At 38.3% G+C, this 53,859-nt stretch overlaps 2 protein-coding genes across 2 annotated transcripts; one reads left to right on the top strand and one right to left on the bottom strand.

Moving 5' to 3' along the window:
• Positions 1-1,882: 1,882 nt before the first annotated feature.
• On the top strand, positions 1,883-28,552 carry LOC132694746 (killer cell lectin-like receptor subfamily F member 1). Its single transcript, XM_060658433.3, has 7 exons — positions 1,883-4,089; positions 18,543-18,634; positions 19,548-19,646; positions 21,051-21,140; positions 23,368-23,522; positions 24,184-24,296; positions 26,870-28,552. Exons 2-7 carry the CDS (start codon positions 18,544-18,546, stop codon positions 27,000-27,002), a joined length of 681 nt encoding a protein of 226 aa, XP_060514416.1. The 5' UTR covers positions 1,883-4,089; position 18,543; the 3' UTR covers positions 27,003-28,552.
• Positions 28,553-33,429: 4,877 nt separating this feature from the next.
• LOC132694745 (C-type lectin domain family 2 member A-like) lies at positions 33,430-45,327 on the bottom strand. The gene is made up of 5 exons (XM_060658432.3): positions 45,215-45,327; positions 44,394-44,537; positions 39,149-39,318; positions 36,299-36,402; positions 33,430-35,511 (listed from the first exon to the last, which is right to left on the bottom strand). The coding sequence occupies exons 1-5, from the start codon at positions 45,258-45,260 to the stop codon at positions 35,388-35,390; spliced, it is 588 nt and encodes a 195-aa protein (XP_060514415.1). The 5' UTR covers positions 45,261-45,327; the 3' UTR covers positions 33,430-35,387.
• Positions 45,328-53,859: the final 8,532 nt, after the last annotated feature.

Genomic DNA, 53,859 nt, shown 5'->3' on the forward strand with positions numbered 1-53,859 from the left:
GACCCTGAGATCATGACCTGGGCTAAAATCAAGAGTTGGATGCTCAACCAACTGAGCCACCCAGGCACCTCAAGAATAACATTTTTACATAAGTGAATACAGCTTTCACAAATGAAAAACATAATAGTAAATTTTTTAATGAAGTGGAGAACAACTGATTCAGTTAAAACAGAGGATAATGAAAAGATTAAAAATATGTAAGACATTTCAAAACTTGAATGATGAACGAGAACATTCCAGAAAATGTCTAATAAAAATTCTAGGGGAAAAAAATAAAAGAAAAAAATAAGAGAGGCAATATTTGAGGAGTCAAGGATCAATCATTTTCTATAATTCTCATTATTGTCTAATAAAAGTATAAATGATTACTGTCAGCCCAGAGGCCAACACGGGGCTTGAACCCACAAACTGTGAGATCATGACCTCAGCTGAAACCAAGGGTCAGACATTTAATAGACTCAATTATACAGGTGTCCCAGTTAAATTACTTTTAAGAAAAATTTGTCAATATCTAATAAAGTTGAAGAACGTATATATATATATATATATATATATACTTTCTACAAATATAGATATAGATATTGAAGAATATATATACTTGTACTTTTTAAGAAAAATTTGTCAATATCCAATAAAGTTGAAGAATGTACTTGCAATGTGTGTGTGTGTGTGTGTGTGTGTGTGTGTATATGTATATGAATGTATATGTACTTGTACTTTTCTAATGGGGAGAAAATCTCAGAATAAGTACCCATGCAGTAATGTATCTTGCAGCCTTATCTGTTTTTTCCTTTTACATTTTATGTTTATTTATTTTTGAGAAGGAGAGAATCAGAGTGCAAACAAGGGAGGGGCAGAGAGAGAAGGAGACACAGAATCTGAAGCAGGCTCCAGGTTCTGGGATGTCGGCACAGAGCCCAACCTGGGGCTGGAACTCACAAACCACGAGATCATGACCTGAGCCAAAGTCGGATGCTTAGCTGACTGAGCCACCCAGGCGCCCCGCAGCCTTATTTGTAAAAGGGAAAATACGGGACCCTATTAACTGAATCACTCCCAGGACATCTTTGACACACGCTGCTTCTATACATTAGGAAATGTAAATTCAGTCACCAGAAACTGTATACTACTCAAGAGTTAAAACATTTGACTAAGTTTTATTTGAGGAAAAAGTCCCGTAATTGAGTTCAAAATAAAAAATATAAATTAATAAGCAGAGACATAAATACTTTAAAATACCCTGTCAATTTATAGAGGTCTGCTGAAACAATGTGCTCAAAATAAAGCTAATATGTACCTTTCAGAAGAGTGTCCCATTCCGATCTGGATTCAGAATCAGTTTTGTAGTTACACTATGCACAATTCCAATGGACTTGACTCTTCGATCGGTTCACAAGCTATATATAAACAGTGGATGAGAAGTAAGGGATGAAAATATGCCTACAGAGGAACAGGAGTTTAAGCAGCAAGGGATGACAGCAGCAATAAAAAGCAGACGCATTGACACAAAAGTCTTGTCACTTTGAGTCCCTTAATTTGGAGTTGTACAACTCTGTGGACCCGTTTTTCTTGAAGCCTTCATTATATTACGGTATGGCTTTAAAGTCCATGTTCAGAGTAAATCATTAGCCCACATATCATTTTGTTCCATACGCCGTTTAAGACAGTAGGTTAAGAAGAATGGACTAGAATGTGTAGACACGAAACACACAATTGAAGAAAGATAAATAAAGGGAAGGTTCTTAGAGCTTACGCCAGCAGTGTGAACTCAAGGCATGCTGCTGGGTAGGTTAACTTCAAGAGCCAGATGCCCTTAAAGTTGTGTGATTCTCCTGAAGCAATACCTAGAAGGCAGGGGTGACATCAAGGAGATCAGCTGTCTGCTCTGCTTTCAAGAAATAAATGGCATGGAAGCAAGAAATGATGTCGTTTTAAAAAATGGTGTATCCTATGCACTATGATCCTCTCTGATTAAACTCTCTATAAACCTTCAGTAACACATATGCGTCCTATTATGCTCTGGAATGAAGGATTTGTGATGGTGACAGGGGATGGTGTTGAGTCCTGCCCAACGAGCAGTGAAAATAAAGAACTGCCGGCGGGTACAGGTAAGAGTCAAGTTCCGGCCAATGCTTTGTCGTGGAGCTAAGGACATCCCCATTAGAAGCCCTGTGTGAAGAGCAGGTCATACTTCATTTGGGAAACACCAATGAAGATCTAAACTTGAACACCGCAAAATTACATTATCAGCATTGCTGATAGGATATTTGAGCATTTTTCCGAAAGGCTCTTTGACAGCAAAAAATCCTTGACTATCTCTGCTAGTTCACTCTATGATACCCTCAGGTGGAGAGGCACCTGTCATGTTTCCTAGGAACTAAAGATAGTAACCAATGGGTAGTTACTCAATGACTGACTCAAAATCCTCGTCTCACAATGGATTGTTAGTATTTTTTTTTTTTTGTTATGTCACAGAAAGGAATAACAAAAACATAATTGCAGAGACAATTCCCTTACTAACTAACTATGGACATTTCCAGGCATGTATTCAAGTCCTCACGTGTTTGTTTGGATTCTGGGTCATGACCACAGCAGTTATGTTTCTCTTTGCACATTGTTCGGCTCTCCAACCAGGTGTCATTCTTTTCTGAAAACCACTAGCACGTTTCTTGGTAAGGTGATCTCTCTGATGAACAAGTAGAGACCTAGAGGTTTCCGGTGGCAAAATGTAAATAAGATAACATGACGACTGTCAGCATGGGAAGCCTCCGGAAGCCTTGTGAAGGATATTGTGTTTTTCTTACTGCCATTCAACATTATTCTTTCAGTGTTCTTCCCAGTTTCTACTCCCCATCTTGAAACTTCGATGCTACAGTCCCGCCACAGTCCCCTGTGACCGGACCCACCCTTGCAAACAATGTTGCTCTTACCAGATTACTCTCGATCGTTAGCCAGCCACTCCATCCAAACTCACTTTGCGCCTTAGTGCCCAGGAAATTAATTCTCTGGCAGGGGTAAAACGATGGTTTTAAGCAAACCGATTTAACTCTTAAATAAGTTAACATAAACCAATGTCTAGAGAAGTTAAGGATCCTTTCGGGTTAAAGATCTATAGCTTTAACCACGATTGCACTGTGTCGATTACAATTCCCAGCGGTTACAGCTCTTCAGAAAGGAGGCCTACAATCCCCTCTTCACTTCTCCTCGGTCCTCTCTTGAACCCATAGGGGTAAGTCTGGTTTGTTTGCTTGCTTTTGTTTTTCCCTTACCACGTCACCAAAACTGGCCCTGTCCAGGTCACCGGGGGCCTCCCTTAATCCAGAATCAGCGTCTCCTCCCCGGCCAGCGCCACCCCCCTCCCCCCCTTCTGGAGGGATGGCACCGGGGCAGGAGCCCTGGTTAGCAAAATAGCTGAGGGTGAGAGGGGGTAGGAGGGATGGCAGCGCCCCTGGAGCTCCGGGGAACTCGCCCGCCGGGCAGAGGAGGGAGATGTCGCCACTTCCCCCGACTCCTCCAGTCCCGGCTAGAGAGCGCCACCGCACGCACGCAGAGGCGCCGGGGGACGCGTGGAGGAAAGACCCGGCAGCGCGCCCTGCACTGCGGGGACCCGCGAGCGCCGGATGTCCCCACCCACCTATCCGCACGCAGGGACTGGGGGACGCGCGGGAGGACCAGCCGGCTAGCGCGCGCGCCGCACTGCGGGCACCCGCGAGCGCCGCATGTCCCCCACCCACCTCATGTCCCCACCCCCACCCCCTGCTCCCCTGCTTCCCACCGCCTCTGCAAGGAGAAAACTAAGCAAAGCCGGTGCACCACTTCCTCCGGCTGAGACCCGATAACGTTGTTTCTTCCGTTGAGGGTTCTGCAGAACCCTCCAGTTTCATCACGGAACAGAAAGAAAACACACCGGAGAGCACTGATTTCTTTACGGGGAGGCGCATCAAACCTACCGCTGGTCCCGGGAGTGAGCACAACGGTGTTGTGCCTGTGTGCCCAATATCATGAAAGCCTTCCGGCTGCACAGTCCCTATATTTGTCAGTTGCACAGAACGGCATCTCTGAGGCAAAATACTCCAGCCAGTGGCGAAGGTAATTTTAAAGCCAACAGTTTTGGGTTAAAAAAAAAATCTGCCAAAGCTGTATAGGGAGAAAACGGCGAGAGGAGCGATCAGGTGTAAGAAAACCCAGAAATCCTGCATCTGGATGGGTTGCGAAGGCGGCGCTACCCCAGGCCCAGCTGGGGCACCTTTATGTAATTCTTCAACACAGAGCAGATACCTTTAGGAAAAGTATCCTTACCCACTCCGTCCTCCACCAGGGGAGACTTTTCTCCTCTGTGTGAAGGGTACCAACCACATGGGCAGCAGTGGTCGTGGCTCAGCCCCCCAGAATTTACAGGGGGGTTACTCTGGCAGTTAAATTCTCTCCAGTCGTATTTGAGAAGGCAGCTTCAGACCGTGGGCCCCTTGGGGCTTCCCTGAGGGAAGGGCATCAACAACAACTCTAAGAAACCAAGAGGGAGGTGAGAGATTGTGGAATCTCAACCTCTTGGGACTGGGAAGGCCCCTCTGATTTTGCCTGGGGAGTAGCTTTGTCAAGAGCTCCAGCATCTCGACCACAGAGGGTAGTGGCTTGATATTAAGCGTAGGAACCAGGCTGCCTGGGGGAAGCCTCGACTTTCTGCTTATTTCCTCTGTGACTCTGGGCAAGCTACTCAACTTCTACGTAGTTGAGTTTTACCATCTAGAACAATCCTGGCCGAAGTAATAAATATTTAATGCCTATTTGTAAAAAAAAAGGTAAAAATCTCCCTGGCATCAGATTTGAGAAGGGGAACCTTGTGAATGCTGACGTTCTTCTGTAAAAAAAGAATAGAGCTTGGAATAGTGTGATTTGGGCACTAAATGAAAATATGACCTGGCATATGACCTGGCTAGTAAAGACAGATATTTGGGGTAATAAAAATAGCAAGATGCTGTATTTTACTTAACTTCTCTTTTAAGCTATCGCTTTCATTTTAGTCAGAGTACACTTATGGAAGTGAAAGGATCACTTTTGCAATAACATGCAATAATTAATAACGCAATATTGTATGATAAGAAGAATGCTGGAGAGAGAGTCGGGTAGGCTGTGTTCCAGTTTCTTCTTTATCACAGTTATCTGGGTGAGCAGTTAACATCATAAGGTGTGTTTTCTTTTCGTTTTCAAAACCGAACTGTTTAGGTCGATGGCTCCGTGTTATGATGTGAGTCATAATAATCTGGAGAGTTTTTGTTTAAAATATATATTCGCATGTACTGCCCCAAGTCTATTGGACTAGAATCATCTGGGTTGGGGACCAGTAATCGGCACTTTTTAAGAGCTATGATGACAAATTTGGAGCAACGCTTAATATCTACGGTTGATTTCAGCTTCAAAGTTATGCAAGTAGTCCATTTCATTGTTTCCTTGTACACTCAAATTCTATGATTCACAGTTGTGTATTTCATTAGTTACTAAGACACTGTTTACACCACTGTAATTATTTCTACATTGTGCCCATATATACTGTCTCCCAGGATCAACAACTCAAATCTTTATGTTAACACATTGGTACCAGAGGAGTTATGAGACGCAATCCTAAAAGAATGTTTTAGTTCTGTTAGTTTAGGATTTCTTGTCAATTGTGTTAAATTTTCATCAGCACACGAAGAACAAAGGAAATTTTTCCACACATAATGAGTTGCCGTGACCAAGCCCTGTAAGAGTTTGTGATTGAGGTCGGCTTTTCTCTGCTGATCGTGTAGAAATAACATCAGGTTACGTGTGAACAGGTGATGTGATTTTTCCTTTTCACAGAAATCACACTTGATTCTCTGACCAGGGCTTCCTTTCTCTAATACTCAGGAAATCAACTCTTTCATTCAGTGAGTATTGTTTCAAAGATGACCTGATCATTATCTTTCGTAAGATTATTTAGAGTATGAAACCAAATAAGAATATTTGTACTTGTTTGGTCAGAAAAAAAAAAGTAAATTAATAGATTAAATGCTCATTTCGGACTTGAGACTTAGAGACCCATTTTTTTTTTTCAAAGTATAAGACTATTGGAGTGTGCCAAAATGTTTCAAGAATCTGAATGAACATTTTAAGTAAAAAAAAGTGCATATATTTCGGTCCCATTCTATATATTTCCTCACTATAGCTCAGTAATGAAAAGCAGTCTTTCTTTCTATTTGTGAGATGTGAATTAGAATTCATCATAGAAAAATAGGAAGCAAATAATTTTAATAATTTTATGAGAGGAAAAGCATTTCATGATTTCAACTACCTTATTAATAAGGAATAAAACAATCTTAAGGTTTAAACAGATATAAAATTCTCTCATGTATGATTAAATTTTTTAAAAATGGAAGAAAATGAATGGAACATAATCTCAATGTTGAAACAGTAGTATAATGAGTTTTTTCTGGTCTCAAATTGTAGATAAACTATCAGAGAGGAGAAACTGGTACTTTAACTTCTCTGGATATTCTGATATCTAGTAGAAATTCAGTGATTCTCTTAATAAAGTAATGTTGGCTTACCATGTCTTTAATCCATCTGAGATCCTATCCTGTTACTTCTCCATAAACCACCAGTCACAAGTTTTGATTTTTGACTGAGAGCTAAAACGGTTCTCGAAAGACTTAGGTTATATATCCTTATGTTCTAGAAGTCACTTCTTTAGTCTCAAGAGCAGCAGATTATTCCCTCCTACATTTGTTTCCTCCGCCTCTGTCCACAAATATAGATGTGTGTCATTCCCACACTAGATTTGTTCACAGCGGTGATGTTTTCTGATTTTTAAATTGTAATGCAGATTCTGCTTCTTCTTCAGTTGGAACAAGGGGAAACCCTCCTATTTAAAAATAATCTTGGGGCGCCTGGGTGGCTCAGTCGGTTAAGCGGCCGACTTTGGCTCAGGTCGTGATCTCGCGGTCCGTGAGTTCGAGCCCCGAGTCGGGCTCTGTGCTGATGGCTCAGAGCCTGGAGCCTGTTTTGGATTCTGTGTCTCCCTCTCTCTGACCCTCCCCCTTTCATGCTCTGTCTCTCCCTGTCTCAAAAATAAATAAAATGTTAAAAAAAAATTTAAAACAAATATAAAAAATAAAAAAATAAAAATAATCTGTAATGTATTTTTGATACCAGCATGGTTGACCAACACTTGTTTTATATGATTAAGAGCTTGAAAATGTTTTCTTTTTGAAAATCACAACTTGTTAATGGTAATGTTAATGCTTATCAAGTTATTTCCTAAAATAGCTGTAAGATTTGGGAACATTTCAAGTATTCTTGTTCAGGGATGAATCTTAAATACTCTTTGACTTGATGACCTTCATTTTCCAATGTGTCATAGATGTCCTCATGCCAGTATATTTTTATGTTATCCTACAGGAAAGAAATATTTTGTCTAAGAGTGGACGGGAATCCGTCCTCCACTTACAGTTTTACTTGTGTGACTCTTGGAAGAATTTTCCACAGACTAAGTTATGTCTTTGTACATTTCAGATCTTGTTTCCGCCTCATTTCCTACGTGCTTCTGGTTCTGGCTGCCATGGGATCCAGTCATATCATGATATGATTTCTAGTCTTACATCTCTATGTCCTAATACAAGGTATTTAAGAGTATTCCTGGAATACAGGGCAGTTAAGAATATTCCTGGAAGCCATACTTGTATCATGAAGGCTAGCAAGAATATATTGATCCCTGAATAGACTTTGATATGACAGAAAACTACATAGATTCATGAGAGTTGACTAAGCTGAAAATGCCATCTCAACTTCTCCTTCAGAAAAGAAGAAGAAAATACTGGCCTCCAATGCCATCCAATACAAGTGGAAGGAAATGTGATGCAATGGAAGGCAGATCAGAACAGAAAGACGCAGTATGGATGAGTTATATCTTAGGCTTACAAACCTGTGACGACACACAGCCGTGAGGACACATTGCCAAAGTTCATCCAATGCCTTAGAAGGGAGTCAGGCAAGAGAGGAGTTTGAATCTTCAGCCTCACCAGCTTTGGAGTAGATCCACTGGGGGACAGATTCCTGTGCTTTTCGGAGAGTAAGCGCTGCATGAATGAATGACTCTTAATGTGGAAGTCTAAACTGGGAGCTGAGAAGACAGATCACTCCAAGTGAGTGGAAAGACCTGCTGGGGCCCTTTCCTTCATTTGTGCCCCACGTTTGCCACATCCAGTTCAGAGCAATGCCCAGAACTGAGTGCAGTATTCTGGGAGCAATCCACTTCATGCAAGGCAGGCAAAGCAGAAACATTGTCTTGGCCATTCCAGACCGTTCATCTCTGTGAAGCCAAACTAAAGTTGCTTAGCTGGGTTATTTCCTTTCATTCTCTTTGGCAACCTTGCTATGACACTGATGCACATTAAGCTTGGAGTCAATGAAAACCTTTAAATTTTTCACACTTGCTAAACCAGTTCTCTCTCAGGCTGTAACCAAACAATTTAAGGTGCACGTGATACTTAATTTTGTGTGTTAACCAGGCGACGGGCTACGCCGTAGATGTGTACTTCTGCTTGAGTCTGCAAAAATGTTTCTGGGAGAGGTTAGCATTCGAATTGGCAGGTTGAGTAAACAAGGTCACCTTCATCGATACAGGTGGACATCATCCAATCTGCTCAGGGCCTGAATTAGAGCAAAAAGAAGGGTGAATTTGCTCTGCTTGCTTCAGCTGGGACATCCATCTTGTCTCTGCCTTTAGACGCCGTGGCTATCTGGCCTTTGAACTAGACCGAATTACACCACTAGGTTTCCTGGTTTTCTAGTCTGCAGACAGCAGATTGCAAGATTTCTCAGCCTCCATAACTGCACGAGTAATAAACTGTAATAAACAAACAAACAAACAAATATCTCCTATTAATTCTGTTCCTCCCATTTGAAACAAGTGAAAAACCAAACTGTATCTACAAAAATGGCTTTTAGGAACACTGCACATCAGCGACAGTCATCACTGAGAAATGGGAAATAAATGAGGTATGCTCTGTGATTGCTCTAGCTTACTGACTTGAGGATGTTTCCAGGCTTCAGTGCAGTGAGACTCCAGATAAAGCCCATCCTGGTCGTCTCCCTGAGTTGAGAAGAAGCCTGAAGACCGGAGAAACAAAGGCTGCTGGAATTTTCAGGACAAGAGAAAAGCGTGCCGCTATTAAGTTTTTAATATCCACATTCATAAGTGGTATCCTGGACACATTTTTTCATGTGCTTATTAGCTACTTATATATCTTCATAGGTGAAATGTCTATTCCTGTATTTTGAGCACTTTTCATTTAAGTTCCTTATTTTCTTATTATTGAACTGTAAGTGTTCTTTACACAGTCTTTATCAAATATATAATTTACAGATATTTTCTCCCAACCTGTGGTTTGCATGAATTGGCATTTATGGAACATTCCACCCAGTACCTGCAGTATATATATATATATATATATATATATATATATATATATATATTTCAAGTGCAGACGGAATGCTTAATGGGATAGGCTACATTCTGGGCCATAAAACAAGACAAATCTTAACAAATGTAGAATTACTCTTTATAAAAAACATGCTGTTAGACCAAAATGGAAATAAATTAGAAATCAACATCTGAAAGATATCTAGCACATTCTTAAATATTTGTAAGCTAAACAATACATTTATAAATAATTTGTGGGTCAAATAATAAATCTGGAGAAAAATTAGAAACTATTTATAAATTAATACAAACACAAACATTTGCAAGATGCTAGTAAAGCAATACTTACTCCAAAATTTATAGGTCTAAATTCCAAATTAAAGAAGAAAAATCTTAAATGAAGGATTACAGATTTTGTCTTACAAAACTGGAAGAAAAGCAAATAAAATCCAGTGTAAGCAGAAGAAAGAAAGCCTTAAGATAAAATTGAAAAGTTGATGAAATAGAATACAGAAAAACCATATAAAAATCAATGAAAACAAGAGCTGGTTCTTTGTCAAGAACATTAAGATTGATAAACCTCTAGCCAGATGGATGAGGAAAAAAAAGGAAGAAGACAGAAGCTCGAGTATCAAAACTGAGAGAAGTGATGTTACTACAAATTCTACAGACTCTGAAGGAATAGTTAGGGAATACTATGGACAACTTTATCCTAATAAATTCAACTTTGATGCAATGAGCAAATTCCTTGAAGTATACAATCTATCAAAGCTTAGTCACTCATACATAGATACTTTGGATATATCCCTATACCTACATAATAAAAATGAATTAGCAGTTAAAAATATTCCCACAAAGGACCTCCAGGCCCTTATGACTTTACTGAGAACTTTACTGAAGACATTTAAAAAAGAAATAAAACAAGTTCTTCCTGAAAATTGAAGGGGAGGGAATATTTTCTGACTCATTCTATGAAGCTCACATTAATCCAATAGCAAGATAAATGACATTACAAGAGAAGTATAACAGAAATTATTATTTCTCATTAATATAGATGCAAAAGTTCTTAGCATTGAAAATGTAGATATAAAGAGATAATTCATCATGACCAAGTACAGTTTATATATGCATGTGAGGCTTAATCTGTTCACCTACTAATAGAGAAAAAAAGGAATATATATGATCCTTTCACACTCAACATTCATTCTTAATAAAGCTTTTCAGCAAATTAGTAGAAGGAGGTTTTCTCAACCTCATAAGGAGTATCTACAGAAACCTTACACCTAACAGTATACTTAACTGTGAAGGACTCAATGATTTCTCCCTAAAATTATTAGCATAAGCAAGATAGGGATGTCTGCTATCATAACTTCCTCCAAATTTTGTACTAAAAGTACAAGATCTAGTCACTGCAGGAAGCCAAGACAAGAGGATAAAAGGTATCCAGACTGGAAAGGCAGAATTGTAGGTGACTTGTAGAAAATACCAGAGAAAATAGAAAAAAGTTGCTACAATCAACAAATGAGTTTAGCAATATTGTAGCATATAACATCAATATGCAAAAATAATGAACTTAAGTCTATGATTCACACCATATACAAATATTAGCCTGGGGATAAAGTTAATTATCTCTAAATTAATCTACTAATCATTGATCTACTATAAAGCCTTAAGCTATAATAGTTCTAGAAGAAAGCAGGAAAAAACCCTTTTGAGCTTGAAAGAAGTAAAGATATTTTCAAGATACAACCCCAAATACAGAATATGCAAAAGAAAAAATAAATATAAATTGGACTTAAAATTAAGAACAGGTCTTTGGAAGATGCTCTTAAAGAAAGAAAAGACAGGCCACTGGGTAGGAAAAACATTTTTGCAAAGCCTTTCATAAAAGGCTAAAAAATATGTATTTTATATCTGTTATAGATAAAACATATTTATATATTGATATTTCTTATCTATATCCTTCCAAACTCGATGATAAGACAAGCAACTAACAAAAAAATTTGAGTGGACACTACACAAAAGAAGATACATGGGTGGTAGATAACATGTGAAAAGATGCTTACCATCATTGGTCATTAAGGAAATGAAAATCAAAGCAAAAATCTGATATGAGGACGCCTGCATTATAACATACAAAATCAAGAAATTTGATCACATTAACTGTTGGCAAGTACACGCAGCTGCTGGAACTCATACGATGTTGGTGGGGAAACAGAAAATGGTACAACCTCTTTGGAAAAGAACTTGGCCATTTCTTCTTTTGTTGCTGGTTTTCTTTCTTTCTTTCTTTCTTTCTTTCTTTCTTTCTTTCTTTCGGTGTTTTGTTGGTGGTGTTTTTTTCTTTTTAACAACGTTGCCATTTCTTGAAAAGGAAAACGTGCTAAGCGACAAAAGGCCACGTATTATATAACATGTCCATACACCGAGAATAAACAAATCTGTAGAGATAGTAAGTAGATTAGTGGTTTCCTAGGGTTTGGGGTAGGTAAGGACCGGGGTGGAGACGGGGAGCGAGTGACTAGTAATGGGTACAGAGCTTTATGTATGATTGTACAACCCTGTGAGTATGCTAGAAACTTTGAATTGTACATTTTAAGCTAATGAACTTTATGGTATGTAAATCCTGTCTCAATAAAGTTATTTTTTAAAAGGTAACATACACATATCATATGACTGAACTATCCCACTCTTTGGGTTTTGTTTAAGGAATAATGAAACCACACGTTCATACAGAGACTCGTATACAAATATTCATGGCAACTTCATTTGTAACAAGCCCAAACCGGAAATAAGCCAAATGTCCAACAACAAGTGAATTGGTTGAAGGAATTGTGGTATATTCATATAAAAGAATACTATTCGGTGATAGAATAGCAATGACATAAGGCATATAAAATACCACCAATGAGTGTTCAAATAATTGTAGTGAAGGAACTAAGTCTGTTTATAAACCGGTGCATACTTTATTATTCAACGTGCATAAAATTCCAAAAACAGTTCAAACCTCACTACGGTGACAGAAGACATAGCCTAGTGATTGAGGTGGGGCAGAGAGGGGCATTTCGGAGGGTCACAGAGGAGCAGAAGTAGTCTCGAAGATAATGGGTATGTTAGTTATTTTAGTTGTGGTGATGGTGTCAGGTGCATACATGTATGGAAATTTATCAATTTGTATTCCATAAACATATGGTTTTTATGTTATATCAATTACACCGCAATAGATCTCTTAAAAAATTTTAAATATAAGAGAAAATATAATTAATCAACTAACATATAAAAAGGTGTGTTTCTGTCATCAGGTGAGTCCCCAAAGAACTCCACAGGGAATTTTTCTAAAAGCTGGGTGTTTTTCTAGTATCTCAACTAGACACGCCCAGGATGACAAAGTGGGCCAAAGATCACATGATTCCTCCACTATGTTACATTTAACATACTAAAATCTCCTCCCCCAGAGCGTTATGACAGGCAACCCTTGGTCAAATAAGAAAGAAAAAGGGAGTGGCCCATGTTCCTGGAAGTTTCCACCTCCTCCCCCTGGAATCTGGCTGACATCAAACAGAGCAGGTCTGCCTGAGCCCTGTCATATACACACCCCCCCCCCCCCCCCCACCTCTCAGGAGAAGGTGCCTTTAGAATACGAGCTCCCCTTACACATTCTCTGGCCATTGAATAAATTACCTGCTTGCCGTCCAATACTGCTTTGTTATTTCACTATGTGGCGAATGGTATTGAAAAGGGAAGGAATCTACCAATTCCATAACATTTCATGCATTTTTGTGGGATACTATAATCTTTAATAAAATTATACATTGTAGTCTAAACAAATGGAGAGACGGTCAATGTTCTCAGATGGGCTATTTACTCATACAAGTAAGAATTTTTTTCAGGTGGGACTGACAATGTATTTTCTTCTTTCATAAATGGTTGGTGCATATTTTCTGCCCTTTTTGTGGGGTTCTTTTTGTTTGTTTTGTTTTGTTTTTCACTGATTAGAAAGAGCCTCTTATGTATCAAGACTCCTTATTTTATATATGCATTGCAGATGTTTTCCATACTATTTTTCTTTCATTTTTGGTATGGTATACACAAGTTTTACATTTGTTTATCTATCTGTTTGTAAATCTATCTGTCTTTTCTTTATGGTTCCTGTCTTTTCTAGACAGTTATAGAAAATCATTCTCTTTATAACCTATTTCTCCTTCTTGAATCTTTTGATCTAGCCTCCACATGACTAAATTGTTGTGTGGTTGTCCAAAGACCACTTTGCTCTGCTCGCTTAGTCTTGGAGACCCTGAAGTTCCTCATGCTCATTTTGACTATTTTACCTATCAAAGTGTTTCTTTAATAACAACTAATTGTTATTATATTACTATATTATTATTATTTTATTATTATTATATTATTCTTGGTTGAACCAAATGCACAGTAGGTGATTAAAAAGATGATTATTCACACATTGATAATAACAGGTAAAATTTCTCATAGAGTAAACAGATAATGGAGACTTTTAGATGGTTTGGAATAGATGCCTTTGGGAAAATGTGTGTGTTTGTATGTGTGTTTTGAGAGATGATATAACCATAGGTTTAAGAGTTCAGACTCGGCATCAGACTGTACAGATCCACATTCTAGCTCTCATAGAGTGGTTTGAATGGTTAAGTGAGATAATATGTGTCCATTTAATATTGTAAATAATCAATGTAATTTATTTTTTTAATGTTTATTTATTGTTGAGAGAGATGGAGACAGAATGCGAGTTGGTTAGGGGCAGAGAGAGAGGGAGACACAGAATCTGAAGCAGGCTCCAGGCTCTGGGCTGTCAGCGCAGAACCCGACACGGGGCTCGAACTCATGAGCTGTGAGTTCATGACCTCTAAGCTGAAGTCAGACACTCAACCGACTGAACCACCCAGCTGTCAATTTAATTTAATACAATTTAAAAATACAATTTAAAAATAATATCTATTATTTAAGTAAGTGATGGAAGTCATAAATTATGTGTTTATTATTTCAAAATAAATGCATACCTATCTCATCTTTTGCATTTTCTGTCTCCAGTCATAAGGCACACAAATCAGAGTGTGTTTGTGTAAACAAACCACCCTTTGCATCAACTGGACTTCATCAACCCCATTCATGTATTTGTTTATTCAACACACATATTAAAAAATTTTTTTTTAATGTTTATTTACTTTTGAGAGAGAGAGAGAGACAGAGCATGAGCAGGGAAGGGGAAGAGAGAGAGGGAGACACAGAATCCGAAGTAGTCTCCAGGTTCCAAGCTGTCAGCACAGAGCCCGATATGGGGCTTGAACTCACGAACCATGAGATCACGACCTGAGTTGAAGTCAGCCACTCAAACAACTGAGCCACCCAGGTTCCTCCAACACACATCTATTTTTCAAGCTACATTTGTCAGTCATTCTACCCCATGATGTAAATCCGAAGATAGACAAGAAATTATGTCTACTACTTATACAGGTTAACTCCAATATTCATAAGGTAAGTAGAAGAATTCAAAAAATTCTTAGTTACTCAATGATCTTGGAAGTTAATCTTAGCTTTTTACTCTGCTTTTTATTTTTTATTTATTTTTTTTTTAATTTTTTTTAATGTTTATTTATTTTTGAGACAGAGAGAGAGCATGAACAGGGGAGGGTCAGAGAGAGGGAGACACAGAATCTGAAACAGGCTCCAGGCTCTGAGCAGTCAGCACAGAGCCCGACGCGGGGCTCGAACTCACGGACTGTGAGATCATGACCTGAGCCGAAGTCGGCCGCTTAACTGACTGAGCCACCCAGGCGCCCCTTTACTCTGCTTTTTAAATTACTAGGAATTCTATTGCCATAATCTTGTTACCATTTTCTTTTTAAGCCTCTGTCATTTTTCTTCACATTTCCCCCCAATATTCTGCCCTCTATTTCCTTCACTGCCCTCCAGCCTTTTGGAGAGTAGTCTCTTCAAGCAACGATACCGTTGAAAGAGCCTCTCCTTTACTTCCAAATCTTCTCCTTTTAATATAATACACATGATATTATACACACACACACACACACACACACACACAGATAATATAGTTAGCTTCCAAGCAGTCAGTTTGCTGTCATCTCCATTTAAATGCGTGCTGGTCTAATTTGTTATTTTTTCTGCAAAATTTCAAACAAATCACGAAAGCATAGGACATATATGAAAGTTTTAAGTTAACCACAGTCTTCAGAATATACCCGAGAAATGCCAGAACCACTGCAGAGAGGAAATGAGTAGCCAGCAGAGGATGAGATTGTGCTTGCCTTCCACAGCTGCTTTTCTTTGATGTACAAAAACAATTTGTAGTTCTGCACACAACTCTCGGCAGATTGAACCAAACGTGTCTAGAATTCAAAGCATAGAATCATCCTTGTTCTAGTCACCAACAGTATATATTTAAAACCTTTATCCTTACCTATTTTCTCCACTGTTCCAGTAGAAATAATGTTTTTGCTCCTATAAGAAGCCAACCCAGCTACGTGTACTCTGACACCCATTTTCTCTTGACCTCTCAAAAAGCTATTGAATTATTCCTCTTCCACTCTTTCTTGCACTGTCGATTTTTTCCTTTACACTGATTCATTTCTATTATCATAAAATGCACCAGCACTCGCTATATTTTTTAAAAACTCCCTTGACCGGGGGCGCCTGGGTGGCTCAGTTGGTTAAGCATCTGACTCTAGATTTCAGCTCAGTTCATGATCTCACAGTTTATGGGTTTGAGCCCTGTGTCAGGCTCTGCGCTGATGTGTGGAGCCTCCTTGAGATTCTCTGTGTCCCTCTCTCTCTGCCCCTCCCCTGCTCATACTCTGTCTCTCTCTGTGTGTCTCAAAATAAATAAATAAACATTAAAAAAAAACCACCCTGATCAGACATATTCCTCTAGCTACTATCCTATTATTCCTCTCAGAGTATACTTGTCACAGAGTTGGCTAAGTTCACACCCTCAAATTCCTCACCTTCTGCTCTCTTTTCAATACATTCTATTCTCTTCACAAAATCATTTCTGACAACGGTCACTAGGAATTCCACATTGCCAATTCAATGGCCATTTTGCTATCGTTGCGTTTCTTGACCTTTCAGCAGCATATAATACAGCTGACAAAAACTTTTTTCTATGGATTTCTGAACATGCCTTTGTATTTCCTCCTCTATTCTTAGCTGCCTCTTCTCCGTCTTACCTACTGGCTCCCCTCTGTTTTAGCTTTCCAACAGTCAAGGTCATGATCCTCAAAGGACAGGACTCAACCCCGTGTCAGTACTCTTTATCTAGGTGAGCTCCCTCTGCTTCACGTACGGTTCTTTTTCTTGAGTTCCTGGTACAAATATCTAACTGCCTATTTGACATTTCCCTCTGGATATCTAATAGATATCTCACATTTATGTCCAAAATCATATCAGTCTTTTTCCAATTATGTCTCCTAAATCCTTTATTTCCCTATCTTTTTATTTCAGTGAAACACAAGCAAGCACACCATGGTACCCCACTATGAATTGCAAGAACTGCTAAAAGAATCTGATGTATTGTAGACGTATGAAACAGCCTCACTGAAGGATGTGGGGATAAAGTCTGTAGATCTAAGTAATCTTGAAAATGTGTAGTTTTAACTTGTAAGACTAGTAACAAAAGGAATTGTACATAAGCACTGTCTTTGGTAGTTTCCCACAAGGTATGAGATAACAATTCTAAAGCCACAAAAAATGTATCCTGGAATTGAGCAATAAAGTAAATAAATGGTGATGGTGGCAGCCATGTTTCTCACCTGCTGGAGCAGGAGGTAATGGAAGTGGAAGGGTGGGGGTTAGGATGATCCGTGCTGTAATTTATTGAAGTTCCTCCACATGAACTCATGGAACCAGCTGAAAGAGTTCCAATGGCCAAACTGGAACGGTGTGAGGAGCAAAATAAATAAGGTAGTATTGGGCTAGAACGTAAAGTATAAAATGAATTTGGATGAGTTTTACTGATACAAATGATTGAATAAATAAGTAAATGGGAGACTACGCAAAAATCACCTGCAGATTTCTGAATAATTTATGTAGATACTCTGTCATGGAAGAGGTGGGGCATAACTCTCCACTTCTTAAAGTGTGGGCTGTACATATTGACTTCCTTTCAAAGGGTCCAGTATGGAAATGGAGAAAAAAGAGTAACTTTATAGTAGATTAAACTGAAAAACACGACTGTAGCCACGTGATCAAAGATAATAATAGTGATAAGCCATGTTGGTCCTACGCACTCTACAAGATGTGATAAAAATGGCAATTTATCCCTATGGTCTTCCTCCAAAAACCTTTAACCCAAGTGTAATGATGAGAAAAACATCGGACTATTCCAATTGGAGAATATTCTACAAGACGTATGATCAACAGTTCTCAAAACCATAAAAAAAAAAACCCAAAACGATACATCAAAAACAAGAGAAATTGTCAGCCAAGATTATCCTAAGAAGACATAAAGAATATGGGGTGTCTGGGTGGCTCAGTTGGTTGAGCGTCTGACTTTAGCTCAGGTCATGATCTCGTGGTTCATGAGTTCGAGCCCCACAGCTCAGAAGTTGGAGCCTGCTTCAGATTCTGTGTCTCCCTCTCTCTCTGCCCCTCCCCTGCTCACATTCTGTCTCTCTCTCTCTCAAAAAATAAATAAAAATTAAAAAAAAATTTTAAAGAATAAATAGATACTGTGGTATCCAAAATGGGGTCCTTCAATAGAAAAGGTAGTAAGTAAAAACGAAGTAGAGACTTTAATTAATAATAATGCATCAATATTGATTCATTAATTTTGACAAATGTCCCATACTAATGTAACATGGTAATAATAGAGAAATTTGGGTGCTGTGTATATGGGGATTTTCTGTACTAATTTCATCATTTTTCTGCCTACCTAAAATGATCCTGAAAGGAATAGTTTATTTAAAAAAAATGAAGGTCACCTCACTCTTAAATCATATCCTTTGTGGTTTTACAGCTGTTGGGTTTATTTCAATGCCACAGTTCTGAGAAACTGACTCTGCTTTGATCAGGTAATGCCTCTCTTTCCATCTCATTCAAATATGGATTATTCTATTTATAGGATGTTTGGACAGATGCAAAACACAGAGGGATCAATGATGCAGAAGACAAGAAAACATCCCTATCATTGTCAACACAAGTGGACATGCAAAGGTAGGAATCCATAACCTCCCATTAGACCACAGACTATAATATAGCTAGAATTTTCTGTGGGTCTTTTAATCCTAGACTTTTAATGAGAAATTTTAAGAACTTGAACTAGAATCTGTTGTTGAGAAATGTTTTTATCTTATTTTTAAATATGTTTACATAGATACCTCTTCACTAGACTGTACCCTTTTCTATATCTGTAGCTTCACACCCATTTCAGCCTCTGGTATGTAGTTATGTCCTTATAAATATTGTGAACTTGAATGTAATTGATCAGGTGTGATTTGACCTGGGTTGAAGATTGTGAAAGTGTTATAATGCTGCTGTATTAGGCAAAGTACGTAATTATAAAAGTTAGCATCTGAGTTTGGTTTCATTAATTGATATAAATATAAAAGTTTTATTTCAAACAACATTTGAGAAGGCGGCTACAATACTCAATCTTATGTTTCTTTTTTGGATGCTCATTTTTATTATTAGTCAGTTATTTTGGTATTACTTATATTTTGCCTTCCCGGACTTCAAACCCACTGAATATTACCTGTGTGATGGAGAAAAGATGTAAATGAAGGTAGATGACAAATTTTAGTGGAAATGTTTTAACTAAGCAGTTGATCAGCTAATACCCCACCCATTTGATTGTTTGTGGATTGGAGTTTTCTCCTAGAAGTGTTACATAAAAAGGATAGTTAATAAATAGTAAATAAAAGATATTGACCTCTTAGAATCAGTAAATCTAATTCTTTCAAGATAATTATGTATGTGATCATATCAAGGTAATTTAAACAGAGGCTGTATATTTCTTTCCCCCCTCCTTAAGACATAGTGTACCCTCAGAATTTTACATTTCTACGACACATTTCCAAGTTCATTTTTAATGCCTATATGTTTCAAAAAGAAAAATTATTTATTACAGATTACCCTAAATGTCCCAAGTGGCATCAAACTGCTCTGAGATTGTCCAGCATTGCACTGGTTATACTCATTGCCATAGTGATAGGACTAACCATTTTGGGTAAGTAAATTGAAAGCTCTCTGTTCAACTAGAGAGGTTAATACGTTTTCCTTGGCGTTTACCTTCATTTCTCTAACTTTTCCAGAATCATTTTTCACATTTACCTGTTACTTCAATTGCATCGATATTAAAGGACACAGTTGATAATTTCATTAATGCAAGTATTTTTTTTCTTATACACAGGAAACAACAAACTTGTTAATTTGTAAAGTCTATTCTGCTTATAATTGTATTTATTTAATTTTTTTTTTTAATTTTAAAAAAATTTTGAGAGAGAGAGAGTGTGTGGGGGAGAGGCAGAGAGAGGGGGGCAGAGGAGGATCTGAAGCGCCCTCTGTGCTGACAGCAGAGAGCCCCACGCGGGACTTGAACTCGTGAACCATGAGATCATGATTTGAGCCAAAGTCGGATGCTTAACTGACTGAGCCGCCTAGACACCCCATAGTTATTTTTTTTTAAGTTTATATATTTATTTTGAGACGGGGGGGGGGAGAGAGAGAGAGAGAGAGAGAGAGAGAGAGAGAGAGAATGAGTGGGGGAGGGGCAGAGGGAGAGGGACAGAGGGAATCTTAAGCAGACTCCTTGCCCAGAGTGGAGCCAGACACGGGGTTCAAACCCACAAACTGTGAGATCATGAGGTGAGCTGAAATCAAGAGTTTGATGCTTAACCAACCAAGCCACCCAAGGCGTCCCCACTTATAATCAGTTGGTAAATAGTGTGGGTATGGCTGTCACAATTCTGTGAATGGAAATTTTGTATTTTGGTAAAAGCACTTCATTTTGTGGAAGTTGATTTGGCCCTTTACATAAAACTTTTGGACTTTAGGGGTAACTTGATTTTTTGACGTTTTGACAAAATTTATGAGCTGCTTAAAAATTTAAGGCCCAGTTAAAGTTAAGATATAGTCCTAAAATGAGCTCTGCTTCAAGAAGAGCTATGGGTAATTATATCTGTTATTGTTTCTATTTGTTGTGACCCTTTATGTGTTAGGAATTGTGTTAAGCATTTTACATGCATTATTTTTTAGCCTCAAAACACTCCAGGTTTGTTCAACATTTTCCCCTTTTATATATGAGGGAACTGAGAAACAGAAAAGGCTAGTAATCTGTTCAAGATCACACAGCAGTCTAACCTATCATACTTAACAGATACAAATTTCAATATAGTTTCATTTTATTTAGATAATTTGTTATTGTTTGTTTCTACTTACTTGTTCTCAAGTGGAAATCTCCAGAGTCTCTAAGTTTATTCATCCTTTGTCACATTATAGTATTGAAATGCTATAGACCGATTTCTCAACCAGCAGTGTGAACATTCACTTGTAGTTCTGCTTTAGTGGATAATTAAAAGGCACAAGGTCGTACCTGTAGAAATCTAACTGGTGTTACTACTTTATTTGCTAGTATGTCGCCTAAGTAGTGAGAAAGGAACCAAAGATTGTGATGGCATGAATATTTCTCCCAGGAAACAACAGGACAATACAAACTTCACAAGTAAGTGGTTATATTTCATTGCATTGTAGGGGAGGAAAAACTTTTCCTCCACCCTCTTAAGTTACTACCAGGGGGCATGTGAATTAACTGTCAGAAGACCAATGAACAAGAAGAAAAGTTTTATTTGCAGTCATAGGAGAGGTAACAAAAGAAGTAGCTGCCTCTGCCTGGTTACAGTTAAAGGTTTCCATACCTAGCTTAATAGGAGAAAGGAAGGGGGAAGAATTTCTTTGGGAAAAACAAGTACATTTCCACAGGAAAGACAAGCAAGTAGGTGTTTCAGGAGACCGAATTGGAGAAAATGAAGTTAGTAATGATATCTGCATATACAGGTGGTGAGTAGTCTTTCCCTCTTCATAGTCATAAATTCATCCAGAAAGGGGATTCATGGTAGAGTTCTTAGTCTTTTTTTACCCCTGGGAGTAAACCACTCCAAAGAGGAATTTATGGCAGCCTCATATCTCAGAAGCTTCTATTTTTAGTCAGATAAGGGATGCTCCGAAGAGGCTTCTCTCTGCACCTGTTGATTGCATTAGGCATATACAAAATAATTGGTTTACTGACAAGATAGCAAAGAATTTAAGCAAAAGTCCCTGCCCTTACCCACCTCATGATTAATGCGTGAGATCATAAAGTCAAATGGCACTGCCATATGCAATTTGATAAAACTTTCCCGGGACATTATACCAGGATTATGTACCTTTTTTTACCCATGTGGATGTCACTTCTCTACTATATCGGTTGCCGTTTTTGTAATTATTATTTGTTATGCTATGTGATTAAGGCGTTAGGTCACTCTTTAAAAATCAGTATGGAAAGATCGAATTGTAAGGCATTTGGAGATCAGTATGGCTCATGAAGAAGGGGATTACTAATTACCAATTTACTCTCATCTAGATTTCTATTCGTTTCCACACCGCAGCCAGTAGGATCTTTCTAAAATGCAAACCAGTGGCCAGGGCACTGTAGGCGAGGAAAGATAATTTCCCCTCTACCTTGATAGGTTTTTGACTCAGACCCCCCCCCCGTGCAATAAATGACAGATTAATAGGAGAAATACGGAAGTTTTATAACACTTATATATCTGGAATCATGAAAGATACCCAGGAAAACTGGGTGACTCCCCAAAATAGCCCAAGCCACCACCTTATGTACCATCTCCAGCTAAGACAAAAGAAAATGGGGGCAGAGGAGTCAGGGTAGGGGCCAAGGGCAGGCTGCCCATAAGTACCACAATAGCATATTAATTATTTTAAATTGGAGCTACTTGGGAAATATCTGTCCCCCTGAAAGCGGGAAATAAATCTCCTGTATCAAAGGTACCCTCCTTAAAAAAAAATTAATGTTTATTTATTTTCGAGACACACACACACACACACACACACACACACACACACAGAGTGCGAGCGGGGGAGGGTCAGAGAGAGAAGGAGACACAGAATCCAAAGCAGGCTCCCAGGCTCTGAGCTGTCAGCACAGAGCCCGAAGCCGGGTTCAAAGCCATGAACAGTGAGATGAGACCTGAGCCCAAGTCGGAGGCTCAACCCACTGAGCCACCTAGGAGCCCCCAAAGGTACCCCTTTTACTAAGAAGTGGAAAGACATCCTTATCACCAGAGATAGAAACTTTAATGCCAAAAAATCTAAAACAAACCTCGTTCCTTTTTTTCTAATCCACTACCTTAGCCCCACTTCTTAGAATTCCTTGCTAATTAAAGCTCCCAAACACGTTTGCTTTATCCTGTCAATGCTTCACAAATTTATTGTCTCTTAGTCTAAAATGTATAAAAACTGCCTGACTCCGTCATTTGTTTGGGTCTCAAATTCATTATTGGGCCTCCGTGCACGCGCAAACTTTGGTGTTTGCTTGTGTTAAGCTGTCTCATGTAAATTTCGTTGTTTTTTTTAAAGTTTATTTATTTATTTTTGAGAGAGAGAGAGAGGGAGAGAGATGCGTGAACAGGGGAGGGGCAGGGAGAGGGAGAGAGAGAGTCTCAAGCAGGGATTCCCTACTCGGGGCTCCATTCCACCAGCCGGTGAGATCATGACCTGAGCCAAAGCCAAGAACAGGATGTTCAATTGACTGGGCTACCCAGGTGCCCCAAGGGAGTTCATTGCTTAAAAGTGGGGCAAAATCTTTACTTTTAAGGGAAAAGTTTAGAAATTAGTGCATTTTTTTTGATATTCAAACCTTACTCTTCTGTTTGTTCCATTTTTTTCCATTTCAGCAAAGTCCACGCTAAACTTATGCCCTAATAACTGGCTGCAGAAAAAAGGGAAATGCTATAATTTCTTAAAAACCTTTAAATCATGGACCGATAGCCAAAAATCCTGTTTAATAATGAAATCACATCTCTTGATGATCCAAGACATGGCTGAACTGGTAAGAGCTAATTTGCCAGGGAAATTAACGCTTCTAAAACCGAGAGAAACAAGTAAATTAAAAAAAAAAAAAAAAAAACATTTGTTTATTTTTGAAGGAGAGAGAGACAGTATGAGCAGGGGAGGGGCAGAGAGAGAGGGAGACACAGAATCCAAAACGGGCTCCAGGCTCTGAGCTGTCAGCACAAAGCCCATCGCGGGGCTCGAACTCACGAGCTGTGAGATCATGACCTGAGCTGAAGTCGGATGCTTAACTGACTGAGCCACCCAGGCGCCCCCAAAGTACATTTTATGATAAAGGAATTATACTGCTGATAATTACAGCCATTTATTGAATTCCTAGCATACACCAGGCACTGTGGTAGGCATGCCACAAATTATATAAAACTTAGTGCTCACAATAACTTTACGAAATAGGCAGTATTTTCCATTTTCATAAGAAGAATCCGCTGAACTTGACAGGTTGTGTAACAATGCTATTTCACATGTCAATGGCAAAGCTGGGATATCGATGCTGTCTTTCCACATCACTTCTTGGGGAGAAAGATACAAGCTCTTTGAGCATTATCAGTATCTGGCAAAACTTTCTCAAGTCTGGGCGAAGATCAGAAGAGGCTATTTTACTGCATTTAACTCCGTTACCTCTGGGTTCTCTTTCACAGAATTTCATACAGAGTAGTATACCAGATGGAATTTACTTTTGGATGGGTCTGAACATCACGCACCCACAAAAGGCATGGACCTGGCTGGACGGCACCCCATTAAATCTACAGTTGTGAGTATTTGGCATTGGAGTCTCTCACCAGCCAACTCGTGCTGGGGGATGCCCGCCTGAAACTCCAGATGGTCAAAATGGTTCCCAGAGATGGAAGACTTTGATTTGTTAATGTGTGAGTGATTAAGCCACTTACCTTACAGAAAGGAAGCTAATTTATTGGCTTATTTGGGTTCTCTTTTAGTTTATCCATAATGCTAGAGATGTAAATGGAAAATTGTAGTTAACCTGAAATTCTCTAAATTTCATTTCTTTTGAAGTGTTTCTTAAAAGTTTACAAAACAACCCTTATTTTAACTCACAGGAAGATTTCAATTAGTGGGAATATTTCAAATATTAAGGAATATGTTATGGGTAATACAACAAATAGCCATTTGACTTGTTTTTAATACTGTCACCCTAATCAACAATATGTGTAGCTACTTTCTGCTTCCGTTCCATTCATTCTGCTTAATTCATTCTATTCATTCATTTTTGTTTAAACTCCATGGGTAGAGAGTGCTAAAATCTTTGGGCGCCAGGCACTAACTAATCCCCAGAACACAGGCAGAAGCTCCTGGGGGTCCAGGGTAAAACTTGCTACTTTCAGCATCAAGGTTTTGGGGATCATCAAAAGTTAATTTCACTTCTTGAAAATTTGGAGTTTTGTTGTGTCATCTCAAAGAGATGTGAAGGAGGTTTAGGGAGACTATAGATGGTCTGGAGTGATAGAGCAGGCCCACAGGACTGGCTGAGGGGCAGTAAAAAAAAATGCTCTGAAACAGAAAGTCACCCTATAAATGAATATGCTTACCCAAAGACTATTTATAATATTTCTTTTAAAACTTGCACTCTATACCCACCCATAGCCTACTCTCTGTACATCACGCTAAAATAATTTTAAAACTTGATCTTTATCGCTAATAGAAATCTATCATCATGTTTTTAAAGCGATGCTCTGTCAACCCACTTGCAAACTGGCTTAGAATTATCTGTTTTGTTTTTTTTTTTTTTTAATTGAGGGGTTTTGTCTGATTTTTTATTTTAATTTTTTTAATTTTTAAAAAATGTTTATTTATTTTTGAAGGAGAGAGAGACAGAGCATGAGCCGGGGAGAGTCAGAGAGAGAAGGAGACACAGAATCTGAAGCAGGCTCCAGGCTCAGAGCTGTCAGCACAAAGCCCGACGCGGGGCTTGAACTCACGAACTGTGAGATCAGGACCTGAGCTGAAGTCGGAAGCTTAACCGACTGAGTCACCCAGGTGCCCCTTTGTCTGACTTTTCAGATGCCTTATGGCTTATTTGTCTAAGACAAGAAAGGTTGGCTTAAATATCATGGAAAAAAAGAATTTAGGGGAATTTTCCTTCTTTTGTATAAAGGGTAGAAGGATTTGGGTATGCCCATATATACACAAATGAGCAGAAATTCTCTTGCTGAGGTGTCTGTGTGAGTTTAAAACATTTAAAAATGGGGAGGTCTTCTTCCTGGTTGCTCACCCCAACACTCACTCCTTCCCCCATTCTGTCTGGGGTTACATTTAACATGTAAAGTATAGAGGTACCAGAGTATTCTTTCTTAGGATCTTCTGTAGAAGCCAGATTGCTTATTATAGGCAAACAGTGAAGGAAGATTTTTGAAAGGTGTGATACTTGGGATTTGGGTCTGGAAAGTGAAAAAGGTTAACAGTTCAGCTTTCCTCAGAAAGTCAGTTTAGTACTTTTTGAAGAACATGCATGTTTTGGATGTTTTTAGATGTGTTGACATTTCTAAATCTTAGAATGATAAATATGAGATTGTCCGTTCTAAAGGGGGTATCATTCCATTGTTGCACATACTCAGAAAGTTGAATCTGGAATCTTTTGAGTAATAAAATGAATTTTTCTCCTAAAAGGGCAGGATCGTCCTCTGTCTTAGTCCATTTGGGCTACTATGACAAAACACCACAGACTGAGTAGCTTATAAGCAACAGAAATTTATTTCTCACTGTTCTGGAAAATGGGATTCCAAGATCAAAATATCAGCATGGTCATGTCTGGGTTAGGGCCCTCTTCCTGGTTGGTAGCCACATTCCATCCACCATGACCTCATATGGTGGAAGGAAGTCAGGATCTCTCTGGAGTCTCTTGTATAAGGAACTAATGAGAGTTCCACCTCATGACTTAAGCACCTCCCGAAGGTTCCACTTCCTAATATATCACTTTTATGGGTTAGGATTTTAACATATGAATTTAGCATTTAACATATGAATTTTAACATTCAGACCACAACAAGTAACAGCCCTCTAAGATCTTTATGTTTTTGTATGATGGCAGGACATTGGGAAACCAGTGTTTCTTATTCACATTTTTATTTTTATTTTAATTCCATGGAGCATTTCCATTTACCAATGGCCATTTTTGGTTAAGAAACTATTTGGAACAGCTACCTTCATTAAAGATGTCATTTTTTAACGGGTGATCCTTGTCTGAAAATTTAGAGTCTTAGATCTCCAGCTTGGAGAGCACATGCCTCCCAAGGCAGGAGATAAACACACAAAATTTCACGGTTGTGTTTTTAGCAGAATGAGAACAGAACATTGTCTTTTCATCTACAGATTTCAAGTCATGGGCCAAGTTGAAGATAACGCCTGTGCTGTAATAACAAAGAAGGGTGTGTTTTCCGAAAAGTGTTGTAATGAGAGTTACTGGATTTGTCAACATGTGATTTCTTCAGACAATGACTTCTAAATTGATTGCAGTCTATCATTCCTATCAAAAAAAAAAAATTCGGAAGTCTTTTTTTATTTATATATTTTTGTAGATGTACATCATTTTTACAACAAATATTATGGTGATGATGATGATAATGGTGTAGATTTGTGTCACTATAACTCTGGGCAATCAGGCTTAACTCATTCTTTTTGGCCTTGTCACTCTTGTCACTGGTGGTATAATTCAGCAGTCATCCCCCATTCATCATAGTGGCTCTTTTAGACAGAAGTTGGCCTTTCATCTCTTCAACAATTCTCTCCCGACAGCCCCCATTCACCATTAGCAGGGGAGCTTTTTTTTTTTTTTTTTTGAAGAGAAGCCGTCAGATGATACATTCATGAATTTTCCACCACTGAGTCTACACAATTGTCTGCATCTTACTTATTTCTTTTCCTTCTCCTCCTATTTCCAAAGAAGGGGTCTTCCTCTGTCTGGCTAAATCAAATCTCAAAGTCTACAGCCGGGATCGCATCTCTTTTCATTTTTTCAAAGAGATTCCTTCCTTCATCACCTCCACTTCTAACCTCTCTCTTCTTGCGCCTCCTTTTCTTTCGACAATGAAAATGCAAGAACGCAAGAAAATTTTCCCTGAACCACTTGTGGCTTCCAGTTTCTATCCAGTGTCTCCCACCTGTTTTCAGTCAAACTTCCGAGAAATTGTTTATACTTGCTTTTTCCTCTTTTCACCTCCCACTCCAGGTTCTTCTGCAATCTGGTTTCTGCTTTTCCCACTATTTCACTAAAGTGTTCTCATCACGTCAAGAATGCCTTTCTTCTGCCTAAACACAATGACAGCTTTTTAGCTTTCCTCTTAACTCTCAGCAGTGTTGTTCATTTGTGGCCTATCCTTTCTTCTAGAAATATTCTCTGACCTTGGCATCTATGACACAATGCTCTCTTCAACTTGTATCTACCTTCCTTGCCATTGCTCTTCAGTTTTTTGTTTGTTTGTTTGTTTGTTTGAAGCATTGCTTCTCTCTTCTGATCTCTTAAATATTGACATTCCTTGGAGTTTTGCATGAATTCTCTCATACACAATTCTTGGCTAAACTCATCCACTCTGTAGGTACAGTTACCATCAATTTATTGATAACTCCCAAGCCCATATTTCTAACCCAGACCTTATTACAGCAGATTGCCCACTGGACATCTCTGGTTGGACGTCTCAAAGCCCCTCAATCTTCCCATGTTAAAAATTAAACTCATTAGCTTAGTGAATGGCAGCAATGTGCCCATTAGCCTAAGCCAGAGTCCTTGGAATCAAACATGACTTTTTTTTTTTTCTTTTTACCCTCGATATTCACTCATTTAAATCCTGTCAATGTGACTACATAATTATTTTTGAATCCATCTATATGTCCTCATAGCCACCTTATTGTCCTCGATTCCTGCAACAGTCTTTTTGTCTGCTTTTAGTTTTGTCTGCCAAAGTCCATTCTCTATCTTGTGATCATAGCAATTGTGCCACATTACTCACTACTTGATTTCCTTCAGGGACTTTTCATTGCTTTACCTTGTTTTTCAGGCCACATTACTCACTACTTGATTTCCTTCAGGGACTTTTCATTGCTTTACCTTGTTTTTCATTGATCATCTCTTACCAGAACCTGTGTGTCTTCGCCCGTGTTCATTTCTTTCCCACTGCCATGCTTCTGATGATGCAAACACACTAAATTTTGTTCAGTTTCCCAAATGTGTCATGCTTTCTCTTGCCTCTAATCTACTCATGTCTGCCTCAGCTTAACATTCTTCCCTTTCGTACTCCCCTGTTGAACTCCTGCTTATTGTTCAGATGGCCAGTTAAATGCCATTTGGTGGAAAATATTTCCTTAACCATTCTCCGCTCCAGACTAAATTACATGCATTTGTGAATATGTTCATAGTTTCCTGTACTTATCTAATCCTAATATTTGATACTGGATTTTTGACCACTGTTTATTTATCTGTATTGTGAGCTCTGGGAGGACAACGATCCCCATTATTGTACGGGAGGGACAAGATGCCTGCGGCGTGATGGATGAAGAGTAAGCTCTTGTTATGTTGTTGAGTATTATTTGTAACATGTCTTAATGTTTCCCCAGAACAACTTTTCCTAGTTGTGGAGAGCTTCCCTTGGTCTAGATAATCACAATCTGCATGTAGACAAATAAACCACTCTGTTTTATTTTGTTTTGTTTTTTTCAGGAAAGGTCAGTGTTAGGTTTACATGGGCTAATAGATGATATTTTCCAGGTTTATTGTCTGTTTGTTTCTGTTTCTAACCTAGAGCCTATATGGAGACTTGGAGCAGAGAGATTATTACATTAATGTTTGTTAATTAAATATAAATTCATCAGTGGGAAACCTGCTTTAAGGTCTTAGATCCACTAGGAGTAAAACTGAAAGGTCATACATGAATTTCTAAAAGAAAAATGATTCCAAATTGATATGTGTGAACAGAAGTAATTATAGTTTACAGGGAATGAAATATAAAAACTTCAGCTCATTTTAAAAATTAAACACAGCACAAATCCGTGTTTATTTAGTATAATGAATGCAAATATACATATTATTTTATTAATGTGAACATTTGAGAAATGTGGGAAAAAATGATAGGAGAGAAGTTACACTTAAGAGGAAGGGAGAAAAAAAAATGCTGAAAGATCAAGAGTCTGTGGATCTTTTTATTTTTTATTATTATTTTTTTTCTTGTTAGGATTGTTTTATTTTTATTTTTATTTCAATATATGAAATTTATTGTCAAACTGGTTTCCATACAACACCCAGTGCTCATCCCAAAAGGTGCCCTCCTCAATACCCATCACCCACCCTCCCCTCCCTCCCACCCCCCATCAACCCTCAGTTTGTTCTCAGTTTTTAAGAGTCTCTTATGCTTTGGCTCTCTCCCACTCTAACCTCTTTTTTTTTTTTTCCTTCCCCTCCCCCATGGGTTTCTGTTAAGTTTCTCAGGATCCACATAAGAGTGAAACCATATGGTATCTGTCTTTCTCTGTATGGCTTATTTCACTTAGCATCACACTCTCCAGTTCCATCCACGTTGCTACAAAAGGCCATATTTCATTTTTTCTCATTGCCACGTAGTATTCCATTGTGTATATAAACCACAATTTCTTTATCCATTCATCAGTTGATGGACATTTAGGCTCTTTCCACAATTTGGCTATTGTTGAGAGTGCTGCTATAAACATTGGGGTACAAGTGCCCCTATGCATCAGTACTCCTGTATCCCTTGGGTAAATTCCTAGCAGTGCTATTGCTGGGTCATAGGGTAGGTCTATTTTTAATTATTTGAGGAACCTCCACTTTGTAGATCTTTTTAAAATTGAGGGGCGCCTGGGTGGCTCAGTCGGTTAAGCATCCGACTTCGGCTCAGGTCACGATCTCACGGTATGTGAGTTCGAGCCCCGCGTCAGGCTCTGTGCTGACTGCTCAGAGCCTGGAGCCTGTTTCAGATTCTGTGTCTCCCTCTCTCTCTGACCCTCCCCCGTTCATGCTCTGTCTCTCTCTGTCTCGAAAATAAATAAACGTTAAAAAAAAATTAAAAAAAAATAATAAAATAAAATTGAAAGTCAAGGGGCGCCTGCGTGGCTGAGTCAGTTAAGCGTCCGACTTCGGCTCAAGTCATGATCTCACAACTCGTAAGTTCGAGCCCCGCGTTGGGCTCTGCGCTGACAGCTCGGAGCCTGGAACCTGCTTTGGATTCTGTGTCTCCCCCTCTTTTTGTCCCTCCCCTGTATGCATTCTGTCTTCCTCTCTCCCAAAAATAAATTAAAAATAAAAAATAAATAAAATTCAAAGCCAAGTTATCAATGCTCCTTGAAACTCAGATTTTGGTTTAAACTTTTAAGCATTAAAATAATTAAATATTAAAACATACAACAATTAGTCTACCTGGATGTTTAAAAAATTCCTATCCAAGGGGTATTCTCAAAATAATATATCTGATTAAGTTGTAAAATGTGTGTTTGCACATAAGGAAATATTAAACTGGTGAAATTTTGATATGAGAATTCTAAAACTACTGTGAATTTAATTAGCCATGTCTAAAAATCCTAATAGAAAGCAAAGCTTGTCTTATTATTTCCATTATATATCTACATATGTGTATATTTTAAGGGATTAGATCGCCTGAATCACAACTAAAGTTATTTTTAGATTACCCAGTTCTCCAATTTAATGTTCTTAATTATATAGTGATTCTAATTGTTGGGAAGGGAGTATATCAAATAATGTAAATTAGAAGATTCTCAGTGAAGGGAGGCTGGGTGGCTCAGTCGGTTAAGTGTCTGACTTTGGCTCAGGTCATGATCTCATGGTCCAGGAGTTGGAGACCCACGTCAGGCTCTGTGCTGACAGCTCAGAGCCTGGAACCTACTTCAGATTCTGTGTCTTTCTCTCTCTCTGCCCCTCCCCTGCTCACACTCTGTTTTTCTCTCTCAAAAATAAATAAACATTAAAACTTTTTTTTTTAAGAAGATTCTGAGTGAAAAATCCTTTAGGAATAAATTCATAATTTATGACACCTTAAAAGTTTTTATCCTTAAGCTTCAGACTTCTTTTGGAATTCATGTATGTTTCTGTGTATGTATGTGGCTTGGAGAAAATTATTGCTTCAGTAGGTAAAGACTTTGATGAGACCACCTTCAACTTCCCACTTATTTTCCTATTATAGTCTAGTGCCAAATCTGCCTCCCTTTCCCCAGAAAGGAAGAAGGGCTGAGATTCCTTTGCTCCTGAAATTTTACTATGTCATTTCCTGCTCCCATTGTTCCCCGGCCCTTTCTTCCCTTCTTTGACAAACTATATTATATGACAATTTTTCAACTCATCTGGTATGTTACCTCTAATAACAGAAAAAGACCTAACATTAAGGTGGTTAGAAGTGTGAAAAAGAGAAAACCAGTTGTACTGCACCCCGGCCCCTCTCAGCACGTTTCTCTCTAACACTGTGTTCACATAGGAAGGTGCACCTCAGTGGATGGCCCCCTTCGCGTTGATTTGCTGGGTAGCCAGGTCACCAAGGTGAACCTGTTGGAATAGCCTTGGCTAAGGAACTCTCCATACTACTCTTCTTCTCTACTCTTGAGGGTTCCCTTTCTGCCATTATTATTTTCCCACTGAACTTTTTTTAATTCCCAGAAACCAGTTTGATTATCCCCCCCCCCCAAAAAAAGACCAAAAAATGAGATTATTTTAATAGTTAAAATGCACATTGGATGATATGGCAACTCCAAAGTGGTAGGTCTGAGATACATATCAGATATGGCATTAGGCCAGATCAAACGCAGAACTCGCAAGAAGAAGAAAATCTTTCAATAAACCCTCAACAGTAAGCTGTTCATGAGTATTAAATTACTACTCTGAGAACATATCCCCGTAGATACTGTATAGCAACTGGATTAGTATTCCCATTTCCAAGTAAGCATTTTTCAAGTCAAATGAAGTATCATATATTCACTCTTACACAATGATAACGTTGTATTCCTAAATATCTTTTTTCTTCATTTATCCTCATTTGTCTTGAACACCCTGGCTTCTCCACTAATCACTGTATAAATTGCCATGTTACTTTCATACTTTTTAATACTTGTATGTGTATAAAAATATATACACTATTGATTATATATATACTATAAATATATACATACTAAAAATAAAAATATATACTTCGTGTGTATGTGTATATATATATATAACATATACATATATACTCCCACTTAAGTGCATATAGATAGTATACTTAAAAGTATAAAAAAATTTTCATCAAGTATAAACATATTTTAACTTTTACAAGTTGTCTTTCTGATGAACATAAGGGAAAGGAAGCAAAAATCATATAAAAACAGGGAGGGGGACAAAACATAAGAGACTCTTAAATATGGAGCACAAACAGAGGGTTACTGAGGGGGTGGCAGGAGAGGGAGGGGCTAAATGGCTAGGGGGCATTAAGAAATACACTCCTGAAATCATTGTTGCACTATATGCTAACTTGGATGTAAATTTAAAAAATAAATTAAATAAGATGGTAAAAAGAAAAAAAAAAGAACTTGTCTTTCTAGAATCTCAGGGATATGCACTTCGAAGCATAATTATTCTTTATTGTCTTGGAAGAAAGATGTACGAATATTTTTATTTTATTTACAAAACACCAAAACTTGAGGGGCCTGGGTGGCTCGTCGCTTAAGTCTCCAAGTCTTGATTTCGGCTCAGGTTGTGATCTCACGGTTTGTGAGTTCGAGCCCCATGCCAGGCTCTGTGCTGACAGTGCAGCACCTGCTTTGGATCCTCGGTCTCCCCCCCACCCCTCACTTACCCCCATTTACTCTCTCTCCAAGTAAATAAATAAACAAACTTAAAAAACCAAACCACCAAAACTCTCAACTTGTTTTCACAAGAACAGCTTTATTTCAGTATTAATTAGTAAACTTGAGGCAGACAACTTTAAAATCTGTATGCAATAGCATTGGATGCCATAAAAGCCATGAGTCATACAAAGGGATTCTTGACATTTTTGCTTTATTATATAGATACAATGATCCCCTCATTTTTAAAACTGTAACTTGAAAGGGCAAAGAAACATTTTACATTTCCCTATGTGATCTTGGACACTATCCAGTATTGGAAGTTTTGCAAGTCCAACCATCTTCAAATGTTTCGGCATCTCATCTTCTGAAAACTATGCACTTCTCTCATTTAATAGTTCTATAAATACATATGAACTAATTTATTTGTCTGAAATTATACTATTGTTCTATTAGTGCTCACAGATTCAGCTTTGTGACTAAGACTAAGCAATCTAGCTTTACAGCCTACCTAAAAAATAAAACAAAAATCAAGTAACAAGCATTTGTAAAAGAAAATTATTTTCTCATTAGGCAAGCAATGACTCTTTGCTACGAAGGGCTTTTCTACTTTCGTCAGGTCAACATATTCCCTCGGACCTCTGGGGGCTCTACTCGTGTCCATGTCGTGTATCCAGCCCAGACTTGCTCATGAGTTCCAGAACTGTGCATTCAACGGCTTGCTCAGAGCCTGGAGCCTGCTTCAGATTCTGTGTCTCCTTCTCTCTCTGCCCCTCCCCTGCTCACGCTTTGTCTCACTCTGTTTCTCAAAAATAAACAAATATTAAAAAAAAAATTAAAAAACAAACAATATTTCCCCTGTAATGATTTCACTGGGAGACTCCTTCTCGGCTTTGGGCACGCACTTCCTTCTGTTGCCGCTGAACCTTTCCATACAAGATATACATTTGTTTGTGCACTTCTTCTACTGTTTGATAATTAAACGTGAAAGGTTCATCTGTCCCATCTCTGATTTTCTGAAGAATAGGAGAGAGGGAAGTACAGGGAGGAAAAGGAAGTGAAAATGAGGGTGCGGAGAGGGGATGAAAACATGGAAACTTTGGCCTGGCTTGGAAAAGATACAAGAATGAGACCCCACTGCTCTTTTCCTAAGTTCTTACTTGTCCCGTTCTCCAGTCTGTGTTCTGTGACAACTGTTTTCATTTCTAGCAGTGAACATAAATTACGCACCCATAAGATGCAGATCACGGATTTCACTTTAATGCAAGGATCATTTTTAACAAACAGATCTGGTTAACCTTCAGTAAATGGGAAGATCATATTCTCTGAAAATTTACACATTCTGCCACAGAACCTGATTTGTCGTTTTCTCAACTAGAGGCTTGAGCAGCAGAGTTCAAATACCTCTTTCACCCATTTGTTCCCCAAATTTATACTATTGATATTGTCCATTGTACAATAGGTTCCTGGCATTCGGTACTAGACAGGTGCTAGTTCAGACTATTTACTCAAAATCCTGATGGTCTGAACATGATGGCCTGTGGGGTTGGCGCATGAAAGCGATTCGTTTAGCTAGTAACTCAACGCATTTCAACACGAGGCTTGTGTTTCCATAACGCTACATTCACGAGTGACTCTCATACATATTGCAAAACCGAAAGAACATCAACAACTAGTACCGATAATAAAAGTAAGGAGGCAGGGCAAAAATATTACAGTTCTTAGAAGAACAAGCCACTTTAAATGACATTAATCTGAATCCATAGGAGTAAATACCGTAAAATGTCATTTAAGTTTTTCATTCGTATTTAATGTATTACGTATCAGAAGTTTTATTCTGTGAGATTTGGGAACGGACGTTGGGGCATGTATTTCTTGAATCCTAAGACCCTAGAAGATTTATAAACATGGATTTAGAGATGTGGAGTAAAACACCAATGGAAATTTCTAAACATGAATCTCATGTACTTTCATATTAATATAATATGTTTCCTTCAAGAGGAATAAAAATTATCCCTTTTACACTATTTTACGTAAAATATCTTAGATCCATGATGTCTTAACTTCTGGGTATGCATGTGTCTGATTTGCTACAAATCCATTTTCTAACCAAGCGGGTACTGGAGCCTCTGATCCCTGTTTTGTGTAGATAGGCACATTCTCCAATTCCAATGACTTGAAACCTAAAACAAAACACAGAAGGGGGAAAAAACAAAGGCGACAGGATGAGTGAGTCCTGACTGGAGTGACTGCAGAAAAATTTTCCTCTGCTGGGAGCGTTTACTCTTACCCAACACGGTAGTGTTTGAAAATAACGCAAAGTGAACTCATATGCGTTGTTGGCCTTAAATGCGGCTTCAGAAACTCAAAAAAACCTGTAACCTATATGGTGAAGAAGTACAGGATTTACCGCTAAGTACGTATTAAATATGCGTTGTGAAATTCTAGAAGCATTCACATCTCTGAACATTGATGTCTCGCCCCCGTAAAGTGGAGATAAATATGCCTATTTCCCACGGCTGTTGTGGAAGTCAAATGATATGAAACATTGTTGGAATATTACAAGTATTAAATGCTTTGTACAATCGTTTTTTTAATGTTTATTTATTTTTGAGAGAGAGAGAGCGAGAGAGCACATGCAGGGTAGAGGCAGAGAGAGAGAGAGGGAGACGGACTCTGAAGCAGGCTCCGCACTGCCAGCTCAAAGCCCGATGTGGGTCTCGAACCCACAAACGGTCAGATCATGACCTGAGCCAAAGTCAGACGCTCAAGCAACAGAGCCACCCAGGCACCCCTTTACTCTATACAATAATTTATATTACCACTTTTTCTCTGGGCTCATTTTACTCTCCACCACAAAGGAAACTTCCAGGAGAATGGTGTGTATGGATTTTAGCTCAGATCTCTCTGTGGTGGTAAAGGGCTTAGAGCCCCAGCTTTCGGTGGATAAATTACAGACCCAGGACTTACCAACCACTGTATATGGTTCCATCTATCCACTTCCAGCTCTGTCCTGCTTCTCGACTCAGTCCAATCCAATATTGAGAGTGGTCAGAATATCGCTTCAGGAAATCCTTTAAGAAAGTATATTAGGATGAATAGCAAATGCTTCGTTCGGTTGGATTTTCTTTTGTCTCGTTATACTTTTTGGAGAAACACAGACTTTCATATTTGGAAGGCGGCAGTGTCCTTATCTGGTTCACAGGTTAGTTCATGGGTTCAGTTACTTCTGTAACAACTACCCTAGTAAATTGCATTGGGTAGCTTTCTTCCTATTCTATTTCCTTTTTTAAGAAGTGTTTGTTTATTTTGAGAGAGAGAGAGAGAGAGAAAGAGAGCAGGGGAGGGGCAGAGAGAGAGGGAGATAGAGAATCCCAAGCAGGCTCCGCATTGCCATCACAGAGCCCGACGCAGGGCTCAAACTCATGAACCATGAGATCATGACCTGAACCGAAATTAAGAGTCGGATGCTTAACCAACTGAGCCACCCAGGTGCCCCTCTTTTTCATTTCTAAAAGAATTGTTGGAAGACAGACATGATCTGTTCTGTGATGGCTTGGTCAAATTTGCCAGTAAATCTTAGGTTTGGTGCCTTTTGGAACAGGACAATCTTAGCAGTAAAATATGTTGAACAATTGGTTCATTCTGGTTTTATATATCTTTGTAATTCATTCTGATACATTATATTTTCTGATATTATTACCAATAGCCTAGCTTTTACGTTTTGTTTGGATTTGGTTAGTAATTGCTTTGCATATATTTCCTTTCATTTTTCTGTCTAACTTTTATGTGTGTGTTCACACGTGTGTGTATGCGTATGCACTTAAGTATGTCTCCGTAAGTAGCACGTTACCGGACTTTATTGCTTTTTTTTTTTTTTTAAACCATCTGATAATTTTTTTTCATTTAAGAAACTAAAAGCATTTAAAAATCATTTTATCACGATTGCTGTTGTATTTGGATTTGTCAGTGTCGTGTTTGTTGACTACTAGTTTTTTTCCCCTTATTTTAGCTTTTTGTGAATTCTGTTGGGTTGATACTTTCTCTATGTCTTTAATTTATTTGAACGCTTTAGTTTGTTTGAACACTTTTTACCCTTTGATGCTTACAATTCAATTTTTTAAAAATATGTCTGTCCATACATATCCAAATTTCGGTTGTCTACACAACTGTTTAAATAATTATTTAGACAATTATCCATTTCTTCAAAGTTTTCAAATTCATTAGCATAAAATTATTTGTAAGATTTTATGCTTTTAAATCTCTACTGTTTAGGGGCACCTGGGTGGTTCAGTCGGTTAAGCACCCGACTTTGGGTTAGGTCATGGTCTCCATGAGTTCGAGCCCCACGTCGCGCTCTGTGCCGACAGCTCAGAGCCTGGAGCCTGCTTCAGATTCTGTGTCTCCCTCTCTCTCTGACCCTCCCCCGTTCATGCTCTGTCTCTCTCTGTCTCAAAAATAAAAATAAACATTTAAAAATTTTTTAAAAAATCTCTACTGTTTATAATTTTTAAAATTAAAATTTTTAAAATTAAAAAGTTTAAAATTTTTAAAATTAAAAAAAATCTCTACTGTTTATAATCTCTACTGTTTATAATCAGGTGCATAAATCTGTTTTCTTTTTCTGTGATCAATTCTATCTATGTACAGAAGCAGCATTGCTTTTGTATATCCTCATTATTTTGTTGAACTCTTGTTTGTTTATTGCAAAAATTATTTCAGTGACTGTGCTTTTCAGTCAAAGTATTTCCTTTGTTTTGTTTCCGTATTCATCTGATACTTCCTGTTTTTTCACTGCTTTAGTTTCTTGGTTTATTATTCTATAGAATGGAATGTATGACTTCATTTCTACTTTTCAGCCATCTGAATGTACTTATCCAAAAATCCTTGTCAGAACGAGCTACAAAATTAGTTCAAATTTAGGACAATCCCTCTTCTGTCCTTTCCTGGTAGAGTAAGGGTTCCATAAATGTTAAATACATCCCTGTGCTCCTTGAGGTCTTAACTGTTTTGTCTCTTGCCACCTCTATTGTTCTCTATCTCTATTATTCCTGGTTGGGGGAAGTTTGTACTGTGTGCTTTTAAGTTTTTCCATTAACCCTTTTCTATGCCTTGAACCTACCAGACCTTCTTGGTTATGCTTGACTCCTTTATTAATCCTTTCCAGTATCTCTGACACCTGGTTTGCCATGAATTTCTGCTTATTATTATTTTTTGAATATAGTTCCACAAAAAGCAACTTTAATTTGGTGTAAAACAGGTAGGCAATAACAGTTCATTACTGAGGGCTTTATTATGGCTTCATGGGTCTGAGCTTCGTGGGAAGTGGTTTTGGACTTTCCCTGGATTTTGCTGCTGTATTTCACTCAAAAATATAGAGCTAGCTAATTATGCAGTTGCATTTTTTTGAAGAATAGTCGGATCTTTCTGGTGGGAGATATACCACTCTAACCCTGCTTTTAGAGTCTAGGCAGGAATATATAAGCTGCTCTATATTAAGCATAGGGAAAAATGCTTAGTATGTAACTTATTTCTAAATCCTTCTACTCCCAGTTGGAAAAGTCAGGTGGGGAAAGTCATGTCCTAAATGTTGTCTAATAATTTTTACTCTAAGGGTTGATCTGACCTGACCTGGGAGGTGAGTGTGGTCTGACGTGAGCTCTTTCTTTGATTAAGCTGATGTGGAAAAAAAAAGGGGGGGGGGTTTCTTCTATGATGGATGAGAGGGTCTTTTTTGGACCATTTCCATTTCCAGTGTGCATCCTCCGTATCAGCTATAACCCCCAAGAACATAATCATAATTTAAAAGAATTGCCTTACCAGTTCTTTAGTGGTGTTGAAGACAGCAAGAGTGGCTGCATGAGAGGCACAGAAGTTCTGGCTTGCTGTCCAGGTTCTTGTACTTTCGGAGAAATAGAAGCACTTTCCTAGGTAACCAATCCAGCCATCCAAGCATGACACGCGTTCAGCGGAAGATTTGTGTTTTTCAACTGAAAACAATTTCCTGATATATTAACTACCGAGGCGGAGGCACGCCCTGAATGTTCTGCTCTGAGACACATTAGAATTTGATGTAAAACGATTATCTTATCCCTAGATATGAAATTCACCAGATTAGTTTTTGGCCCTTCAGTCTGAAGTTTCGGGATTTCCTTAGTCATTCTTCGTTTTTCTCCAAATGAGGACAGATCGTAAATTCTCGTATTTATTTTCTTGCTAAGTTGAAAGAAATCCATGGCAGACGCCACTCGTGTAGATGCTGGCATTGCTCGGATTCAAGACTCCCTGCTCTTCTCCGGTGACACACTCCTCCTAGGTGAGCACACTCATTCTCATGACGCTGTCATGCTTATACTGATAATTATTGAATTGATGTGCCCAACCCAGGCCTCTCGTCAGAGATCTCCTATATACAATTGCCTAATGGACACTCATCCAGTCAATAAAATGAAAATATTTGTGACTGTACCCTATGTTAAGCATCGTTGTGTGTATTTATTACAGACATGGTCCCTGCCATCATTGTGCTGAGAGCCTAGTGGGGCAGATAGAGAGTGAGCAAGTAATTAACAAATTTCAAGGAGTGATACAAAAGGGATAGCCACAGGTACTAAGAGAACAAGAGTTGAGGGGAGTTGGTCCCGCTCAGGGGTGGGGGTTGGAGTCGACATTTCAGGTGACACTTCAAGGATGCAGAGAGCTAGCTCACTAGACTAAGGATGAGGAGAGCACGTTCTCAGCAAAGAGGAAGTGAGCGTGTAAAGGTCCTCGAGGGTAAAGGTCCTTTTCACTTGAGAAAGGGAAATCAGCATGAGTGGACCATAACCAAGGCCAGAAATTCGAACAGGAGCTAGGTGTTGCTTATACACGTGGTTAAGGTTTTACACCTTACACTAAAAGGATTGTCTCAAAATTAGAGATAGGTGATGATGTATGGACTGGATTGATGGCCTGTTGATTCATTAAAATTCTTGTTAGAAGAAAAATAGATTTGGGGAAAAGACAAGTGTTCAAGAGACTTAAATACAGAGAACAAACTGAGGGCTGATGGGGGGGGAGGTGCGGGGGAGAGGGGAAAATGGGTGATGGGCATTGAGGAGGGCACTTGTGGGGGTGGGCACTGGGTGTTGTATGTAAGCTATGAATCATGGGAATCTACTCCCAAAGTCAAGAGCACACTGTATACACCGTATGTTAGCTAACTTGACAACAAATTATGTATTAAAAAATAATAAAAAAATAAAATGCACAAAATAACTAAGTGGGAGATACTTGTTCCGGTTCTGCATATGCTTCTATGATGCTTAAGTTATGTTTCAAGTCTAACTTTTTCTTTGAACTTTAATGAAAAGTGCATCAGAATTTGATTTCTGTTTACATCTGCAGCTTTATTTCATCTGATTTTTCTGTAGGCCCTTTGTTTCTGTCTCCATTTTCTTGTTTACCAAACTTCTCCTAGTCCCTTATACATATCATGTTACTTTAGGAAATATCTGGGCCTTTGCTCACGCTGCTCTGTGTTCCTCAATGCCATACCCCCACCTTAACTTGCAATAAAACAATTTCATCCTGTCCAACTTGTATTTAAATGATCTATTATGTTACAGCACAATTTCCTCTATGAATTTCCTCCACTCCATCCCATTGGAATTGATCATACTCTACTTTCCATGCTCTTGGCTTCTAATAGACTACCAGATTTAATACATTATAGCTATGACATTATATATATAGCTATAGCTATATTCATATATACATTATTATATATATTATATATATATTATATATATATATATATATATATATATATATATATATATATAATTTTTGCCTCTTCTCTCTCTATCTCATCTATCTCTATCTCTCTATTCCTCTCTATAGGTAAATCGTTATACCTGGTGATTATGTCATGTCTGATTGCTGCATAAATCAACAGAATATATAGCAGTCATACCCATCCAAGAAAAATCTATATAACTGTTCTCAAGTATACCTAAGTGAAGGAACAATTTTTATTCTAGACCTGATTAGACCTTTGCCTATTTTAACCTAAGTATTCATATCTATTAAGTAAGAAAAGCTCGTTTTTACATCAACGCACAAACTGCATCATCTGATCTGGGTCACAGGAATTTAGCATCCTAGGTTGTGTTAAATAACCTTTACTTTTGCTTGATAGCTTTAGGAAATCAGTGAGTTTTAGCATCACAAGCAGCACTAAAAACTATTGAATCCAGTCCTTTGCTGTATAAATAGGGACACTGAGATGCTAGACGCTGGATGACTTATAACCAAAGATAAAACTGGGAGATGGAATTCTGGTCCCACAGTTCAATATCACTACAAGATAAAGCATATTAACCTTTATAAACTGTCTATAGCGTTGTATGACCCAGTTTATAAAATATTCTCTTGAACATGGCTTGAATCAGAGAACACAAATGAGGATCCTTAGGAAGTCCACTGAATAAATTCCACTGAGAGAAAACTAGGAGCATCTGTGAGCATGGCCTGTACTGACTGCAGTAGGCGGCCTGGAAGAAACCCTACGTTTCTAAGAACAGGTTGCACATATTTCAGCTCCTTTAACAAATAAGTGGGTATTTATTTTATATAAACCATAGGAAATAAGCTCACTTAGAAAGAGACAACATTAGGGGCACCTGGGTGGCTCAGCCAGTTAAGTGTCTGACTTCGGTTCAGGTCATGATCTCACAGTCCACGAGTTCGAGCCCCGCATCGGGCTCTGTGCTGACAGCTCAGAGCCTGGAGCCTGTTTCGGATTCTATGTCTCCCTCTCTCTCTCTGCCCCCTCCCCTGCTCGCCCTCTGTGTCTCTCTCCCTCTCAAAAGTAAAAATAAAGATTAAAAAAAAATTAACAAAAAAGAGAGAGACAGCATTGTAGATATTGTAAGAATGATGAACAAAATGCAGAAGACTTGGATTCAGGTTGTAACTTGGGTCTACTCAACGGTCTTTAGACAGCTGCTATCTCTGACATTCAAAGTCCTTGTGTATAGCAAAAGAAAATAAGAACACTAATACTTTACTACTGCTCTGGGTCACTAGAAAATGCAAGTAAAATGTTGTGTATTAAAATATTTTATAAAGCATAAAACACTTCACAAATATGTATTTTGTTTTATCAAAAATCTTTCTCCTTCTCCTCCTCTCCCTCCAACTTCTCTCCTCCTCCTCCTCCTTCCTCTTATTTTTATTATTTTGTCCAGAGAAGTTATATGACTGCAATTACAGTGTAATTTAAGCTGAGTAAAAATATCAATAATGTTTATTTCCTTAACTTGACCAATAGATATCATTTATGCTTTTACTTGGGCAACAGTCTCCTTAGTTTGTAGTTAGGTATAAATTATAACTTTAGACCATGCCTCAAAGAGGAGTAGTTTGGTGCTAACATTTTTACTGTAAATATTTAAGCCCATTTCCCTAATAGGATGTCATAGTCTTTTTGGCAAAGCTGTTTACTCACCTGGACTTCATTACCTATCTCCTCCTCATGGAACTCATCATTATTATTATTTGACTCATGACTTTGCTTTGTTGAATAAGTTCCATGAGGGCAGGAATCGTATCTGTCTTGTTTGTTGTCAACACACAGCCTACTGCCGAGTTGATATAATGATTTCTTTCTCCATCTCCTTATCTAATTATCTATTTATATACATACAGGGTATTCACATGTGTATATATTTTCTATCTATACATGTATAGAAATATATACACGTATATATGTACATATATACATGTATAATACATATATTCATGTGTAAATCATATACATGTGTATACATGTGTATACATATAAATATACATGTGTATAGAAATATATACACGTATATATGTACATATATACATGTATAATACATATATTCATGTGTAAATCATATACATGTGTATACATGTATATACATATACATATACATGTGTATAGAAATATAAACACGTATATATGTACATATATACATGTATAATACATATATTCATGTGTAAATCATATACATGTGTATACATGTATATACATATACATATACATGTGTATAGAAATATAAACACGTATATATGTACATATATACATGTATAATACATATATTCATGTGTAAATCATATACATGTGTATACATGTATATACATATACATATACATGTGTATAGAAATATAAACACGTATATATGTACATATATACATGTATAATACATATATTCATGTGTAAACCATATACACATGAATATATGCCCACCAAATGCATATATACTTATGCATATATTTTGAAACATCTCATTAAAATTGTTTCAAGTTATTTTCAGAAAATATGTACATAGTTTGCTATCATGAGAGGGTGATATACCATTCTAAACTTCCTTTTAGAATCTAAGAGTAATTGATATTTTGTGTACAAAATACGGTCACTAGGTTAGTAACAATTTCTTCTTGTCCAATTCTCTGTAGCCCATATGTATAGCTGTGAATTATAATTGGAGTTTGGTAATCTGACCCCGTCATTGGAAGCTGCAAAACCAGACACAGATCAAATGTTTTGCACCTTAAACTCAATTTCCATTCTTATCAACATAGTCATTAACTAGAAGCAGTTTAGAAAAAAAATACTAATATATATGTAAAAGTATATGGTTTAGGGCAAGGTAGTCCCCAACTAGATAATATTCCATAAATTGCTACCAGTCCACAGGGAGTAAGGACCTGGTGATTCACTGTTAACTATGCTACAAATATACTGTGCAGTTATTTTTATATTTCTTCATAATGAGACTTTTTTGATGAAGGATGCAGTATGGAGATGTACTATTTTACCATGAGCCCCTTACCTTGTAAGGACTATAAGTCACACCAGTTTAGAAGAAAGTTTCATTTGTGTTACTGTTATCTTCACAGTATGAAATATAGCTATTATCCTCATTTTATAGAAGAAGAAACATATGTCCATTCCATGCACAAAGATGTTCAAGAATTACCCTTAAAACACACATACGGTGAAATATTTTATAGTAGAGTTAACATGAGCATATTAGGGAAGTGGCCAACTCACCTGCTAAAATTGTGGCCAGGGTAGTTATCAAAATCATCAGAAAGAACATGACAATGGTGATAACTTTACAGATACAAAGCCTCTCTTTATTCCTTTTTGAGGGTCCTTGTGGTTTGTTGGTAAGGTTGAAAGTGATAATGTCTCCTATTAAAAAAATCAATCAGTTTTTCATTATTAACTCGAGTTTGGAATGGTAGAAGAACAAGATCCGTATATGCAAACTGGTCATATTTATCTGCTCTCAGTGATCAATGGAAAATTAAAATATACCATTTACAGTACTGCATAAAATATTGAATACTTATGGATAAATCTGACAAGAGACATGCAAAACTTGTACACTGAAGACGACAAAACATTGCTGAAATAAATTACAGACATGAATAAATGGAGAAAGATACTGTTTTTGTGAGTCAGAGGACTTCACTTTGTGAAGTTGTCAGTTTCACTCAAATGAATGTATAGCTTCATCACAATCCCAAACAAAATTCTCAGCCGGCATTTTTTTTTTTTTTTTTTGGAGGGGGGGTGGAAATTGGCAAGCTGTTTCTAAGCATTTCAATGTATGTCAATTTTATCTAATGATGCTGTTAAAAATAGTACAGAAATTCGTTATCTTTTATCCACACAGTGTGGATCTGGTTATAAGATACTTTGGATCGATAGCTGAAAATAATATGCCACGGCTAGAAGAAATGAGCAGGGAGATACCAACTCTCTGAGGAGAGTTAGGACTCAGAATCGATAGCAGGTGCCCACCAAATGTAAATTTGTTTACTGCACACATAGCACCTAGAGCCTGTCACGCATGCGTTTCTTACCCTTAGACTGGTAATCTGAATTCCCCAGCGATAGTCCATCGTCCATGTTTCTTTTTCAGCAAAGGAACGATACAGATTGGTCGTAGGGAATGCCCAGGATTCCAGATCTCCGCCCGCCGGTTGGATTTAGTGTCAGCAATACGAAGACAAGCTAAAATGAGAACGTAAAGTTAAGGCAAACTAAAATGAGAATTCCACATGAATATCAAAATTATGACAAACTGCCTCGGAAGTCTGAGCAATCATGCGACTCCCGTCCTTTTGCTACATTGCCATCCAGAAATCATTCAGCTTCCCTGTGGTTTGAGGAGCCACTGGAGGTGGTGGGGGCCTCCGGAATGATTCTTTTGACTGTGGGGTTCAGTGGAAAGGAAGTGAGGTCCAGTAGTTTATGAGGCCGACAGATAGAGTTTTCACACCGTCACCTTGACCTACCAAAATTTTTAGTTAATTCTGACCATGATGGATCCAAGCCACAGACCAATTCTAAAGAAGTCCAGCGTGAAATAGCAATTTACACTACAGTGAAAAGAACATCGCATCACTTTACTCTAATAATAATAATAGAAACAATCATACCTCAGGTGTATTGTGTGTTCACTTTATGGTAGCCCTGGTTCTGAGCTTTTCGGTTTTAGGACTTAATGTATACTCACAATGAAATGAAACAGGAGCTTATTATTATCATTACTTTACAGAGGAAGTAACCTCCTGAAAGTAACGGAGAGGTAAAAAGGGTTCTTGAAGTAATATAGCCAGTATGTGGCCAAACTTATATATTCGTTGGCTCTGATCACTGAACGACTCTGCTCTACTGTACTGCTTCTGTCTGTTCTGGTCCTTTCTGTGAGCGTTCTCATATGCTGAACTTCTATTTCCAGATGTAGAAAGCAGACCTCCCATTCAGCAGCAGCATTTCATTTTTTTTTTTTTTTAAGTTTATTTATTTTTGAGAGAGACAGAGACAGAATGCGAGTGGGTTAGGGGCAGAGAGAGAGGGAGACCCAGAATCCGAAGCAGGCTCCAGGCTCTGAGCGGTCAGCACAGAGTCTGACGCGGGGCTCGAACCCAACCCACGAGCTGTGAGATCATGACCTGAGCCGAAGTCAGACGCTTAACTGACTGAGCCACCCAGGTGCCCCAACAACAGCATTTCGAAGTCCCCTCCTTGGGAGACAAACGGAAAGTAATGGGTTGACAGTTTTTAAAGCTGGATTATAAGGAACAGAGTTCTCTCTAATTTTGCATATTGATGTTTTTAATATATGATTATTAATTCATATCCCCAAATAAAACGTTTATTTCAGGAGCCATGGCTATGTGTTAGAAAGAGAGAGAGAGACAGAGAGAGAGAGTGAGAGAATGGGGAAATCTATGGCTAGTTAATTTTTCAAGCCTTTATCCGAAGCAAAGATTATCCCAACACTCTACGTGCTACTTAAAAAGCATACATTTTCCCTGCGTACCGATTAGCTCTTGCCGTATTCAGGCTATTTTACAAAGCACGCCCCAAACCCTGGCTCACTCGCTAGCCTGTGCTGCGTTGGCCGAGTTGTCTGCGTTGTCCGGTCAAGGCTGATTGCGGCTGTGACCCTGCCTCAAGCCGTGAGTCTGGTGTGCTGGTTTCTTGGCTACCCCGGGGTCCAGGCGGAAAAGTCAGCCGCTACTCCAGAAGCTCTTCGCACAGAGATGTCAGAGGTACAAGAGGGTAAGCTCATCAATTCCGCTTATTTCAAGTCACTATTAACATCTCATTGGCTGAAGGTTATCTCCTGGTTGACCTCAAAGGCAAGGAATGGGGAAGTGCACTTCACTACCCTTAAGAGGAATTGCAAAGCTGTATGGGTACAAGGAGTGAACTAGGGCCACAACCTAACTTGCTGGAGCACTTCTTGAACCTCCTGGTCACATTTTGCCTTTTTTTTTTTTGGAATCAGTCTCTTAGGTCTTTTTTGTTTTGTTTTTAATGTTTGGTTATTTTTGAGGGAGAAAGAGAGAGACAGAGCCCGAGTCGGGGAGGGGCAGAGAGAGAGAGGGAGACACAGAATCCGAAGCAGGCTCCAGGCTCCGAGCTGTCAGCACAGAGCCCGATGCGGGGCTGGAACTCTCCAACCGTGTGAACCTGAGCTGAACTCTGATGCTTAACTGAGGGAGCCATCCAGGTGCCCTGATTTTGTTTTGGTTTTCAGTGAAGAACTTTACCTAAGAGTGCTGCTTTCTGCCTCTGATTTTCCCTTATGGGAGATAGCATCTTTATACTAAGTAGTAAGATTAATCTTTTTTTCAAAATTGTTCCATGTAAACTTTTCATATTTTTTCTGTTTATTATCACGTTCCTTTGTCCTTCACTCCTCTATATGTCCATTTCCTGCTGGCTCTGTTATGTTTTCAAAAATAAATGTTGCAGATCCAGTAATCTAACTCTGCAAGGACAAAGTTGTATAGCAATGCAAAATTAATCCATATAAGTAGAGTCATGATTTTAGAGACAAAAGACCCTATTTCAACCACTGAATTTTACAGATAAGAGAAATGAATCAAGGCATAAATGCATAAATTATTCAGGGTACTCAGCTGATTGGTAAAGGCTTCTGACTCTCTGTTTGCCAATTCATTTTCTCTCCAGCCTCTATGTCCAACTTTGTAGATAAATTTGCTTGGGATTTGAAAGCCTGTTCTCAACTCTCATATGACGTTCAAACCAGAGACTGAGGACTAATATTCAACTTAAATATTCTCCCACAAATAAGATTGGTCACAATTATACATAGATATCTCTCTAATGTGTATATTTCTTTCCCACTCCAATTCTACTAAATATTTTAGTGTCTTACCGTCTCTCAACCACACATCTATGACAGCCTGTAACTAATTACTTTTCCTCCAGCCCAATCTTTTCCTTCTCTTTCAGTCCAACTTTCACATTACTCTCATTTTTTTCTCCTACATCATAAATCTCTTCAGAAGTCTCGTTGCTTAATTGTTTTCAATTCTTCTCTGTCATCTCCAGAATAAAAAGTAGGCTCCTTGGAATGACTCCAAGCAATTCAAATGTGAAATTACATCATCCAGGTCATTTCTTTTCCTTCTTTTCCATAGTGGACTTTGCATCATTTTCCAAACATGCACATTTTTTTCTTCCAATGTTTTATTTATTTATTTTGAGAGAAAGAGAGAGAGAGTGTGAGCAGGGGAGGGGCAGAGAGAGAGGGAGAGAGAGAATCCCAAGCAGGCTCCACACCCGGCACGGAGCCTGATCCGGTGCTCGATCCCACGAACCGCAAGACCATGACCTGAGCAGAAATCAAGAGTCAGATGCTCAAGACTGAGCCACCCAGGTGCCCCTAATCTGCCTTCAAAATAGTTGTACCCTCTCATAGTGTCGATAGAACTTATTTGGAACTCTTCATATATGCATGTATTTGTAATGATATTTTTATATGAGTGACCTCCCTTCTTTTACTATATAAATATTGTTTGAGAGAACCAGTGTGTAGAGTCTTTCAGGATAGAGAATTTTAGTACATGTCCAAGGGAAGGAAAGACCAGGGTTTCTCAAATTCTTGTTCATTGCGCTCTTCCTCTTACAGCTAACCATAAATGCTGTTGCATTTATGCATAAAACGCATAACATGCATAAAGGCTGTTGAAGATGAGAAGTCTATTATAAAATATTAGGGCAGGTGGTTTTTCCACCTCCATTACATCACTTTTCATATTTTCAGAAAAAAAAAAACCATGCTTTTGCTCACTGTGCCCAAGCAATCACTACTATTTGAGATTTCTTTTTGTTCGGGGAAAAAATGCCATTGATTTTAATATTTCTAATTTATGAGTTTAACTTCTGAATTCTACATGGGAATTCAATTCATTAATACTGAATATAGAAACTCTAGTCAAGACCAGAAATTTTTTGAGGCCATGCAACTTAAACTGTGCTGCGTACCATCATTTTAAAAACATTTTTCTTATAATTTTTAAGAATGCTTATTTATTTTTATTTTGAGAAAGAGAGAGACAAAAAGAGTGTAAGCGGGGGAAGGGCAGAGAGAGAGGGAGAGAGAGAGAAGCCCAAGCAAGCTCTGTGCTGTTTAAAATTTAAAAAAAAATTTTTTTTAAAGTGTATTTATTTATTTTGAGAAAGAGATAGGGGGAAAAGAGAGAATCCCAAGCAGGCTGTGCACTGACAGCACAGAGCCTGACACGGGGCTTCATGCCATGAACTGTGAGATCATGACCTGATCTGAAATCAAGAGTTGGACACTCAACCAACTGAGCCACCGAGGTGCCCCTGTCCTTTTTTTTTTTAAAGGGCCAAAGGAAGTATAGTTAAATATACATTATAAAATAAGGTCTTGACTTTCAAGAAATATATGAACAATTACAGACATCTGGAAGTGTGAGTGTGTTTACGTGTCTGTTTTTACACGTTTCTGTGCCATTTCTTTCACCGGACCCCTAGAGACCTTCCTATAAGAGATCTTTGTCGGTTGTTGGTAGCCTTAAGACATAGACTTATCGTGTCACGTATCCCTGTATTTTAAAATGTATTTACTTAGTATGCCTTTATTTTAAAATTTGTCTTTCTGGGGCACCTGGGTGGCTCGGTCGGTTAAGCATCCGACTTCGGCTCAGGTCATGATCTCGCGGTCCGTGAGTTCGAGCCCCGCATCGGGCCCTGTGCTGACCGCTCAGAGCCTGGAGCCCATTTCAGATTCTGTGTCTCCCTCTCTCTCTACCCCTCCCCTGTTCATGCTCTGTCTCTCTCTCTCTCTCTCTCTCTCTCTGTCTCAAAAATAAATAAACGTTAAAAAAAATTAAAAATAAATAAATAAAATTTGTCTTTCTGTCGACCCTCTTTAATGTCATACTAAGGCCCTCTGCTCCACTTTTCTTTGTCTCCATCAAGATCCATGCCATCAAGGGGCACCCAGGTGGCCCAGCCAGTTGAGTGTCTCACTCTTGATCTTGGCTCAGGTCATGATCTCACAATTCGTGAGAGCGAGCCCGTGTCAGGCTCTGTGCTGACAGCGTGCAGCCTGCTGGGGATTCTCTCTTTTTCTCCCTCTCTTTCTCAAAATAAATAAATAAACTTTAAAAATTTCAAAAAAAAAAAAAAAAAGATACATCCCATCAAAGATTTATGCGTGGAGACAGATAATTGTAGGATAACTTGCAGGCATTTGATTTGGGTGACTGAGAAGAATATGGTGTAGTGGATATTTATTTGTCATCATTTCAGATGTGCAGCAACTGAGTCACTCTCCTTTGCTGAGGCAGTCTTTGCCACATGAATCCAGATGGTAGGCAAGCCCTTCCCCACCATAGAAGCTAAAAAAGCTGTTCACTTTCCCAACCTCCCCTGGAACTTAGGATGCTGAGGGGCATATGGGCTATGTCCATTTAGATGTGCCCTAGTCAAACCTTGAGTAGGGAGCTATTTATGCACAGAAGCATTGGAAGTGGGGAAGTCAGTCTCGGGTAGGAGTGGCATAATAACATGAGCAATATTTAAATTGCAGTGCGTTCATGGCGCCAAAAACGTTTTCCATTGGTGCTAGCGGATTTTGTTTGCTAGAGCTATGATCAGAAACACAGGCACGCCTGGGTGGCTCAGTCGGTTAAGCGGCTGACTTGACTCAGGTCATGATCTTGCGGTTTGCGAGTTCGAGCCCCGCGTCAGGCTCTGGGCTGACAGCTCAGAGCCTGGAGCCTGCTTCAGGTTCTGTGTCTCCTTCTCTCTCTGCTCCTCCCCCGTTCATAAATAAATAATCTCTCAAATATAAATAAACATCTCAAAATAAATGTGAAAAAAATTAAAAAAAAAAAAGAAAAAGAAAGAAGGAAATACAGAACAAAAGGGGCACCTGGGTGTGTCAGTCAGTTAAGCCTTCGATTTCAGCTCAGCCCACATTGGCCTCTGTGCTCACAGTGAGGAGCCTGCTTGGGATTCTGTCTCCCTCTCTCTCTCAAAAAAAAAGAAAAGAAAAGAAAAAAGAAAAGAAAAGAAGGGGAGGGGAGGGAAGGGAAGGAAAAGAAAGGAAGAGAAGAGAAGAGAAGAGAAGAGAAGAGAAGAGAAGAGAATGGAAAAGAAATACAGAACAAACATAGTTAGTGATAAATAGTTCATGTGGGGGCACAACGATATTAAAGTTCCTCTGAACATCTAAGTAAAGTTGTCTAGTAGGCATTGGTATACAAGATTCCAGATTTTAGGGAAGAGATATAATTAAAGCTAAAGGCTTAAAATTGTCCATATGTAGGAGTCGGCAGAAGCTTTGGGTATGGAAAAAAGCCTAGTCGACTTTTGAACAACGCATGTTGCAACTGCGTGGGTATGCTTATATGCAGAATTTTTTTGATAAATGTAGTATAGTCATGATCTTTCATGATCTTTCTAAGAATTTTTTTGATAAATGTAGTACAGTCATGATCTTTCATGATCTTCTAAATAACATTTTCTTTTCTTTACCTTCCTTAATTTTGATAATAAAGTATATATACAAAATGTATATTAATCAACTATTTACGTTTCAGTAGGTTTCTGATCAGCAGTTGACTATTAGTATATAGAAAATATACTAATATATATATATATTAGTATATATATATATATACTATATATATAAAATATACTAATAAAATAACATTTTCTTTTCTCTACCTTCCTTAATTTTGAGAATAAAGTATATATATAAAATGTATATTAATCAACTATTTATGTTATCAGTAGGCTTCTGATCAGCAGTTGACTATTAGTAGTCAGGTTTGCCGGGAGTCAAAAGTTAACTGGATTTTTGACTGTGTGGTAGGTAGGTCCATGCCCCTGACCCTGCCATTTGTTCAAGGGTCAAGTGTACATATAAATAGTGTATGGAGTAAGCATAAAATTTTTATATAGGAGTATCATATTACTCACATTATTTTATAATTAACATTTTTTTTCCAAAAACTTTGCTTCACTTTTAAAAGGAAATTCTTTATACTTTTTCCCTAATATGTTGCCCAATCTTATTCTTTGGACCGCTTCCCCTTTGTTCTCCCCGATTTATTAGGCAACATGGCTTCCTTCTTTTGTGTGAAACCTGGGTCCCAGGCCAAAGCTAACTGCCAGTCAACAATTCAGTTTAGTTCCATTTTTTTGCAGAAACTGAGCTCCTATCTATAAATAGATTGAACCAACGGATAGGAAGAACAAATGTTTTATTATTATGTTTGATTCGTGGGTTCTGTGGATTGTTTCAGAGCAATAGCAAATAATGAAAGTCGAATCCTCACTGACAAAATTCGAGCAATTTTCTTTGCAACAAATATGGTACCTTCATTTTCATAGACTATTCATAACTTTGTTTCTATAACACAAAGTATTTATTAATTTGCTTATTAATGCAGAATTAACTATTTGTACATATGAAATTTTTCTATGTCACGTTAACTTTTACCTTTAAGAATCAACACATACCCGTTTTCCCTACCATGAGTGATGATGGGCATCGAGGAGGGCACTTGTTGGGATGAGCACTGGGTATTATATGTAAGTGATGAATCATGGGAATCTACTCCTGAAGCCAAGAACAGACTGTATACACTGTATGTTAGCTAACTTGGCAATAAACTACATTTAAAAAATAAAAAAAATAAAAATAAAAACCTCTATTCCTAGGGGAAAAAAAAAGAATCAACATGTATATAAATAAATATCTCACATGCAATTTTGTAAAGTTAAGATCTACTGTACTGCGTTTCAAACCTCGTATATGGGATGTGAAATAATTTATTTTTTCTTTTAGCCTCAAATTTGTTTTTTGATTACCAGTTATTTAACTTTCTTTAACTCAGCATTCTTTAAAGCATTTGATGTTTGGAGGGCTATCTACTAATTCACTACCTGCCACTAGATTGCTTGATTGACATATTTTTAAACAGACAAAAACTAGCTTAATGTTTATTTTTAATGTGTTTATTTTCTCATTACAAAAGGACAATGGGGGCGCCTGGGTGGCTCAGTCGGACTTCAGCTCAGGTCATGGTCTCCTGGTTCGTGGGTTCGAGCCCTGCGTCAGGCTCTGTGCTGACAGCTCAGAGTCTGGAGCCTGCTTCAGATTCTGTGTCTCCCTCTGTCTCTGTTCCTCCCCCACTTGCACTCTGTTTCTCTCTCAAAAATTAATAAAGATAAAAAAAAAAGGCCAGTGGAAGTAGATGTTACCTCTTTAGTACAGGTGTTGTGCATTCCTTACTTGATAGCATTGACCTCGGGGTAATCCAGGATGTGATCTTCTGTTTTTAAGATTGGAGATGGGAGACGGGGGCATATGAATTCTGGATCATCGTCAGAAGCTATTTATACAAGGGAGTTTGTATCAGCTGGCATTATTCTACCAGATAATTTACACTGATGGCAAAGAAGGTACAGACCTGTGAGGCCTTCATGAAAAAGTAACCAGCATTTTTTTCCTTCTTGCTATTTCCATCACCCTAAACTTCTTCATACCTTGACCCTAGGCTAGTACTATAACAGATGAATGTTTTGTTTTTTTTTTTCCTTTCCCAGAAGCTGTTTCCATTGCTGCCTTAGAGGTCCCAAATTCAGGCAATAATATGCCTCTTGGAGGGACAAGATAGGGTTAATGTTCTGCTGCAGTGGG

Source organism: Panthera onca, chromosome B4 (assembly GCF_046562875.1).
Source record: "Panthera onca isolate mPanOnc1 chromosome B4, mPanOnc1 haplotype 2, whole genome shotgun sequence".
Taxonomy (NCBI): Eukaryota; Metazoa; Chordata; class Mammalia; order Carnivora; family Felidae; genus Panthera; species Panthera onca.

Coding starts and splice junctions, on each gene's coding strand:
- LOC132694745 (XM_060658432.3), bottom strand. CDS start 45,260: ATGGACGATGGACTATCGCTGGGGAATTCAGATTACCAGTCTAAGG. Junction 44,538..45,214: donor TTCAGATTACCAGTCTAAGG/GTAAGAAACGCA, acceptor TTTTTTTAATAG/GAGACATTATCACTTTCAAC. Junction 35,512..36,298: donor GGAACCATATACAGTGGTTG/GTAAGTCCTGGG, acceptor GTTTTGTTTTAG/GTTTCAAGTCATTGGAATTG.
- LOC132694746 (XM_060658433.3), top strand. CDS start 18,544: ATGTTTGGACAGATGCAAAACACAGAGGGATCAATGATGCAGAAGACA. Junction 19,647..21,050: donor GATAGGACTAACCATTTTGG/GTAAGTAAATTG, acceptor TTTATTTGCTAG/TATGTCGCCTAAGTAGTGAG. Junction 24,297..26,869: donor ACCCCATTAAATCTACAGTT/GTGAGTATTTGG, acceptor TTTCATCTACAG/ATTTCAAGTCATGGGCCAAG.